Below are 72,089 nucleotides of genomic sequence, written 5' to 3'. Positions count from 1 at the left end.
CCAACATGACAATCGAAAATTTTCGGAAAAATCTGAAGGAAAATGGGAAAATTTGGAAAATGCGCCTATGTTCTTGTTCGCAACGAACGCGACCCGAGCCAGCTGCATACGAACAGGGGGAGAACGATGATGCAATCGGAAGAAACGAAGATGCAATCGGCTGCACTCGTCGATGCAGTCGTACACACACATAGCGAGAAGTGTAGTTTTAAGTTTTCTGTTTTTCTTTATTCTGTTAGTGCGTAAGGATGTGTAGAATTAAGTTTTTCCTCATTCTGTTTGTGACCTTTAGAAGAGCAACATCAATTATATAAGTGAAAATTAAAACAGCCTTTTCTTGAAGAAGTGTCCCAGTGAAGCAGCAGCAGTGAATTCCAATATGGCCAACAGGGCGACCACCGTAATTTCCATCCTCCGTTGTCTTGTGTGTCACCGGGCGACAAACAAGCAACGAACGTGTTCGATCCTGTCGTCCTTTTGCCAGCATCGTGTTGTGCAGCGGTTAATGGTGTGTTTTAGCCGCTGAAATTTCTCTGCTGATGCTGCTGTGTGCCGCTGAGGGGGAATTTTTTCGTGTTGTTTTACGGCGAATGTGCGCCGTGGTCCTTCGACGAGTCAGAGCAAGCTGCGATCTGAGTGTGCGATCGTCAGCGACTTTGTGTTGTGTTGAGACAAAACAGTTCTAAAATAACATAGTGACAAGCCTTGTTAGTCCATTCGATGTTTGCGCTAACGATATTGATCTTTGTTCGAAAGTGGAAATTGATTTTAATGTGATAAAACGCACTGCCATATCTTCTTCTATCTATATAAATATAAATGGATCGCCGAATGTGTTGATTAGAGCAAAACTCGAGAAATAAATTGTACGATTTAGGGCTGTCTTCATTCTATCATATTCTCTGTATCAAACATTTATTCCATGTAACGGTTATTTGCAAGTGGTTAAACAATCTTGAACTAGAATTGTGTCTGAAAATAATCTGATAATATAATGGCTAGTTTTGGTAGAAGTACCAGGAATTTTATAGTAAAAGGTAATTTTGAAAGGTAGATTAGAAGATCAATCAATAAACAGTTTTGCGATTGGACCCATGAACATGCGCTTAGTAAGAAAACGTAAATGAGATAACGAAAAATAAATTTTGGGCGAGACGAAGTTTGCCGGGTCAGCTAGTATAAAATAAAAACAAAAATCATCGGCAAATAATACCGTTCTGAATCATATTTCGGACGACATCATACTTCTGACACTTTGTTCTAATATCTTGAAATGCTTAACCCTTTCACGACCACGGGGACGCCGATGTCCCAAGCAAAAATCATGGATTAATTAAATATTCACGTAACCATTGTAAATTATTTTTTTTATTTTAATATTTCGGAATGTACCTTTTTATTATTTTTACTGGCAATACATAATAGCAACCATAGGGACATATTTGTGCCATAAATTTAAAAAAAAAAGGTAAAAGTTTTTTGAATTTTTAGTATAAATTATGTTTTTAGGGTGCCTATTGATTCATAACATATAGCTAAATTGATTTAATAAGGTACCGTAACCTTATGGTCCTGAAAGGGTTAATGCACTGATGATATAACTATTTATAAAATTAATATCCCAATTGCTTCGTTACAGTAATTCCTTGGTTTCACCATCACTTCATTTGAGAATTACATTTGAATTATTACATAGTAGGAAAAAATGCAACAGCACTACTAATTATCATTTGTGTTTGACGTTTGTTTAGCCTGAGAATGTAGAATTTACTCCGTCATCAATATTACATCAATATTAAATTTATATAAATATATAAATTTCTCTCGTGTTTCATCAGTTCTCATCATTGTTATCAGGTTACTGTGATTGCTTGATAGTTGACAATAAAATATAACCAAGTGTAATGTAATTTTCGTTAAAAAAGTCACAGGAGGGTTGTGTCCGAGACACGACCGCATAGTTGACGTAGGATTCCGTTAAACTATCTGTTGATTTTGGATATATTTGAAGAATTACATCGTTAAACTCTTTGATAATGATTTGGTTTTAATGTCTCTTTAAGGGAACACATTTCGGTAGGAACAAAAGTTCCCCCTACCTTCATGTATTTGCAATGCCGATTTCCCCCAGGCAGCTTGGTTTCGATGTTTCTGTTTGGGAACACATTTCGGTAGGGGCAAAAGTCTTTCCTACTTTCATGTATGTGCAATGCCGATTGCCCCCAGGCAGCTTAGTTTTGATGTCTCTGTTAGGAAGTACATTATGGAGTGCCGAAATCGATTGACGCAAAAATTTCATCAATCCATCATAAAATTACTGATCAATAAGCGTTTGAAGTTGGACAATTTTCACGATGTGCTCAATTTTCGATTTTCAATTTGCACCCCAATATGTTCCCGAAAGACGTAATCCTACGTCAAAAAATACAAAATATTCAAAATACAGTGTCCGAAATTAGATTTTTTTTTATAAATGGTGTCCGAAGCTTGATTTTTATTCGCTTGATTTGAAAAGCATTTTATTCGATGATTTTTTTATGTTCTCAATCAAATAGGTACCAAAGTAGAAAGCTTAAAAGCATATTGAACTAATTTATTAAAAATAGCAACCAAATAATACCTGTGTATAAAGTTGAGATCTGTTTTCTGCATCAAATGCCTTAAGCGTCCGAATTATAATTCAGAACGGTATATCTCAAAAATATATCAATCCTGTTATGTAGTGTAGTGTGAGTTTTCCTAAATAGATACAAACAGCTAGAGCCTGCTTGGTTTCGTCACCTCTAAAACCTCAGAAACTATTTTTTAAAGGTTTCGCTTAAAATAGCTCGAACATCTAGAAGTGCAGTTTAGTATTGCAACTAGCAAATACATTCATATACCTTTCATATATGCTCTCAACATGTTTCTATACCTTCAATATACGCAAAGATTCATTATATCAATTTCAAAACTGTATTCAACTGTCGGTTACTTTAATTTCATTAGCATCCAGTTAGCTCCTCCTGATGGGAGGAAGACGTATCCTCTGAATAATAAATTCGCACGCAATTTGAATATGCATGATTTTGGCAGATGGTGCTGCTGCTGCAAAGTTCCATTCCTTCCTGCCAACTATTTTGCGAGCTGTCCTTTTTCTTTCGACCAAACTGATTGCTGGTTTCATGGGTTCTGCAATTTGAATAAAAATAAGCCCTCCTCTGTAGTTATTCAACGCCTGGAAATGCAGCAGCAGAATGACATTTTGTTGGATGTTCATTTGCAGGCACTGTCATTCCGTAAGATGGGAATGGATTCAAAATTATTCATGCAAGCATAAATAATACGAAGTTACCCTAAACCTGAGGTGGACAGCTGCTCCACTGCAGTGAAAAGTTCCGCATGTTTTCATACTGTTTGCATTTTGGGGTTTAATGAGACAAATGCAAACGATTTGACGAAATACGTCCGAACACTAGTTAGCACAGTTAGCACAAATCGAGACCGCATAGCCGATAAGCGGAATATAAACATCCGAATCACCATCCAGCTGCATCATCATCAACAATCACAACTTATCGGACCACCCGGAGACCAAGAATAAACAATCAACCGTTCACAAGAATCGATATCAGCATCGCGCTGATGCCATGAATAAACATTCCCACATTCAAGATGTTGTAAACACAAATCATTGATATATATAAGCAGGGACAATGAATGTAAGGATAGAGTAAAATTTGAATAGTGAATAGATGCACATCGTGTGCTCGAAAAGAAGAAATTGTTTTTTTTAAGTAAAGTTTAGTGTTTAAGATTAACTGGCGCCCGAATAGGGACCTTGCCAAGTGAAAGTAGTGCCAAGGAAGTGAGACAAGTGAAGTGATAGGGTGAACGATAGAGTTACCACCCACACTATCCGAAAAAAATATCCGAACGCACGAAGCCTCTCTGGACCGCAGGACCTCTGCAGCCGTGTGGAAGAGCCCCTCAGTAGCCACAACAGTTAGAAGCTCGCTTGTGGACCGAACAGGAATTTGCCGCCACACTGGAAAGGAAGGAAGACACTTCAAGGATCCCGACCAACCAGTCTCGCTGAACCCGCCAGCGGTTGGATAAATCAAAAGGTGATAATAGGACATCGAGACAAAAGTACTGGACACGCGCACCGAAGCTTTTCGAGACGTCACTGAAAGAGGATTGACATCCGAAAGTACGTTGTTCCGCAGTCTTGTGGTGTTCCCACAAGATGTTCAGGATTTACATGTAAGTACTAAAAACAAAAACAGAAATATCACAAAGTGAAATAAAGTGAATAATTTAACAAAGATTCAAATACAAGTAGTGCAAATAATTGTATAATTCCAAAATATAGTGTGACAATTAATTAATTAAATAAAATAACAAAACAATTAATTTCAGAAAAAAATAAAGGTAATTTCCAAAATATTCATTGAAAATAATCATATTATTTAAAAAAAATATATATATATACTAATTCTTTTTCAGGTAAGGTTAAAATTTTTTGATAATTTTCCAACAATATTTTTAGGATAAAACTTTTTGTGAAACAAATATTTTTAAAACAAACATTTATTTTTATATTAAACAATTTTTCAGGTTAAAATAAACATTTATTTTATCAACATTTTTTAACATTCAATAATTTTTTTAAACTGGATAACCTGCTAGAAGCATTTAATCAATTAAGAATAAATAATATGGAACAATTCGACGTTAACCAACTACTGAGCAGGATTGCCGCTCTGGAAGCCGCTTCCGCTCCACAAAATATTCCTGATTACAGTGATCCACCCCTATTTTTCACAAAACAAGACGGTTCTCCCGTAAACCCAGATACTTTTGAGAAAATTCCCGATTTAGTCAAAGACTTGCCAATATTCACAGGCGATCCAAGTGAATTAAATAACTGGATCAGTGATGTTGACAGTCTAATCCAATTATATAATACTACTGCAAACCATAGTGTTGAATTGCAAAATAAATTCCACATGGTATGCAAAACTATCAGACGGAAAATTAGAGGAGAAGCAAATGACGCTTTAGTCGCTTCTAACATTGGTATCAACTGGACGATGATCAAGAAAACACTTGTCACTTATTATGGTGAAAAGCGTGATCTTGAAACACTCGATTATCAATTAATGACCGTACAACAAAGAGGAAACTCTTTAGAAATTTATTACGACGAAGTAAACAGATTGCTATCACTAATAGCAAATCAAATCAAAACAGATCACAGATTTAGTCACCCAGAAGCTTCAAAAGCTTTAATAGAATCTTACAATAAAAAGGCAATAGATGCATTCATAAGAGGGCTTGATGGAGACATTTATAAATTCATCCGAAATTATGAACCAACTTCTTTAGCAAGTGCATACAGTTATTGTATCGCATTCCAAAACGTAGAATGCAGAAAAATGCTAACTAAACCAAAACATTTTGAACATACAGCAGCACCCAGAAATTTAATTCCAATTAATCCTCTAAAATTACCACCACGTATGTTAAAACCAAATCCCATTCAAAATTTCAGAAATCACAATTTCAAACCCCAGCCCTTTATTAATAACAACAATAATTTTAGGCCCCCATTTCAATGGAATGCTCCAAAACCAAATTTCCAACAATTTCCGCAACATTCCTTTCAACCAAAACCACAATTACCTCCCAGAAATCCTTTCCGACAACCTCCACCAGAACCTATGGAAATAGATCCATCCATTAGGACTAGACAAATAAATTACGGCAATAGACCTCAAAATACAACTCAGGTAAACCCAATGAAGAGACCAAGACTCTTCAACATTAAAACCGGCCAATATGAAGATCCCCAAAATTTCGTTGAAATTAATCCCAATGATCACGATTATCCATGCATAGATAACGAATATAATGAAGAGGAACAAACCGAAGAATCATCTCAATATGAACGATATATGAAAACAATTGACACACAAGAACGGGAAACACCTGAAGAAGAAGACATAGAAAAAGCAGAACTAAATTTTTTAGATTAAAATCTGCCCTACCATACTTTCTTTATTTTGGTAAGGCAAAAGAACCACTAAAAATTCTAATTGACACAGGATCAAACAAAAATTTCATTCACCCTCGATACGCAAGTATCAGCCACAAAATAAAAAAACCTTTTTATGTATCTTCAGTAGGCGGAGATATAAAAATTAATAAATATTCCAGCGGAAAATTATTCAAACCATATTCTAATGTTTTGATTAAATTCTTTCATTTAAATGAATTAAAATCTTTTGATGCAATCATAGGACACGACACATTAAAAGAATTGAAAGCAGTAATAGATACTTCAAATGAAAAATTAATTTTAGAAAACAAATTCATTATTCCTCTACTCCAATACAAACTACAGGAAATCAACAAAATAAATATTCGAGATGATCACCTAGACAAGCAACAAAAAGACAGACTCGGAAAAGTTTTAAAAGATTTTCAAGATTTATTTCAACCTCCGGATGAAAAATTACCATTTACTACAAAGGTCAAAGCCGATATCAGAACTACTGACGAAAATGCAGTCTATAGCAAAACTTATCCTTATCCTCAAGCTTTAAAATCTGAAGTTAATAAACAATTAGAAAAACTTTTACATGATGGAATTATTAGACCATCACGATCCCCTTACAACTCACCAGTTTGGATAGTACCAAAGAAACAGGATGCTTCTAAAGAAAAGAAATACAGAATGGTTATAGATTACCGAAAATTAAATTCAAAAACAATTAGTGACAGATATCCAATTCCGGATACATCCACAGTCCTATCTAACTTAGGAGAAAACAAATTTTTTACCACATTGGATTTGGCATCAGGATTTCATCAAATCCCAATGTCTGAAAAAGATATAGAAAAAACAGCTTTTTCAGTTAATAATGGAAAATATGAATTCATTCGTTTACCCTTTGGCTTAAAGAATGCACCAGCAATCTTCCAAAGAGTAATGGATGACGTTTTAAGAGAACACTTAGGAAAAATATGTCATGTCTATATAGATGACATCATAATATTCGGTAAAACACTTGATGAACATTTGAAAAATTTAAGAACAATTTTGGAAACATTAAGAGAAGCTAATTTCAAAATTCAACCTGACAAATCAGAATTTTTAAGGACCGAAGTCGAATTTCTTGGCTTTATTGTTTCAAAAGAAGGTCTAAAACCAAACGATAAGAAGGTTGAATGTATTCGTAAATACCCTGAACCAAAAACTCTGAAAGATTTACGCGCATTTCTAGGACTGTCTGGATATTATAGACGTTTTGTAAGAGATTATGCTAAAATCGCAAAACCCCTTACAAAACTTTTAAGAGGGGAGGATGGCCATCGCCAAATTCTGAAAAATCAGTCAAAAAACACAATCATCAATCTAGATGATGATGCACGAAATTCATTTAATACTCTTAAAGAAATTTTATCTTCTAAAGACGTTTTAACATTTCCAGATTTTGAAAAAACCTTCATTCTCACCACAGACGCATCAGATAAAGCAATAGGAGCAGTGTTATCACAGCAATTCCAGGACGGCGAACGACCAATAACATTTATTTCTCGAACTCTTTCCAGGACCGAAGAAAACTACGCAACAAACGAAAAAGAGATGCTTGGAGTCGTATGGGCTCTTCACAACTTAAGGAATTTTATCTACGGAGCAAAACTAAAAATTTACACAGATCATCTCCCACTCACATTCACATTATCACCCAAAAACAATAATGCAAAGCTAAAACGATGGAAAGCTTTCCTTGAGGAACATGATTATGAAATGTTCTATAAACCAGGGAAATCCAACGTAGTAGCTGACGCACTTTCACGCATCCAAATAAATTCATTAACCCCTACTCAACATTCGGCAGAAGAAGATGACAGTTCCTATATACCCTCAACTGAGGCTCCCATTAACGTTTTTCGGAACCAATTAATTTTTCAGATTGGGCCTAATTCATCCTATGAATTTAATGTTCTTTTTGAAAAATACAACAGACACACTTTTGTTGAACCAAATTTTGATATAAACTTTCTAAAGGACAAACTACAACAATTTCTCAACCCAGGAATATTGAACGGAATTATGACAGATGAACGAACCATGGGAATTATACAAGAAATTTATAAAACAAACTATAATTCAAAAATTTTGAAAGTGAGATTTTCGCAAACAAAAGTAGAAGATATTCAAGATGAAGAACAACAGTTAGAAACAATCAAGGATGTGCATAATTTCGCTCATCGGAATGCAAAGGAAAACTCACTTCAACTCATAAAGAAATACTTTTTCCCAGGAATACATAAACTTTTCCAGAAATATATAAGAACTTGTGAAATTTGCAAAATGGAAAAATATGAACGACAACCTCAGAAATTTATCCCCGTAAGAACTCCAATCCCTAATTATCCTGGCGAGATCATACATCTCGATATATTTTGTTACAATGCTAATTTCCTTTTTATATCCTCACTTGACAAATTTTCAAAATATCTCAAAATGAAACCAATTAAGTCAAAGGCCATTTCTGATGTAAAGAATGTTCTTTTGGAATTATTATATGATTGGGACTTGCCCGCATTAATTGTAATAGATAATGAAAGTTCTTTTATATCAAATGTCGTAGAACAAAACATTATAAATTTAGGTGTCAAAATCTTCAAAACTCCTGTTAATCATTCTGAAACCAATGGCCAAGTAGAAAGATGTCACTCTACAATACGAGAAATAGCTAGATGTGTTAAAGCATTAAATCCAGATATGCCAATTACTACTCTCATTCAAGAAGCAACTCATAAATACAATAACACAATACATTCATTTATTAACAAAACACCAAAAAATATTTATATAGGAGAAAGTAGAGATAATGCGTCCTATGAAGAAATAGCAAGAAGTCGAGACAAAAATAATGAAAAAATATTAAAATTATACAAAAACAAAGAAGAAAAAATTATTCCAAAAGCTTATCAAACATACGAACCCAATAGCTATGCATATGAAAAAACAAATACTCACAATAAACGTAAGAGTCGATACAACATTATAAAAATAAAAGAAGATCACAATACATACATTATAGATTCCAATAATCGAAAAATCCATAAATGTAATTTACGAAAGAATACAAGCGAATAAAAACATTTTTCGTTTTTTTACAGACTCGCCCTCTGCGCGTCTCAAGTACTGGCAGGAATTCAAATACACGACCTTACAAATAACCCACTCGCAATTGTACCACTAGGAAAAGCAAAAATAAAAATAGGACACATACGCATTGTACATCCTATTGATTTAATTCAAATTGGCAATACAATTTTCAATGTTAATAGTGACATACAGAATAATCCTTCAAATAATCCATTGTATGAATTAATCCAAATTAAAAATTATAAGTTATATGAAACATTTATGAAAATCAAACCATTTGTAAACAGAAGAAAAAGGTGGGATACAATCGGAACAGTTTGGAAATGGATCGCCGGCAGCCCAGATGCAGAAGATCTCCGAATCATCAATCACTTCATGAACGCCCTGATAACCATGAACAACAAGCAGTTATTCATCAACGAAGCCATCGACAAACGAATCCAAGAAATAACAGACATAACCAATCAAGTACTAAAGATCGAGAATGAAAGAACAAAAAACCATTCCCTCGAAATTAATCAATTGATAATTCTCTCCAACATAGACTCATTACAAAATCAGGTAGAAACATTAGAAGAAGCAATTCTAATGGCCAAACACGGAATCCCTAGTAGCAAACTACTATCGATAAAAGATTTTACAAAAATTGCAACCTTTCTACAAAACCACGATATTCACATAACTTCCTTCGAAGAATTATTAACACAAGCCAAAGCACAAGTAATGCTGAATAATACGCACATTATCTATATGCTAAAGATTCCACAAGTATCAACTGAAACATTTGAATACGACTACATTGACTCAATAATCAAGTCAATGAAACGCATTTTATTGAACAAAAATTACATTATCAGAAATCAAACAAATGTTTACGAATTGAATCAACCTTGTGAAGAGCAAGATGACTATTTCTTATGCGATAATTCTCAAATAGAACATGCAAATGAATGCATATATAAACTTACTACAGAGAAACATTCAAATTGCACCTTTGAAAAGGTATATTCAAAGGGACTCGTAAAACGAATCAACGATGCAACAATTTTGATCGTTTTTAATACAATTCAGCCAATGCAATCTTCATATCAACGGCGAACAATATTCCAATTATGAAACAACTATTCCTGCAAAAACATATGATCCTACCACTGGACTTCGTGTTAACGAAATTCATATCATAGACGCACCACCTGTGGAATACCTTCAGAATTTAACCCTTGAACATCGCGAAAAATTGGAACTATTAAACCTGCAAAATCATTCCTTGAGTTGGAAACTCAATATCTTTGGATCATTTGGACTATCAACAATAATTCTAATCGCAAGCACATTTGCAATTCTTCGATTCCTTTCCAGACGTAAACAAAAGGCCAACATAACAATCCACTTCGACAAAAACGCTGAGACCATCCTAATAAATGAGCCACCAAAAACAACGGAAATTAAACCTGACACCAACAACACAGAGGAATTATCAGACGAAAGAAAAAAACAACTTCAAGCATTCTTTGATGCACCAACACCATTACGCACCATCCAAAAGTAAACTTTGAGGACAAAGCAATCAAGAGGGGAGGAGTTAGCACAGTTAGCACAAATCGAGACCGCATAGCCGATAAGCGGAATATAAACATCCGAATCACCATCCAGCTGCATCATCATCAACAATCACAACTTATCGGACCACCCGGAGACCAAGAATAAACAATCAACCGTTCACAAGAATCGATATCAGCATCGCGCTGATGCCATGAATAAACATTCCCACATTCAAGATGTTGTAAACACAAATCATTGATATATATAAGCAGGGACAATGAATGTAAGGATAGAGTAAAATTTGAATAGTGAATAGATGCACATCGTGTGCTCGAAAAGAAGAAATTGTTTTTTTTAAGTAAAGTTTAGTGTTTAAGATTAACTCACTCTTTCTCGCCAACATTCTGAAACAATTAGTGATTAAATTTTGCCGTGTCTTTCACTTGTACTCAAACAATCTGTTCACAAATTAAATACCATCTAATGGTTTTGAAGTGTTTATCTAAATTACGTAGCTTCTGTTTTTATGCATATTTTCGTTCATGTTAATTCACTAACAAACGTAACGCATCTCTCAACATGTCAGTGGTTTGGTAGGTCTGATCTGATGTCATCTAAGTGTCAGATTCATTCACATAGTACTAGGTAACGTACCAAAATTACAAAACAATCCAATATTTAATTTACATTGTTTTAAGTGACGCGTGGTTGGGCGTAATTTTGAAAACTTTAAAGTAACGGAAAAATATGAATTTCGAATGTTGATGAAGCTTAATACGCCAATGGAGAGACATTTTTCCTGTATCACCTTTCAGACAAATATAACGTAGGATTACGTCTTTCGGGAACAGATTGGCATCGTGAAAATTGTCCCTTTTCGAACGTTCCTGATGGATTTACAAGTTGTTTGCATCATCGATTTAGGCACTCCCTAACAATTTATTACATTGAAGAAAATGATATATTCATAAACCTAACTATCGAACAATTGAAAAATGTCAAACATTATCTACCCGAATCTATTATCTGATTGGTCGAGTACAAACAATACTAATTTTTCCTGATTTTTCTGTAAGTCTAATATTTTTAAAACAAGGCCGGCTAATTGGCTTTAATTTGATATATCGATTATTTGTCATTTTTGGAAAAAAGGGGAAATTTTATTTTATTTTCGGACCAACGAAAGTTATGAAAAATCATAACTCAAAAACAATAAAAATTACATCTCAGATTTTTGGATATCAGATGTATAAAAAAACCTCAGCTTACAAGAAAACCATGTACCGTTTTGTTACAAATTCCCTTAAGCTCAAAATCCGAATACTTTTTTTTTTATACAAAATTCGAATATGTATCTTTTGAAGTTAAGTTCCATAAAAAAGCCAGGTGACAGTTTAAGAGGGAGGGTTTGAGGATTTGGTCACTCGACCCAAGCACCCTCTATAAGACGACGTTCAACTCCGAAGTCTTTGGAAACCGCTGGACCAGGACTGTCCTTGTACTCCAATTTGTGAACTATTGCTGTATTTATCTGACAATAGTGTGTTCAAACATCTCCTGTCCGGAATTTGAATCATGCGTCGTAAATTGATTCAAATTCCGAACACTACTTAAATTCTAAATTGAATGGAAATTACTGCATAAAAGCTCATTTGTTCATCCATGTATAGTAGATTCTTACCTTTTCCAGCACATAACATGAAAACAGCGAACAATATTATCTATTTTGTTCGCTGTTTTCATGTTAAGTGCTGGAAAAGTAAGAATCTACTATACATGGATGAACAAATGAGCTTTTATGCAGTAACTAAAAAAAATCACGATGCTTGTTTTTTTTTGCGGAATTTGCTAACGCAAACATTTTATCACTGTACTAGCAGACCCGGCAAACTTCGTCCCGCCCAACATTTGTTTTTTGTTATCAATACCTTCAAACATTCACGTTTTCTTACTTTGAGCAAGTTCATGGGTCCAATCGCAGAATTGTCCATTGTCCAATTGTCCAATCGATCCTGTTGAATTTGCCTTGTACTATAAAATTCCTAGTATTTCGTACAAAACTCATCATTATAATATCAGATTATTTTCAGACACAATTCTCGTTCAAGAGTTTTCAAACACTTGAAAATAACATATTTCTCCGTTACATGGAATAAATGTTTTATACAGAAAATATGATAGAATAAAGACAGTCCTAAATGGGACAATTCCTTCCTCGAGTTCTGCTCTTATCAACACATTCGGCGATCCTTTTTTATTGGTATAGATAGATGAAGATATAGGAGTGCGTTTCATCACATTAAAATTCATTTCCAGTTTGGAACAAACATCAAACCAAACAAATGAAACACAAATTTCTGCATTACTCGAGAATGAATCAAGCAAGTGAAACCAAATTTGGCATATGGAGGTTTTAGGGTGTAATAAAGGTTTATATGGTGGTTGGACACTCCACCCCCTCTCTAAGGGGGAGCTGCCATACAAATGAAATACAAATTTCTGCATAACTCGAGAACTCAAGCAAACGGAACCAAATGTGGCTAATGGAGGTTTTTGGGGACCACTCACGAGACGGACTAATACACAACACTTATAGTCCTTACAAACGTTAAACGGGTTAAAATTACCTTTTTTGACGTAGGACTACGTCTAACCGGAAGATATAGGGGGTGAAATGGAAATCTAGGCACTGAACAAGTAGGAAAAAATGCAAGATTTGGAACGCTTATAACTCGAGCATTTCTCAATAGATCGCAAAGGTTTTTGCATCAATTGATAGGAAATATATCTACGCATCTATCATAAAGAATAACATTTCATTTTTCTTGAGATAAATAATTGAATAATTGTGAAATATCAAGCATTGTCAAAATGCACTATGTGCCCATTTTTGATTGGTCCATTTTGTGCTCCTCAAATCGTACCGACCAAAACGGGCAACCAGAGCAGCAGCGAAATAGAATGAAGCACGATTGAAAAGGAAAAAGAAAAAAATGAACGAAACATTGGTCGCAGTCTCACACATGCGTAATTCTCGGCTGGCTCGTCAGCTTAAAAATCCCCGCTCCGCTGCCGTAACGATCATTCTCATTCAAACCGTACACCACATCGGTTCGCATCACAACACATCAACAAACCAACCCAAGCAGCCATGTCTGGACATGGCAAAGGAGGAAAAGTGAAGGGAAAGGCAAAATCCCGCTCGTGTTGATCTGGAGTTCCCCGCAAGGGTTGCTAGGCCGAGCGCGTTAGTACCAGTGCACCAGTCCACCTAGACGGCGTTATATAGTTTCGGCCGCCGAAGTGATCGAGTTAGCTGGCAAAGCTGCTCGCGACGATAAGAAAACCCGCATTCGGAACAGAACACATTCGGTTCGGTGGACATCAAGACAACAGGCAGTTGCAGCGAGTGGCGAGTGGCAAACGCAATCGCAAAACGGCATCAGGTAGCAGAAGAAAAAAGTTTGTTCTTTATACAAACTGCTTTGGTGGCAAATCCAGAACAAGGCGGCATCGAGGGCGTTCGAAATGGTTTTTTTCAAAACCACGAGTACTGAGTTTTCTAAATTGGAACCATTCCATAAAACAAGGCGCTTTTCAGGGCCATTAAACCTTCCAAAAAAGAGTTTAGGAAATACAGTTCAATGCTTTCTAAAACATTATCCAAAAAATAACAAAACACAAATTGATTTTTTCATCATTTGTTTGCCAGGATCTGATGAGTATGTGAATTTTGCAGTTGTTCTGAGCTTATTGATTTTCACCAATTCTTAAATTGCTTCTTGATTGAAAGTACAGTAATTTACACTTATCTCGACATTTAGCTAATTGGACGGACCTGTAATGCGACATATTTAGTTGGACATTTTTGTAAACATAGAGTTCGGGGTCCAAATTATGACCCCACATTGAAAGTCGACACTGTACCACTGTCATCGCAAATGTTCAATTACAGGTTAAAATTACCTCCAATCCGATACTGAGTGGTGGTAATGCGACGTGCCATTGAATGTAATTTACTGTAAAATATGTCACCAGCTGGATGGGAAGAAGTTTTCCAACTGTGAAAGCTGTGGCGAGTGGCAAATGCAATCGCTAAACAGAAAGGTTTAGCCGAACAAGATGAGGATATCGAGTGATAACAAAACAATAAACTCTTTAGATTGAAGATAATTTTGTGATCCTGAAAAGGACCCTTTTTAGCCCGCATGTGAATCCAACGAGCGAACAAATCATAATGAATGTATGTGGTTGTACGGCATCGGCATCGTGGACGTAACAAAGGAGGACAAGTTAAGGGAAAGGCAAAGTCCCACTCGAATCGTGCAGGTGTGCTGTTCCCTGTTGGTCGCATTCACTGATTGCTCCTCAAGGGTAACTAGGCCGAACGGATTGGTGCCGGAGCACCAGTATACCTAACAGCGATTATAGAGTTTCGGCCGTCGGAGTGCTCGAGTTGGCTTGCAAAGCTGCTCACGACAATCAGAAAACCCGCATCAAGAACAGAGCAGCTTCGGTTCGGCGCTCATCAAGGCAACAATTAGTTTCAGTGAGTGGCAAAGTGTTTCTCCGGCACGTCGCATTAAATGTAATTTACTGAACCACATGTCACAAGCTGGATGGGAAGAAATTTTCCAACTGTGAAAGTTGTGGCGAGTGGCAAACGCAATAGCTAAACAGGAAGGTTTAACCGAACATGATGGGAATATCGAGTGATAACAAAAACACAACACCAAAGGTTCTTTTCAGAACCATCAACATATTCATAAAGAGTAAACAGTAAACTAATCCATTTTTCAGGTAGATAGGTATTCACGTAGGAGAAGAAAATAAAACATTATATTTAAAATATATATTTAACAAAAGCTGTCTCCTTTGTATAGTCCTACGTCACTCCGGTTATGTCCCCGACATTACCCACCCGTCTTTTCGTCAACCAGTTTCGGGCTCGATGTTGCCCATCTACTGGACGGTGTCCGACTGGTTACAATAAGTACTAACACATATTCGTACACATATCAGTACTCGTCGAAGAGGAATTTAGCTAAGTTGTCAGCTTCGTCAGATGGAAGAGAGGAGATGATCTGGGCGCATCTTCTTCATTCATGAGTGGATGATAAATGGTACAGATATACATTGACTCCCATGCATTCAACTGTGAGGCTTTCCGGATGTATTTGATTATTTTAGCCTTCTCCCAATCTATGGTGTGGTCTTGAGCTAAAGCGTGTGCTGCTACACTCGAATCGTTAACCCTTTCATTATCTACCGCATTATTATGTTCACGTAGACGGATTTTGAATTTTTGACGTGTTTGGCCGATGTACACGTTGGTGCAGTCTTTGCAAGAGACCTGATAGATCCCTGATTTTTCATCCAGCGGAATTTGATCTTTAAGGTTGCACAAAATGTCTTTCAATGTGCTCTCGCTTTGTACACCACATGAAACCCATGTTTCCGGAAGATAGACTGGACTGCGTTGGTCTGTCCATAGGTATGTTGTAAAGACGATGCGCCATGGAATGAAAAGCTGCTTGCTTTTGAGCGCCAAAATGGTTGGAGTCGGAGGTTATGTATCTGTCTGAAGACGTTGGTTTACGGTATATCCCAAACTTTAGCCGATTATCTTCCCTCCGGGTAATATTCAAATCCAGAAAAGGAAGTGTACCGTCCTTTTCTTTTTCAACAGTAAACTTGATGGTTGTATGTTGAGAGTTCAGTAATTCCAACGTCTGTTTCAGGTAACGTTTCACGTCTCGTGAGTGGTGATAACTGTCCTTACGTTAGCACAAACCAAAATTAAGGTTTTAGGGAGCAATAAATGTTTTATGGCTGTTCAGCACTCTTCCCACCTCTCTAAAGGGGGGCTTCCAAACATGTGAAACACAAATTTCTGTATACTCGAGAATCAATCAAACAAAACGGGCCAAATATGGCATGTGGACGTTTTAGGGGACACGAAACGTTTCTATGGTGAATTGACACTCCTCCCCCATCTCTAAAGGGAGGCTACCATACGAATTAAACACAAATTTCTGTATAACTCGAAAACTAATTAAGCAAATGGAGCCAAATTTGGCATTTGGAGGTTTTTGGATACGAGAAATGTTTCTATGATGTTTCCTCTCTCCTGTGAAATGGAGAGGGGGTTCCGTAAAAATAATACACTTATTTCAACCAAACATATTCCAACCACACATGATAATTGAAGGGGTGTAAGTGATTTCATCGATTTCTCTACATCGACTCTCTCTTTTGGTCATAACATAGCTGCAAATACATTCCCAGCTGTATTTGACAATGCGGAAGGCAGGTCAGAGCCTCATCTATCGGATTCTATAGCAAACTCAAATTGGAACGTTTTTGCAGTTGAGTTATTAATTGAAGAAAAGGTTGATGAAGAGAAATCGATCAAGTCACTTACACCCCTTGCATTCTAAGCCCCTCAATTGGAAAACTCTGAAGGAACATAGGAAAAATCGGAGATTTCAATTCGCATATGAGAAACATGTTGTTTGCAAGAGGTTAAAAAATCTTGAGTTATGCAGATGAGAATTGTGTCTGAAAATAATCTGATAATATAATGACGAGTTTAGGTAGGTACTAGGAATTTAATGGTAAAAGATAATTTTGAAGAGTAGATTATAAGATCAATCAATGAACAGTTCTGCGATTGGACCCATGAATGTGCGCTTAGTAAAAAAAACGTGAATGTGATAACGATAAATAATTTTTAGGAAGGACGAAGTTTGCTGCTAAAATCTAGCTAGTATATTATAAAAATGATATACACGTATTGGAGAGTAGAGCATGTTCTCTTATTTTTCGGCGCATTCAGTGTAATAAATCGGGATGCTATAACATGTGCTAAAAATGAACTTTGGGTGTACTGACCGTAGTTCGAGTACACATAAAGGTAATATTATATTATCAGGCACGTAGCGTAACCGGCACGGCACGTTTCATGCAAGACAAATATTATTGCGTGTGTTTCAAATGTGTATGCGTATATATAGCGGAACGGCTCCGGGCATACACAGCACGCTTCAGACAAATGCATGAAGGAATTCTCGAAAAGAATATTTTGTCGGTGCCGGGCACGAACTACATGGGCGAGTAGCACCATACATACAAACCCAACGTCGAAGTTCGTGGTGTGGGTGCGTTCGTCGCTCTTCGGTACGACATCGGTTCAATCACCAGTAGCATTTCTCCGCTCCGTCTGCGCTGCCGGTCCGTACAGAGAAGTTGCTATGCCTGATGATATGAATATATCATGTATTTGTCTGCCGGTGTCGGTACGTGCCGTTTACGCTACGTGCCTGATAATATAAAACGGCCTTAAGTCGAATCGATTGTCTGTTTTTTCCCCACCCGTTGGAAAACGAGATGTAAAGAAGGTGATATTCAGAAGACTGGGATCAGTTGTTGGTGCATTTCCTATCCAGAAGAATAACACTTCGTGCCAGTGCCGAAAATTTTCTTATGGGTTTCCTAAGTTCACCAAATCGGCCAGCTTTGTATACCGACTGCGATAACAAGATTCCTATGAGATGCGATACCAAATAGAGTGCATTCACTGATGCAAATACTTCTACAGTGTTGGATTCTAATATTTATTGGTCATTGTACAATAATTTATTATACCATTGCATTCAAATATAATTTTCTAATAGGGATCAGAGCACTGACTCTTCAATCGAAACTGGGATCGGCTATTATAGTATATCAGAAAAATGGACATATCTATAATACGAAAAATAAACAAGCTACCTTGAATGTGTAACAGTGATAAAAAAGCTAACAACAGTTATGTGAAACCGTTGCAACTACGATACAATTCATTTCGTTGTAAAGACAAAGTTCTTTCTACTCAAACGTAATGGCTCTTTTGATTGTGCACAATTCGAGGTAACATGGTTTTATCAAAGAGAATAGCTCTCGAATGAGAATTAATTGAATTTAATCTAACACAAATTCCATTCTTCCGTTCATTCTGATTCGTTGAGGATTATCCATAATTGTGAAAACTTATAGGACTTATTGGACAGGGTTGAACCGAGCTCTCGTAGATTTATGAACACGAGCGAAGCAGCTAGAAAATAACTTTCATCCGATTCCATACATTCGAGCAGACCCTGTTTGGAGTCATCGTTCCGCTAACCAACGAAAGGCTTCACCGGATGTCATGTTTACCACCCTTCGCAACATAAGGAGGAACATTTATCGATTCAGGAAGTTGTTTTCTTTACATCTTGCCAGAAAATTGCTTTTCGCGTGTCAGTTACAGGTCGGACTCGATTATATACAGACTCGATTAAATGTGATTCGATTATATACAATTTTGGAATTTTGGATTGTATTGTTGGGGGATTCAGGTTCGTGGGTTGAGTACTACCTCCAATAGCTCCAAAGATGCACCATTTAGCACTGGAACGTACCTTTGGTCCTACGTTGTGAAAGCTTTTATTTGTCCAAACTTTATTCCTTCCTTCCTATTGAATACCGTCCTTTCCCAATCCTTCACGAATCCTGTTGTCCGCTTTCCTTTTCCTCCATAGACTTCCAACTCCAACCAATTAAAATTCAATATATACAAATTTATTAGAACCACTTTTCAATTTTGTCACAATAATATAATTTTTGTATTTTTACAGTATTTATTCCTTGGTGATCGGTCGGATACTGATCACTATAGCAATTCTATCTCCCTTTTTACATGGTCTATTGAGTTTCGTTCGTGTTCGGTCTATTGCTATAATTTTCTGAGTGTATTGTGAGTGTAGCTTATCTGTGTTATTTGTATAACAGTTTGTACAGGGTGGTCATTTTGTGTGTCATTTCAGTCTTGAAATTAATGTTTGATTTTAATTTGTTACATTTAAGTTCACGATGGCTAAATATGCAAACATAACCGCCCCCCTTGAAACTAGTTTCAACACTATCTCTAACTAATAAATTCATAGCTAATAATTCAATGATTACAAAATTCCCATTTCAATTCATAACTCTGCGAGTGTTCCAGTGTCCTCTAAAGGTAAAGGGCAAATTCGGTTGACTGGGCGCTTGTAAGTTCCTCTCGTTGTCCTTATAGTGACTACCCGAACGACTCAATCTGCGCCCGGGTGAAGATCAACTATCCTCGCTAGTGGCCATTGTAAAGGTGGGACGTTGTCCTCGCGAAGGATCACGATGCTGCCGATGCGTATAATGCTTTGGTGAAGGTTCTTGGTTGATTGCTGTAGTCCAGTGATGAACTCCTGGCTCCAGCGCTGCCAATAACGTTGGAAAAGCTGTTGTCGTTGCTGATAATGAGCTAAGCGGTTAGTGGGTATGGCGGTAAGGTCAGGATCGTTAAGAGCCTTCATTGATGACCCGATCAAAAAATGAGCTGGGGTGAGGGCCTCAAAATCGTTTGGATCATCTGATAATGGTGCTAGAGGTCTCGAATTTAGGGTGGCTGATATTTGTACGAGAAGAGTACAAAAGTTCTCGTGACTTAGCTGGTTGTTACCGATTTCTTTTTTCAGGCAAATTTTGGCGGAGCGCACCGCTGCCTCCCATAATCCTCCAAAATTGGGAGCGCGGGGTGGAATCATATGCCAAGAAATTCCTAGCTGGGACAACTCAGATCCAATAGCTTGTTGTCCGGCTTTGCTGTTGAGCCCCCTGTACAGATCATGTAGCTCGTACTTAGCGCCTTGAAAGTTTGTAGCGTTGTCGGAGTGAATCTGCGATGGAATCCCATGGTGCCCGACAAACCGGCGAAGGGCAGACAGGAATCCAGCTGTCGAAAGATCCATGACAAGCTCTAGATGGATTGCCTTGGTCGTGAAGCAAATGAACACGGAAATATAACATTTCAGTGGGGCTGCTCGACGATGAGGTGGCTTCAAATAGAAAGGCCCGCAAAAGTCAACTCCAGTTATTAGAAACGGGCGAGCTGGACGTATACGAGTAGAGGGTAGTTGCCCCATTGGTTGTTGAATCGATGTGGGGTTTGAACGAAAGCAGCGATGGCACTTACGAAGGATGAAACTGACGGCCCTCTTTCCATGTATTGGCCAAAACTCCTGTCTCATAACTGCAAGCGTAAGTTGATTTCCTCCATGGTGTGTTTGGATATGATAATATTCAATCAGTATGCGTGTTAAATGATGTGATTTTGGCAAAATCGCCGGATGTTTCGTCGAATAATCCTCCAGAGAATGCCGTAGACGACCACCGACCCTTATTATGTTATCTTTATCTAAAAAAGGAGATAATAGCTTTAATGGTGATTGGCGAGAAACTTGGTATCGCTTCTTTAAGGAATCGATTTCTTCGTTGAAACATTCTTCCTGAGCCAGTCGTACGAGAACCATTTTTGCAGCGTTGATTTCATATACTGTCAAAAACACAGAAGTGTTCCGTCTTATGGGATTTCGACAATTCTCAATAAATCGTAGACAAAGCGCAACTATCCTAATCAATGGAAGGAAAGAAGATCGAAGTGAGAAGATAAAACTGGGTTCATTCACAGTGGCGGTTGTGATGGCTATGGGAGCGAGAACTCGAGATTCCAGATCTATTTCCTCAGGAACGGATATAGAAATGTCCGTCTGCCATTTCAATGGCTCCTGTTTCAGCCATGAAGGTCCTTGCTTCCAAAGATCACTGATCAAAAAATCTTCAATAGGCATTCCTCGGGAAACAAGATCCGCAGGATTTTCTTTGCCGGCTACATGTAGCCACAAATGTCCATATGTAGCTGTCTGGATAACTGAAACGCGGTTTGCGATGAAAGTTTTCCACGAATTCGGTGGGGCCCTCAGCCAATGGAGAACCACGGTTGATTCCGACCAGAAAAATGAACGGATGTGATCTAACGCGAGGGCCTTAATAACGGTTTGATATAACCGGGCAGCTTCTCTCGCTGCGCATAGTTCTAATCTCGGAATCGTTAATCGCTTTAGTGGAGCGACCCGAGATTTCGACGATAGAAGTTCAACACGTACGTTGCCCTGTCGATTTATGGAACGAATATACATGCAGGCTCCGTACGCAAGATCCGATGCGTCGGCGAAGCAATGAAGTTGAACGTCGACGTAATCTGGAATGAAACAAAATCTGGGTATGCTGAAGTTGGCCAATTTAAACAAACGAGGGTCAAATAATTTAGCGATCGCAGCCAGTATGCGCCGCCTGGTCCATTCACCTTCATCATCTCCAACATTGTAAAGGAATCTAAGCTGGTCAGCTTTCGGTTCCCAAGTAATCCCTAGAGTTTTAACCTTTTCATCGGGATTTTATTCAAAGGTTATTGTGAGGTTAGTTCCTAACTGTTCTTCAGGAATGTCAGACAACACTTCAGGTCGATTCGCACCATTTACGGATTGGAAAACCTCCTTTATTCATCAACGACGTTAAATCTTCCCTCAATTCGATAGCTTCGTCGACACTTGGGGCTCCTCCAATATAGTCGTCGACGTAGAAATCCTTTTCTAGCGCTGATCGAGCTTTATTACCTTCCATTCCTTCGTCTTCAGCTAGCTGTTTCAGCACCCGTGTTGCTAAGAAAGATGAAGGAGTGAGTCCATACGTAACTGTAAGTAGTTCGTACACACCTATGGGCTCATCTTCTGAGAAGCGGAAAAATATTCGTAAACGGAGGTTGTCTTTGTTATCATGAAGTATTTGTCTGTACATTTTTTCGACATCTCCCACAAGTGCTACCTCATACTTGCGGAAACGTAAGAGCAAATTCAATAAGTCGTCTTGAATTACGGGTCCTTTCAAAAGAGCGTCGTTGAGGGAGTAACCGCTGTCTGTACGCGTCGAAGCATCAAAGACGACGCGTACTTTTGTAGTCGTGCTTGCTTGTTTGATCACCGCGTGGTGCGGCAAATAAAATACCTTCCGCCGGTACGGTTCTTGGACTTCTGATTGAAGCTCCAAATCCGATATCTTCCGCATGTGTTGCATAAACAAATATTCCTTCATGAATGAATGATATTGTTCCTTCATGTTCTGGTTCCGTTCCAGTCGTTTTTCCAATTTCCGGTATCTATCCAATGCCATTGCTCGAGAATTTCCCAACATCCGATCCCAGTTCGTATGTTTGGGTAACTTAATGATGTATCGACCATTTTCTGATCTTGAGTGTGTTCTTTTGAAGTCCTCTTCGCATTCTTGTTCCTCCTTAGACCAAGCAGGCTGGTCTTCACAACCATCTACCCGCCAGAATTTTTCGATCAGTTCCTCGATTTTCTCGGTGGTTGTTGCTGTGCAGCATCGCACTGTCCTTTTCCGTGGTATGCTTTCATCACGACCAGAAACAATCCACCCAAAAACTGAATTCACAAGTATCGGTAGCTTCGGACCCAAGACCATCTTTTTCACCTCCCTGTCTACCAAGAAACCGAAGAAATGCTCTGCGCCTAATAGAAGATCAATGCGACTACTGAAATTGAATTGAGGATCCGCCATCTGAAGATTGGGAGGAATATTCCAATGGGAAATTGGTACCGTTGCTGAAGGAAGTTCAGCTGTGACCCGCTGTAACACCAAGAAATCCAATCCAATGGAAAAATCGCTAACTCGGGAATGGACCGTTGTACTAACCGCATGTCTCGCCGTTGATTCAGACTGTCCAACTCCCGTTATTGGAATGCAAATCGGTCGACGTTTAAGCTTCAGCATTTGACACAGCCTCTCACTCATAACATTAACCTGGGATCCATTATCCAACAACGCTCGAGCTAGTTGTTTATTACCATTTTGATCGTGTATCGCTACCACCACCGTAGAAAGAAATACTCTAGAACTCAAGCTATTCTTTTTAGTTCCGACACTATATGATCCTGCTGTGGATCCTTCTGCTGCATCACTGTCTCTTCCGTCTGTTATTTCTGCAGCGATGTGCATCCTAGCTACGTCACTTTTCCGTCCAGTCGTTGATTCGTTGTCTTCTGAACTGCCGCTTGTTGCCTTTGCTGGTTGAAATCCCGGATGTATCAATGTGTTGTGTTTCTTCCCGCATTTCTTACAGCTAAACTTCGAGTTGCAATCTCGTACCCAGTGACCTGTCTTAAAACAATTGCCACATAAACGCTTGCCGTTGACGAAATCTAACTTTTCCTTCAGCCCGAGATCCTGGAATTTTGAACACCGTACCAAATAATGCAGATCGCCACAACATAGACAAGTAGGCTCGTTCCTTCCGCCTTCCGAAGAAGCATGCACCGCTATACGCTCACGTTTCATAATTGTCTTGGGTTGGCCCGAACCATTGTTTGCGTTGGACAACACCGCATCTAATACTCTTGTTCGTTTCTCCAAGAAGTCCACCAATACCGAAAATGTTGGTTCTTTTATCGATGCGGCATGATCTTCCCATAACTGCGAAGTGCGAGAATCCAGCTTAGAGCACATCCAATGGATAATCATCGCTCCCCAATGTTCCGTCTTCTCACCCAGTTGCTTCAAGATCTTCAGTCGTTGATCAAACTCGTCCACCAGTCCATGTATTCGTCCCGCCGTCTCTTTTTCAATCCTCGGGAATTCCATCAACGCCTGGAGATGTCGCTTCTTTAACAGGTATTCGTTGGAGTAGCGCTTGCTGATGGTGTCCCACGCTATCATATAATTTCCGTTGGTGATCGTGAGAGACTCGATCAGTTTGGCCGCCTCCCCTTTTAGTGCAGATTTCAGATAATGAAATTTCTGCACGTCACTGAGTTCATTAGAGTCATGTATCAATGATACAAACGTTGACTTGAAAGAAAGCCCTTGACCTTTGAAATCCCCGTTAAACTCTGGTAGAGAAATTTGCGGTAACCGAACGCCTGTGTGCGCACCCAAAGCACCATTGTTACGACCAATAGTGTTATCCAAATTTGCTGGAGATGGAGGAGGTTCTAATTTACCCAGCAGGCTAGCAAAAATTCGATCGCGTTTTCTAAGTTTGTCCTTAATTTTCCCAGCCATACCCTCACTGTAACCTGCTCTTGTTTTGCTAATGTGCACTACTCGAACGCCGCTCCGTTGGACCAACCAATGAAATGAAATAAAATTCTCACGAAGCACCACCAAACCAGAATAATAATTTTGGACAGCTACTAACCTGTAGCCTGTCAATAACAGGCCTTGATTTAATTAAATATCTCCTTACGCTTTCGAATATAGTATATTTATACAGATGTTCAGCAAGATCGCTCACCGCCTCTCGTCCGAGTACTCCAGCTTCCGACAATGTGCTGATTGTGACAGCTATTTCAAACTTCCCACTGATTTTTGTAGTACGATCTGCTTCCTTGACAGCAGCCAAACCGATGTAGAGATGCCGAGACCGTGGCTTAGGATACGTTATCCGAATCGTCCGCTGTAGATTGGGATTACTGTCCAGTTGCAAAATAACTGCCAGTACCACTCCGTTGAACCGATGAAATAAAAAAATATCTCACATAGCACCACCAAAATCAGAATAAATACGTTGGACAGCTACTAACCTGTAGCCTGCCAACAACAGGCTTTGATTTAATGAAAATATTTCTCAGCACTCTGCACTGATGTGAATCCGCAGTACTAAACGCACCACTCGATCAAGCAATATTGCTCACCACCTCACGTCGAAGTCCGAAAATGATCACTTTTCGCGCCTTTGTGTGTGTATCAGCTTCAGAATGTGTTTGACGCCTGATTTAACACAGTTTGCTTCCTCAACAATCCCGTTGTAGTCAGTCCGATATACAGCGTTATCCAATTGGCGTGAAATAATATCACGATACGATGTTGGGCGAAGTACCAATGCCGTTCAAGCGTTCAATGAAATGAAAAATTATCTTCCACAGCATCACTCAAATCAGAATAAAAATATAGGACAGCTACTAACCTGTAGCCTGTCCATAACAGGCTTTGTATTTTTTGATATTTCGAATAACGCCTATCGTCTATTCAAGAATCCACGATAACCAAGAGTGATGATTGTCACCTACCAACCGATGTGACTCCACCGTAGCATATAATAACATTTGAAACAGCCGTCCGATGCGATGTAATTCGATTCGATTAAATTTCCATATCCAGCATAATAAATTCCGTCCGTAAAAAGCTTGCTGTTGAAATATTTCACCACAGTATTTCACCAACAACCAGCAGCTATGGCGTTCGGCGCCATCAAGTCCTCTTGAAATATTTCAGCGACGATCTTATTGTCTTCAAGACAATGTAACAATGATCCAATTGTTCTCAGAACAATGGATTGATGAGTCAATTATCCTCAGAACAATGTGACACTTTGATGTAATGATGATCCAATTATCCTCAGGATCGACCCAACTTAACCACGAATCCTGGTCACGGCACCAATTTTGGGGGATTCAGGTTCGTGGGTTGAGTACTACCTCCAATAGCTCCAAAGATGCACCATTTAGCACTGGAACGTACCTTTGGTCCTACGTTGAATACCGTCCTTTCCCAATCCTTCACGAATCCTGTTGTCCGCTTTCCTTTTCCTCCATAGACTACCAACTCCAACCAATTAAAATTCAATATATACAAATTTATTAGAACCACTTTTCAATTTTGTCACAATAATATAATTTTTGTATTTTTACAGTATTTATTCCTTGGTGATCGGTCGGATACTGATCACTATATCAATTCTATCTCCCTTTTTACATGGTCTATTGAGTTTCGTTCGTGTTCGGTCTATTGCTATAATTTTCTGAGTGTATTGTGAGTGTAGCTTATCTGTGTTATTTGTATAACAGTTTGTACAGGGTGGTCATTTTGTGTGTCATTTCAGTCTTGAAATTAATGTTTGATTTTAATTTGTTACATTTAAGTTCACGATGGCTAAATATGCAGACATACAGTTTGGAGTTTTTTTTTTCATATTTCAAATAAGGGGGTCTTCGTAGCCTAATTGGTTGCGTGGTTGCGAACAACCATGAGCCGAGCTCAGGGCCCTCAACTGACCATCTTTGTGTGTTATTCTAGATACTACGTTCACGCAACAATCATCATGTGACGGTAATCCCAGCCTCTCACTCCACATACGATCGATCTGCTGCATCGGTAATTGGTGCTATTTATAAGCTGTGTCCAACTGTGAACACTTGAACAATAGAAATATTCTTACGCCGAAAAATGCGACATGTGTTGTGTATCGATAGAATAGGAATGAATACTCTTAAGCCTGAATGGCTAATGTGTAATAGATAAAAAATGTGTACCGATGAGATAAGAATACTTTTACGCCTGTATGGCCTGTATGGTATACTGTGTAATATACAACATGAGAAAAAAATGTACACGATAAATTCGGCTCTGTTACAGCGGAATTGCTAGATGAGCCTAGTAATAAAAATGAAACATCTGGGATAAAGAATATATATATCAAATATGAATAATTTCAAGAAGATATGTAACCTTTCAACGTTTAAGTGAAATTTAAGTTGCTATTACATGTACAGTGGGGTAAAAATCGTGATTTTTGAAGATTCTGCTTGAATTTTCACAAGGAATTCTTTATATCGATTTTGCAGCCCAATTAAGAAAGATAGAAGTTGGGTGTCAAAGAACAAATTGTAGGGCGGTTTGAGAGCTTCAATTTAGTTGATAGAAACAATCAAGTTTAATATAAATTTCTAGGATGAAATGAATAATAACACATTAAAAATTATTAACTTTAAAGTTTTTTACTTCCAAAATGTTACTAAAATTAACTAATTTAGTTGTTCCACTACTATATCCTGTACTAATTTTTTTCATCTTTCAAATGAGAGCATCAGAATCGTCTTCCATAGCGTACTTTTAAATGTAGAGCCAGTTTGAGGCAATAGAGTCCGAAACAAAAAAAAAGTTCTATAACTCTGTCATTGTTGAAATTCGAACTTATTTTTTTTTTCATCAAATATAATCGTCTATCATCTCCTGAGAGAATCTGGATGAAATCATATTTGTTATGTGAGAAAGGTGTTTTCTAACTTTAAGGGGATGAATCAAAAATTAAATTCCTCTTTTATGTACAAAAAAAAACGAAAAATACATGCAAAAAAATTTTTTTTTTCTCGATTATATACAGGATTCGATTATATACAGTGAAAAGATATCAGAAACTGTATATAATCGAGTCCACCCTGTATCACATTTTCTTGTTTTGTGTGTAGTCTCGAGCCGTTCAGTTTAGCTTATTTTCATTCATGTATCTTCTATGTTGGCAAACTTCAGCAAATGGATTAACCCTTTCTCTACGGCAATGTGCTACCGCTGAACAGAGCATTGCGCCGAAAAGTATGCACATCGCGCTGGTGTGATCGATGTGCAGTATCACTCTCATGTCGTCTAAAGACGACGCTCGTAGCGAAAGGGTTAAAGAAGTGTTGAACTATCTTCAACAGCAGTACCGAGCTGTACATACGAATGCGCTGAAGGTCAGTGTTGGTTCTGGCTGCACTGCATTAGCCTTTTTCGATCTTATCTATGGGGCTGGTGCTAGCGGGCGCACTTTAGCCCAGTTCTCCTTTCTCTCAGCTCTCACTTCGCGAGCCGATCAGCCAGTATACCCGACCGGCCGGCTGCTTGAAGTGGTCTAGTTAGTAGTTTTTCGACCCGCATTAAGGGAACACCAAAAATAAAGTGTAGTGCATGTGAAATTCTGCCCTGCTGATTATTGCTGCCCAGTTGCTGTCCCACCACAGCTGAAAAGAAACACAACGTAGGATAATAGAACCATCATAATTTTGGTGCCGTGACCAGGATTTGGTCCGAGCCACGTGCCGAGCACTGTTGGAACCAGGGCGCTGCCATCTTCAAAGTCAGCATTGACGGAGTTTTTTGTTCCCGTTTACTGCTTGTAACAGTACAAGGCTCGATTTATCGGGCGAAAGGTAAAGACCTGTCCGATAAGATTTTGTGAGTATCGCAGGTGCCCTTCAGATCCTATTTTTTTCTTTTTGCATGCACTGATCAACTTCGCTTGTTCGTGGTCTACAATTTGCCACTGAAACTGGACGGTGGCATTGTTTCTGGCCTAGAGCGCCATTTCGCTACCTCGATCACCGAACACAATTGGACCATTGTGCACCGTGGCGTCCCTAGCTATTGTGTATTCATCGGCGTCCCTAGCCATTGTGTATTCATCTAGCCATTGTGTATTCATCGGCGTCCCTAGCCATTGTGTATTCATCTGTGTGACGATCCCCATCGAGGATTTTCCGTGTTGTGGCACTACGCGCCGTGGTTTTCGGTAGACCTGTTGCAGTGCAGCAAATCTGGCGATACGCACTGCGGCATTGGACCTTTTTCCTTATAGCTGCCCCCTCGTGGCAGTACATCGCCGAGTTCGTTGGATTGACGGTGTCCGTGACGATACTCGCTGCTCTGTAGGACGATTTACTTTTCCCGCTACCCCTGCGGTGGATTCGGGCTCCCTTCGCTACCCTCTGTGACCATTTCGACGGACTAGTGTGACGATTCTCAGTACGAACCGTACTGCATCGAGTTCCGGTTGGCTGAATAAAAATACAAGGCTCGATTTATCGGGCGCAAGGTAAAGACCTGTCCAATTAGATTTTGCGAGTATCGCAGGTGCCCTTTAGATCCCTTTTTTTCTACAAGGCACATTTTGGCTTGGATCAGGTCATCCGGTGAGCATCCATTGCTGATTCATCAAGCCTCTGCGGAAGATGGCAGAAACGCGGACGGTGGCGCAGATGCTATCCCGGCGTGAGACGCTGCTTACATCGTTGGGTCGGGCAGAAGCTCTCATCGAAGGATATGTTGCAGAACGGGACCAAGCGCAGGCTTCAGTGCGTCTTCAATATCTCGACGGCATCTGGAATGGGCTCGAAGCTGTGCAGGCGCAGCTCGAGGACAACGAAACTACGGATGAAGGTAGGGCAGAGCATGCATGTGTTTGTGAGCAGTTTGAATCTCGGCTGTTTGAAATTAAAGCTAGTCTCCTTGCAAAATTACTTCCACTTCCCGTTATTCAAGACCACAGCCCTCCTCCCATTCGTAGTTCCTCCACTCTCTCTGGTATCAAGTTGCCTACGATCTCTTTGCCCGAATTCGACGGTGATTACATGCAATGGCTTGCATTCCACGACACTTTCATGGCGCTCATTCACTCGAATCCGGAGTTGCCGGATATTCAGAAGTTCCACTATCTACGAGCAGCTGTCAAGGGTGAAGCTGCTCAGCTGATAGAATCCATCGGAATCAGTTCCGTCAACTACGCTACGACTTTGGAGAGCCGCTACTCTAACGACTATTTGCTGAAGAAGAGACACCTGCAGGCGCTCTTCGACATCCCTCGCATGAAGAAGGAGTCCGCTGCGACGTTGCATAGCCTGGTGGATGACTTCGAGCGGCATACGAAGATTCTGCAGCAGCTGGGGGAACCAACCGATTCCTGGAGCGCCATCTTGGAGCATCTTCCGTGCACGCGACTGCACGACGACTCACTGAAGGCTTGGGGGGACCACGCGTCAACAGTGGAGAACCCGGACTACGCCTGTCTCATCGATTTCCTACAGAGGAGAACCTGAGTGCTGGAATCCATTTCGGTGAATCACCATACCGCCGAGTCTTCAAGTGGTCATTTTCATTCGTCGAAGAGAAATCACTCTCATTCCCAGTTTCGCCTCTCTTCTTGCGCATCGACTACCAGCTCTGGGGGTAAGTGCAGTGCTTGCGGCGAAGCGCACTTCATCGCGAGGTGTTCCAAGTTTCAAAGCCTTCCGATGAGAGATCGACATAAGTTGGTGACTTCCAAACGGCTATGCCACAACTGTTTGAGCAGTGGACACTTCGTTCGCAATTGTTCCTCCACTCTCAACCGTCGCAAATGTAATCGACGGCATCACACTTTTCTCCATGAAACTGATTCACGAAAAGCCAGTAGCCAAAATGCTTCTTCTGGTTCAACAGCAGTCTCGTCAGGGTCATCTTCCACTCCATCACCTACGGTCGATCCTTCTACGCAATCTATAGTCGCTGCTGCCGAAAATGCTCTACCTGTCGAGGTCAGTACTGCTCTACAACAGCCCCGTGAGAACGTCTTTCTGCTCACCGTTGTCGTGAAGGTCATCGGTTCCCACGGTTCGGAATATCTCGCTCGCGCTCTCCTGGACAGTGCATCGCAACCAAACCTCATCACAGATCGGATGGCGAGGATTCTACGACTACGTCGACAGTCTGCAAATGTAACGGTCCAAGGCGCAGGTCAGCTTCCGAAATCGATCACTGAATCCGTCTTCGCCCAGGTGCAATCCAGGAAAGGCAACTTCTCTTGTGGTGTTAATTTCCTCGTGATGGATAAAGTGACCGCCGATCTTCCGTCGCAAAGCATTTCCACTGCAGGATGGATAATTCCGGAGGATCTCTTCATGGCTGATCCTTCGTTCAACGAGAGCCAACCAATAGATATGGTTCTAGGCGCCAGGCACTTCTACTCCTTCTTCCCCAGCAACGAACGCATCCAGCTTGACAGAAACGTCCCACTTCTGGTCAATAGCGTCTTCGGATGGATCGTGGCCGGTACTTCGTATGCTGGCCCATTCACGCAGGCATCGATGCCAACCGCCTCGTGTAGTGAAGTTGAGGTTTCCATGGTTTCTCTGGAGGAATGTTTGGAGAGATTCTGGCGAACAGAGGAGCTGACCAACACCGATACATATTCTGTAGAGGAGCGAAGATGCGAGACCCTGTATCAGTCTACTGTCTCCCGAAATGAAGAAGGCCGCTACATCGTGCGTTATCCCCGCAAACCCGACTTTGAAGTCATGATTGGTGAATTCCGAAACAATGCCCAGCGACAATTCGAACACTTGGAAAAGCGACTGGAACGAGATCCACATTTGAAAGAAGAATATCGCAAGTTTATCAAGGAGTATATCTCTCTCGGCCACATGCGGTTGGTCGAAGCTGACGATGATGATGCTCCTGCGTACTACCTGCCCCACCACCCCGTAGTTAAGGAGGAAAGTACGACGACCAAGGTTCGGGTCGTGTTTAACGGCTCAGCGAAAACTTCCACCGGCTTCTCGCTTAATGAAGCTCTTTGCGTGGGTCCCGTGGTGCAGGACGATCTCCTGGATATTATTCTTCGATTCCGTACCTTCCCCATCGCTCTGGTTGCCGACATTGCCAAAATGTACCGGCAAATACTCGTACACCCCGATTACGTCAGGTTCAAGCGCATCCTGTGGCGATTTTCCGGGAAAACACCAATTCAAGTGTACGAGTTGCTAACCGTGACGTACGGCTTGGCTCCATCTTCCTACCTGGCCACACGCACACTGCAGCAGCTAGCGGAAGACGAAGGCGCAGCGTATCCGATTGGCGGTCCAGCGCTCAAGAAGAACTTCTACGTGGACGACTTCATTGGTGGTGCCCAATCTATTGAAGAAGCGATCCGTCTGCGTACCGAGCTCGACGAGCTACTACCGAAGGGTGGTTTCGAGTTGCGGAAGTGGGCCTCTAACCGTCTTGAGGTGTTGCAAGGTCTCAGCAACGAGCAAGTTGGGACACAATCCGCCCTTCACTTCACTCCTGAGGAATCCATCAAGGCGCTTGGGATCATTTGGGAACCTGAAGGCGATTATCTCCGTTTTGATTCCAAGGTGCAGTTTAGTGATGCAGTTTCAACCAAGCGGTCCATTCTGTCCGATGCAGCCAGGCTTTTCAATCCTCTTGGACTCATCGCCCCGGTGGTCGTTCGTGCTGGCCTACATACGTGACAAACCGAGTGGCTGAAATACAGCAGTACACACAAGGCTGCGAATGGAAGCATGTGCGTGGAGTTGACAACCCTGCCGACCTGGTTTCACGAGGAATGTTGGACTTCCTGAACAGCGACTTGTGGAGTCGTGGTCCCGATTGGTTATCTCAGTCATCTCAAAGCTGGCCAATTTCGATTCTTCCGGGTGTTCCAGAGGAAGATTTAGAGGTGAAAACCATCGTGGCGGTCACTCAAGCGTCACCAACAATCAAGCCGTGGTTCTCTCGCTGGTCCTCCTATAGCCGCCTGCTTCATATCATCGGATATTGTGTGCGCTTTGTCAGCAACACCCGATCGAAAGTCCGCACACAACCTTCACACTCAGCGGCTCCCTCTTCACACTTGCTCACCGTCGAGGAGATCAATACGGCCAAAGCGTATCTGACCCGATTGGCCCAGGAAGATGGCTATTTCGCCGAAATAAAGCAGCTGAAGGAGGGTAAGCCCGTCGCGAAACAGTCGCACATCCGTAAAATGACTCCATTCTTCGATCCAGAGGGAGTCTTGAGAGTGGGAGGACGTCTTGAATTTGCTCTTATGCCCTACCAAGCTAAACATCCTGCCCTAATCCCTACCAACCATCCGTTCACCCACCTTATCGCTGAACACTTCCACCGCAAACTGCTTCACGGCGGCGGGCGCTTTCTGTTAACTGCCATTCGCGAGGAGTATTGGCCACCCAGAGGGCGAAGGCTCGTCCACAGTGTGGTTCGGAACTGCTCCCGATGTACACGTCTCAACCCAGTACCGGCTCAGCAGCAAATTGGACAGCTGCCTTTCCATCGAGTCGTTCCAAGCCGCCCGTTCAGCATTACGGGAGTTGACAACGCTGGTCCTGTATATCTTCGCCCAATCCACAAACGCGCCTCGCCATCAAAAGCGTATCTGTGCCAATTTGTGTGCTTCTCGACCAAAGCAGTGCACCTAGAGTTGGTCAGCGACCTATCTACTCAAGGTTTCCTGGCTGCTCTTCGACGCTTCATCGACCGACGTGGAAGGCCTTCCCGCATCTATTCGGACAACGGGAAGAACTTCGAAGGAGCAAGAAACGAACTAGCTGAGATGTTCGCCAAATTCCACGACCGAGCCCAGCAGGACGAAATCATTGCCACCTGCAACGGCGAAGGTATCACCTGGCACATGGTTCCTCCGAAAGCTCCACATTTCGGTGGCCTGTGGGAGGCAGCCGTCAAAGTGGCGAAAAAGCACCTCTACCGAACCCTGGGAACAACTCGCTTATCGTTCGAGGAAATGTCCACCGTTCTCACGCAAATTGAAGCAGCCATGAACAGCCGACCATTGCTTCCGATGATCGAAGACCCCAACGACGTGGCCGCTTTGACTCCAGCTCATTTCCTCATTGGATCATCGCTGCTTGCTCTGCCCGACCCAGATCTGCGACACCTGCCTACGTACAAAGTTGATCACTACCAGCAGCTGCAACTGCATGCGCAGCAATTTTGGATGCATTGGAAGAAGGAGTATCTGCAAGAGCTGCTGAAGGACACCCGATGTTGGATGCGCAACAACGACATTACTCCGGGAAAGCTTGTCATCGTAGTCGACGAGATGCAACCACCGATTCGATGGCCCCTTGCTCGGATCGAAGCCATCCATCCTGGAGGTGATGGATTAACGAGGGTTGTTGATCTACGGACTGCTGGTGGCGGTATCATCACTCGTCCTATCGTCAAGATCTGCATGCTTCCGAGTTCCATGGGCACCCAGAACGAAGAAGAAAACTCCAGCTTGAAGTGGTCTAGTTAGTAGTTTTTCGACCCGCATTAAGGGAACACCAAAAATAAAGTGTAGTGCATGTGAAATTCTGCCCTGCTGATTATTGCTGCCCGGTTGCTGTCCCACCACAGCTGAAAAGAAACACAACGTAGGATAATAGAACCATCAGTCAGCGATCAACGATTATTCAGCATGCAGCATCCTTTTGACGTAGGGCTAAGTCTTCCTTTTAGTGTGTCAAATCATAAAAGATGTTTTTATGTTTATATGAAATAGTAATTTGAACTCACCTTGAAAAAGAATGTCTTACTTCGTTAGCATAAGAATTATCTTGTTTGAGAGGTTTAAAACATTTCTGCACCTTGTTCCCAACAGAGCAAATTTAGTTACCGTATGTATCAACATGATTTCTTTGAGTTTCAATGAGCTGGACGCGTGGGACGACGCGTGCATTGTTATGATGGAGAATAAAAATGCCTGCATGTCTAGGAGGCTGGGGAGGATTCGATCCTCATTTATGCTTTAATCTGCGGGTAGCTTACTTAATTCCAACATAAAACGCGATAATTTCATCACAAGAACACAAGAACGAAAATTTTCCCAAAAGTTATGAGGGCAATAGATTTCTAGACTGGAACGGCAAGTTCTCAATCAGTTGAAAGCAAGTTGTCTCCAATAAATTAATTAATGGAATTCGAAAAACAGCATCGAGCCGAACTCTAGCTTCATCCATTTTGTGTACCGGAAATTGCCGGAATCCCAATGAAACTGTTCCGGTACTGATAGGTGTGTCTTCGCCAGTGTACATTTCTTTCGCTGTTCTTTTGCTTGGCATTAGGAAGACTGCTTCCTCCGTGTGGCTACCAAAATTTCCAATTCAAATCACGTTCGTTTCCGGAGATGTCTTGTTTTGCATTCCTTCCGTATGGAGTGTTTGGCGCTAATTTGAGATTCTGGTACAAAACTGAAACCAATGCTGGTGAAGGTGTACAGCTTTTTATACCGTAAACTATACTGAGCACATTGAAAGATAATTAAGTTTAAGGCAATATTAATTGGTTGAAAGTATTGTGCAGTATTGTATTTCTTGTCTGTTTGCTTTGTGGTTAGCAATCTGTATTTTATCCTTTGAAAAAAACCGAATTGAGTGTTTGCCAATTATAATAAAATTGACGTAATCAAATGTTCATTACTCCTTTGCTCTCATTCATTGTTTCATATAGTGATTCGAAGCAACGTCAATGTAATGAAACATTATATTCACGTATAAGTAAATGATATGCGAAAAAAGCCATTGTAGTTTTTGTTTTTGTTTAATGAATAATTGGATACAAATTATTTACATTGCTTCTTTAGCCTCTACAAGAAATTTGTTTTCAAGCTCAAGGGCAACCAGAGACAAAAAAATAGAAAATCATTTCATACAATCATTTTGCAACAACAAACATATAGTAGACACCTAAAAATGCCACTACGTATGCCATGATGTGTTGTTGTTAAATGTTGCATAGAAAAATCTGTTGGAAAAATAGTACTCAAGCTACAAATTACTCATTTGTTTGATAATACACTCTTTTCCTAAACTTCGACTGCATCAGTTATTAAAAGATTCAAACTACTCTACACTATTTGATCAAATGTTTAGAATTCAAGAATGTGATCATCGTATAGTTGCTTTGTCGATTTAGATGTTTAGTTTTGTTGTTATTATAATCAGAAAAAAAATCACTCGACAGTTGCCGAGCAGTGAGGCATAGTTAGAATATTAAAATGCGATCGAGGTGTCATTTCTTTTCAGGCAATTGTTTTTTGTCCAGCAGAGATTTTTAACGGATCAATTTTTTATTTGGGCACGGTATTCATTCATCATCATTCAAACCTAAAAGTAGAATGAGTTTGTTCCTGGGATTTAACATTGCAGAATTAATTTATCACTCCAGAAAATCTGTACCAAAAAAATCGAAAAAATATGTACCTTTCGAGATAAACCTATATGTGTGGCAGTACTGGCCACGGCAAAAGATGCTGAAAATTTAATTTTACTGCAGCTGAAGCGTATCGAATGTTTGTGGAAGTTAATGGTGACCCTGCACCATCGAATAGATGTTGTAGGGAATGGTTTTGACGATTTAAAAGTGGTGAATTTAGCGTTGAAGACAAAAAGCGTCCGGGTCAACCGATAAAGTTCGAAGACGAAAAACTAGAGAGATTACTCGATTAAAATTAATGTAAAACGCAAACAGAGCTGGCAGAATCGTTGGGAGTAACTTGATAAGCTATTTATAATCAACTCATAGCCGCAGGATACATCCAAGGAGATGTTCCATACGAATTGAAAGCGAGAGATGTCGAACGGTAATTTTGCATGACTGAAATTTTCCTTGAACCATGCCATAGTAATCTGTATTCTGTATGTGATTAGAACAAAAGGGTGTGATTCACTATGAGCTGCTAACAGCAGGTCAAACGATCAAAGGAGACATCCACAGGTAACAATTCATTCGTTCATTGCGGTCAGACACGAATCGATAATATTCCACCATGACAACGTTCGGTATCATGTTGCTTCATGTTCTTTACAAACTATTTCAAAAATAGCGGATGGGAAATTCTGGTTCATCTGCCTTATAGTCCAGAACTTGTTCCTTCCGACTATCATTTGTTTCGATCGATGCAGATCGATGCACACTATCGACCAACCGAAGCGATTCCGCTGTCAGACTGGGAGAGCCCAAATTAGATCAATCAAAAGGTGGGATTTAGCGCAGTAGTAAATCAGGCACAAAAACATATTTTATTGCGCAGTCTCGTATTTTTAGTTCCATAAAGTGCAAATGCGTCGGATAAGCAACTGGAAGAGGATACATTGCTTGTGCTAATTCACCAATAATTACGTAGGATTTTTGGTAATATTAGGCTGTCAAAAAGGTCCTGCGGTATTTTTTTTGAATTTTCATTTGTTCATAAAATTAGTTACAATCATCTGTTTTAAGTCAAATATGCGCCGTTTTGTTCGATGACTTGTTCCCAACGAGATGACAAACTTCATAATACTCCTGTTATAGAAGCTCGCTTCCTTATTGGCAAAAAACTCCGATAGCCAATTTTCACAGGCCTTTTTTGTGGCTAACTTCTGACTACCTAGCTCGTTCGCCATGGACACAAACAGGTAGTAGTCACTTGGTGCAAGGTCCGGACTATACGGCGGATGCTAAAGAACCTCCCATCCGAGCTCCCGGAGCTTCTGGCGCGTCACCAAAGAAGTGTGTGGCCTGGCGTTGTCCTGATGGAAGACAATGCGGCCTCTGTTTATCAAAGATGGCTTCTTCTTCATGAGTGCTACCTTCAAGCGGTCCAGTTGTTGGCAGTACAGGTCCGAATTGAGCGTTTGGCCATAGGGAAGCAGCTCATAATAGATTATTCCTTGACAATCCCACCAAACACACAGCAGAACCTTCCTGGCCGTTAATGAGGGCTTGGCCACCGTCTGAGCCACTTCAGCGGGCTTCGACCACGACCGTTTACGCTTCACGTTGTCGTAAGTGACCCACTTTTCATCGCCAGTCACCATCCGCTCCAGAAACGGGTCGATTTTGTTACGATTCAGCAGCGATTTACATGCGTCGATACGGTCAAAGATGTTTTTTTTGCGTCAACGTGTGTGGCACCCATACATCGAGCTTCTTTGTGAATCCAAGCTTCTTCAAATGGTTGATAACGGTTTGATGACTTATCCCCAGCTCTTGGCCGATGCTACGGCTGCTACTATGCCGGTCTTTCTCGGCTAATTCAGCGATTTTGTCGTAATTTTCGACGACAGGCCTTCCGGAGCGTGGCGCATCTTCGACGACCTCTACACCAGAACGAAAACGTTGAAACCATCGTTGTGCGGTGGAAATGGAAACTGTATCGGGTCCATAAACTGCACAAATTTTATTGGCAGCTTGATATGCATTTTTGCCTTTGTCATAGTAGTACTGTAAAATATGTCGGATTTTCTCTTTATTTTGCTCCATATTTGTGACACTATAACTCACGAACGACTTAACCAAACAAAACACTGTCAAGGACTATATTATAGCGCGCAAAAATACCTTTCCAATAAGCTATAGTATGACCCGATACAATGAATACAACTAGAACTAAGCGCTTACAACGACACCTCGCGGAAATACCGCAGGACTTTTTTGACAGCCTAATATAATGCTTGACATTTTTTTTAATGGCTAGTTTCACAAAACATATAACTTTTTGGTTGTAATAGATTGTTAAGGAGAGCTCAAATCGATTGATGCAAAATTTGAAGTAAATCCACTAGGAAATGACTAAGCAATAAGACGCTCGAAATCGGACAACTTTCATGTTGTGACAGATCTTCTCCGTTTACAGGAGCAATACTTCCAAATTAACTCTCTGATTTACAACATGGTGTAGGTTAATCGCTGTCTAGAGGGAAACTACAAATCTAAGGGAGAGAGAGAGAGAGTTTCATTTGCTTGATTAATTCTCGAGCTACGCAGAAATTTGTGTTTCATTTGTATGGCAGCACAGTAATAAAGAAATTTGTATTTAATTTATATGGAGCCCCCCTTAGAGAGGGGGGAGGAGTCTCAAACTATCACGGGAACCTTCCCCGGCCCCAAAAACCCCTACATACCAATTTTCATGTTGATCGGTTCAGTAGTTTCCGAGTCCATAAGCATCAGACAGACAGACAGAAAAAAATTTAACCCCCTTCCTGTATGAAAAATACAAATCCAAAATGGCCGCCACCACAAAATAGTGCCATTTTTTCCAAAATTGCATCAAAATATGTACATGTGCTTTTAGTGCATCATCTGTATTGTTATTATGTTTAATCATAATGAAACCATTGAACTTAGAAAGAGTTTTTTTAATTATTTTAATTTTTGGTTTTTAGTACATTATCTGTCTCATTAGTTTATTTCTCTACAACAAAACCATTCATCAATTTCTTCAAAATTTTGGATTTACATTTTTCCGAGTCCATAAGAATCAGACAGACAGACAAACAGAAATTAATTTTTACATACAGTGATGCTTCTGAATCCGGACGCTTTTTATCCGGACACTTTTTCATTACATTCAATATTATGCCAGAACCATGACATTTTTTGCATGTTGAATTGATATGACTGATAGTTACTATTGTGTCAAGTTAGTTTAGTGTCAAACATGGTACCTAGCTGTTAACAAAAAATGTTAAAAATCAAAAATCAATGTGAATTTCACAAACCTATGTCCGGAATAAAAAGCACATTCAGAACATGATTTAAAATCCGGACGGTCAAAAGTTGACGATTTTTTTTTTTTATCTGTATTATAGTGATTTTCAACTCATTTGGCTGGTTCGTCACTTTTACTTCCATTTTTGGAAGAATGTCGGGAGTGAGAATTGAACTCGTGACCTTCAGCGTGAGAGGCATGGATGTTACCACTACGCCAGATCGCCTCCGTTGACGATTAAATTTCTCATTGAAGGAGTTGCATAAGGGTATGTTAGATACCTTAGTATGGAGTATGGAGTGTGGAGCAAAGATTTTCGATCCGGGAAACCGCAAAACTCTTTGGTATACAAGACGGGGTCGATTATATGACCCGTTTGTATGTGTGTGGGTAACTTTGTAACTTTGTCTGTAGTGCTGTCCCACATTAATAGAGATTTAACCCCCTTCCTGTTGACCGATTGTTCTGAAATTTGGGACACACCTTCATCTCTGCAGTCATTATAAAACTGCGTATTTCATGATCTTGAAAATCCAAAATGGCGGCCGCTATAAAATGGCAGCCGCTATGAAATGGCGGATTTCATATTTTCTCTAAACCCCATCAATATGGGTATCAAACGAAAGGGCTGGACTAGTAGAACACAGTTATTTATGAAAAATTTAAATCCAAAATGGCCGCCAGCAAAAAATGGTGCCATATATACTTTTTTTCAAATGAAAGGGCTTGATTAGTAGAATACAATTATTGATGAAAAAGGTAAATCCAAGATGGCAGTCGCTATAAAATGGTGGTATACATATTTTCTTAAAACTCCATCCATATGGGTATCAACTGAAGGGACTAGTAAAACACAGTTATTTATGAAAAATACAAATTCAAAATAGCCGCCACCACAAAATGTTGCCATATATTTTTTCCAAAATTTCATCTAAATGTGTACATGTGCTTTTAGTACATCATCTGTATTGTTATTATGTTTAATCTAAATGAAACCGTTGAACTTAAAAAGTGTCTTTTAATTATTTTAATTTTTAGTTTTTAGTACATTATCTGTATCATTAGTATATTTCTCTACAATAAAACCATTCATCAATTTCTTCAAAATTTTGGATTTGCATTTTTCATGAATAACCGTGTTCTACTAGTCAATCTCTTTCGTTTGATACCCATATTGATGGGGTTTTAAGAAAATATGTAATCCGCCATTTCGTAGTGGCCGCCATCTTGGATTTATATTTTTCATCAATAACTGTATTCTACTAGCCAAGCTCTTTCATTGGATACCCATATTGATGAGGTTTGGAACCATCTTGTAGTGGCGGTCATTTTGGATTTCCATTTTTCATGAATAACTGTCTACTATTCAATACCTTTCATTCAATACCCATATTGATGGGGTTTAGAGAAAATATGTAATCCGCCATTTTGTAGCGACCGCCATCTTGGATTTACATTTTTCATCGATAACTCTGTTCTGGTAGTCAAGCCCTTTCGTTTGATACTAAGAGAATATGTGATCCGCCATTTTGGATTTACATTTTTCATAAGTTTTTGTATTTTACTAATCAACCCCTTTCATTTGATACCCATATTGATAGGATTTTGAAAGTATATATAAATGGCGTCATCTTGTGGTAGTCATCCTGTGAAAATACAATAAATAATTGAATTAATAAAAAAACTTTTGTACCAAACCCGTTTCCATTTAGTCCCGCTACTTATGACACACCCGTTAAAAAGTTCTACAATAATTATTCAATAATTTTTCTCAAAGAATCGCAAAAAAACAAGTGTCCGGATTTCAAAGTATGATTAAAAAGGTATCCGGATTTAAAATCACGACACGATGAAAGAAATTTAATATTTTGAACAAATATAACATGATTTTGTGGAGTTTTAATCTAATCAAAAAATTACTTGATAACTGGATCGCTTCCATCCAAACAGGCTTCTACAAGCATGAAATTCGTGTATTGCCTGAAATATGAACCAAGGTACCATGTTCACCTAATATTTTTTGACAATGTCGTGCTAAAGCCTTTGATATTCATTACGAAATATATGGAAGCTATTTCGAACATTTCAGCTGCTCTAAATCCTGCTAACACGACTCATGATTCGTCATCAAAGCTCCGAGTATATATTGTTCCTCATTCCGTGAATCAAGTCAGTGTCCGTTGAATTCTCCCCGTATTGAGAATAACACATACAAGTGGTCTTATACGCACAAAACGACGGGTGGTTAATGTTGGGAACATAACCGAGAAGTTGTAGGACGACTATACAAACGGCTGTCAATTTAAATAACTTATCGAATATCCGAGTAGTTCTTCTGTAACTATTAGTAAAATTACATCTCCAACGCTCCCAAAAACATGAACCCAAACAAATAATTCACAAATTATACTATTCAGCATCTTTCGCAAAACGGCATCATAAAATCTTAAATCGATTGTGTAGGTTGGTAACTATAACAATGAACACAGCTGTCGCTTTTGGAAAATTTCTTCTTTCCATTCGGCTTGCAATGCATTACCTTTTGAAGCCACTTTTAGTTCGGAAATCATGCACGAATTCGTAAAAACTGAATGGTCTATCGTAGAAACATCTCAAGAACAATTTTAAATCAATACAAGCTCTCCCCGAGAAAACAAAAAAATAAGTATTATTTTATTATTCAGGATATCACGTTAGAATGCGTCGTATTGTAATGCCTTTTAATATCTTTTGTGAGAAATTTGGTGGCCCTGAAAAACGCCAGCGGATTAATTTTTCGTGAGAACAGAAATTATCTCGACACTTTTCTCGACAAACTGAACCATTTGAAGAGCACAAATTAAATAATAATCAAAAGGTTGCACATAGTGCATTTGGATAATGCTTGACGTTTCATAATTATTCAAATATTTATTTCAAGAGAAAAAAAATGTTATTCATTGTTATAGATGCGTAGAAATATTTCCTATAAATTGATACAAACATCTTTGCGATCTATTAGAAAATGCACTAGGTATAATCTTTTGATATCTTTCTTTTTTCTTCTTGTTCTGTGCCTATATTTTCATTTTATTTTTATTTTATAGGGATATCTTCCGGTTAGACGTAGTCCTACGTCAAAAGTAACTACATTGGTTCACACCGCATGCTTTCACGCATATTAGGGCGCCAATTAATGTATGGGAAAAATGGACCCTCAAATATCAAAAAGTTACCCCATACAAAATTTTTACCACACCGAAAAAACACCCTATGCAAAATATCAGCTTAATCGGACTTAAAGAAGAGAAAGCAAAGCGGTCAAAGTTTAAGTTTTTCGAAAATCGGAAGCCAAGGGAGAAAATCAGTTTTCAAAAAAATGTTTGATGTCAAATGTCTTAAAATTACATAAAACGTTGAGATCTACTATCATCTCGAAATTTTTGAAATTGAAAAAAAACATTCTGGCACCTAATCTTTTTTTCCGGAATACGAAGCAAAATGTATGGTTTAGGGTGCCAATGATGAAAATGATCATCTCGTTTTTCATATGGAACTTCGTGCGAGATATTGATTTACTCGACAAAATATTAGCTCAATCATACTTCTATTTCTAGTGTCGCAGACATTAAAATTTGAGTTTTTTATAAAACCGAAAACTAACCAGAATTTGGGGATTTCAAATTTTTTGACGTAGAAGTGCGTCTTTCAGGAAAGGTGTCAAATCCGAATACAGGTCACGTTTTCATGAAATAAAGTTACCGTTAATAACTATTTTCACAGTGAGCGAATTCTGATGATGATAATGATGATAATTTAACACTCCTCCTCCTCCTGAAACCACACTACTTCTCGTTTGGTGGTCATCGATGAAAAATTGTTGCCGGCGAGCGTCCAGCAGGAGTGGATTGTCTTTCTCAAACAGTTAAAGGGGGAGGACGGGGTATAGTTTCTTTCCACAAGGGCCCCTTCCAGTGCTAAAGGCGAATGAACTGAAGAAGTTAAAACCCGCTTTAAAAAATTGAAGGGTTATATCTATGATATAACCGCAAGGTTAACGTAGGGCTACCGTTGGCTTAGTAATAATTTGTTTGTATTGATTAACTCTTTGCGGTCGGAATCAGTTTCTCTTGAAAGAGATCGTCTTATCTTTCAACGCTAATATTTTTTTGTTTATACCTAGTATCGTTATCTATTATTCATAGAATCGACGTATTAGTCCGTGATCAGGATCACTAGACGTTAAAATTCGTTTATGAAAAGTGTAAACTGTTACATGGTTGAATAAAGTATTCAGTATAATTACAAATGACCACAACGGATTAAATTATTGATTGAATGAAACAATTTTAGAATTCAATTGAATTCAGCATATTCGCTGCGTAGGTAAAGAATTTGAACATGCGATGGAATGTAAGGCATCTTGGTTTTGAAGGCTGTGTTGAGGAAACCGTAAATCGGGCCAATCAAAACGGAGTAGTCAGGGCGTTTAGATAGTGCTTGATATTTTACAGTTATTCAATTGCTTATCTCAGGAAAAATAACATTTTATTATCTGTGATAGATGTGTAGAAATGTTTCCTATCAATTGGTGCAAGCTTCTCTCCGATCTGTTAAGAAATGTTCGAGTTATAAGCAATCGAAATCTTTAATTTTTTCCTGCATGTTTTGTGTTTAAGTTTTCATTTTACCCCCAAATAATCCGGTTAAATGTAGTCACACATCAAAACAAAAATGGAATGAAATAAATCCACAATTGCGAGCGAGCTAGCAAGCATAACACAAGGCATTCATGCCTAATGTTGATTTCACACACATACATACAGCTCCATTTCTTCTCATTTATTCGACAAAACAACGGGTATACGGAACCCAAAACCCAAATGACGCTCGAAACACATTTACTACATACTCTTGAAGAAAAAGAAGCCCTCTGTATCAAAGTGTGTTACGACAAAGAAGGTGCCGGTAGCATGCGGGAAATTTTTGTTCTAGCGCGGATACGGAAGAGTATCCAAAATTTTGGAATATGGACATACACTGCATTTATTTGAATACAACGTATTTAGATACATGGAAATGTATGAAAATCTTACTGTAGCATGTTCTTGGGTTCGATCACACCTCAAGCGAAATATAGGATTAAAAGTGTTTATAGTTTGTGATCGATATCTGAGTGGGAATGAGAAAGTTCAATCAGTTCCATCGTAAAGTGAGGAGGGAAACAAATAAACGGGAGGCGCTGATAGCTTTCGACGATTCTCTTCATCAATAATTTGTTGTAGAAGAACCCAAAGATGCTGATATATACGTGATACACTAATCAAATGCTGAAGTAGTAAAACGAATTTTATAAATAAAAAAGTTATTTCAAATATTTCGATGCATTCTAAAATAATATCCAAAGTGATACACAAGCGGAATGAATAACATAGTTCCGTATTTCTACGTGGAAAATGCGGTCGTGTCCTTGTTTATTTATTTATTTATTTAACTATTTATCAACAGGTTGACATTGAACCTTAATGATACTAACTACTTAGCTAATTGTCTTAACCTAATAACGTTTGAGCTTGTCTAAGACGATTTTTTATTCTGTTCTTTGATATATGAAAATCGATGTTTTCAAAATGGCGATTGAATGTTCGAGCCATGCTAGCAACAGGCTCATGGTGAGAGTAATTAGTTCGTGCAGTTGGAAGGCAGGGAAATTCGTGGTTACGCAGATTTCTCCTTCTGACGTTGAAATTAATGCAACATAACAATCCAGAACAGTCGATGTTGGCTTGGATGAGATCGTAAACGAAAACAACTCTAGCTGTGTTACGTCGTACGCATAACTGATCCAAACCCAGGAGCTTACAACGATCTTCATATCTTGGAAGGTTTTGAGGGTCATTCCAATGGAGTGCAACGCAGTGCATAACGGGCAAATTTACGCTGCACAGACTCCACTCTTTGTATGTTGGTAATATGGAGCCCAGACGACCGAAGCGTACTCCAAAATCGAGCGAACCAGAGAGCAGTATAAAACCTTAAGGCATTGTATGTCCGTAAAGTGTTTAGTAGTCCGGAAAATGAATCCAAGAGCCTTGGATGAGACTGCGTATGCGATATGTTCGCTGAACGTGATCTTCGAATCTAAAATAATTCCCAGGTCTTTTATACATGTGACTCTGTTGAGTATCGATCCGAAAAGCTCATAATCGTACTGTATCGTTGTGTGTTTGTGAGAAAAAGAGATGACAGAGCATTTTGATGAGTTCAGCGACATACAATTTGCTTCACACCAGCTGGCAAAGATTTCTAACTGTCGCTGTAGAAAAGTCGCATCATCACGGTTATTTACACGCACGAAGAGTTTGAAGTCATCAGCATATGAAAGCTTCATACATTTGAGAACAGAATTGACATCGTTCAAATATAGTACGAAAATCAATGGTCCTAGATGACTTCCTTGTGGAACGCCTGATGTTACGTCGAAAGGGGAGGATATGAAGTCACCTATTTTGACGCTCATTGTTCGACCAGTCAAATATGATTCCAACCAATGCAGTAGTGGTCCATTGAACACGATGCGATGCAGCTTAGCAATTGTAATTTGGTGATTGATCTTGTCAAAAGCAGCTGAGAAGTCGGTGTATATAGCGTCGACTTGGGATCTGGATTCTAGCGTTTTTGAAATAAATGATGTATAAAGCAACAAATTCGTGGACGTGGAACGTTTAGGTACGAATCCATGTTGCTCCTCTGCTATGTAATTTTTACATGCATGGTGCATGAAATCGAGTGAAATTGCCTCAAATAGCTTGGACATAGCACATAAGCAAGCAATTCCACGATAATTTTTCACATTCCTCTTGCAGCCTTTTCTATATACAGGGAATACAAATGATTGTTTCCATGCTTTGGGAAAAATTCCGGATTGAATAGAGGTGTTGAATAAAGTTGATAATGGCAGAGAAAGACTAGCAGAGCAGCGTTTCAAGATTATGGATGGAATTCCATCAGGCCCACAGTTTGATGATGCTTTCAGTTTTGAGCAAACGTTGAGAACAGTCATTGCATCAATGATTGGATGAGGACCAATTTCAGGTAAAACTGGCGTGTTTTCAACTGCCCTTTGGATGAGAATGTCGCTGATTGAATTATTAACAAAAACACCGCTAAATTGCCGACGGAATAAATCACTAATGCTAGGAATCGTAGAGGCTTCTTCCTGTTCATAAGTCATAACAGATGGCAACCCTGGCTCGTTTCTCTGTAGATTTATGTGTTTCCAGAAGCATTTTGGATTAAGCTTCAGTTTACGTTGTACTCGACTTTGGTGTTCGCCGAAGAGCCTCTTATTCAAGATTCTATAGTTTTTACTTGCGGTAACATAGCGAGATTTCCAAAATCATTGCGGTATCTCGAGAATCTTCTTGATACAGCTTTTTTAATAGTCTTCAGGCGTCGTAGGCTGGAATTGGACCATGGTGGGTGGACAGGAACTTTCTTTCGTTTCTTCGGAACAAATTGGTCTATAGCATATATATGTCCTAGATACAACCTCTTATAATTTTTTCGAATGCCAAATGTCTTCACTGCATGACAAGTCGAGATTTACAATTATCTAAAAAATGCAAGACCGAGTGCAAAAAAATCTCTCTAAATCTCGGCGTTTTGTGCAATTATAAGACATTTGGCATACATTTTTGAAAACCCTAATTTCCGGTGATTTTTCGGTTTTTGAAAAAACTAAAATTTTAACGTCTGCGACACTACAAAATGAAATACGATTGAGCTGATATTTTGCTTTGGGTATTTTATTGTGTAAATCAACATTTTGCACGAAGTTCCATATGAAAAATCGAGATTATCATTTTCATTGGTACCCTAAACCATGCGTTTTGCATCGTGTTTCGAAAAAAGACAAAGTCCCAAAGTGTCGATTTTTGACAAACATTTTTTTTCGAGATGATAGTGGATCTCGACGTTTTATTAAACTACGTTTTATTTTAAGACATTTGTCATCAAATTTGTTTTTTGAAAACCCCGATTTTCTTGAATCGCCCTTGGGTGATTTTTCGATTTTCAAAAAACTCAAACTTTGACCGCTTTGCGCCACTCTCCCTTAGGTCCGATTGAGTTGATATTTTGCATAGGGTGTTTTTTCGAGGTGATGAAATTTTTTTATGAAGTATCTTTTTGAAATTCGAGATGACCATATTCATAGGCACCCTAACGCACATACATATTGGAAGTATACATTATGTCGTGAAACACATCTAGTTAGAAACTGGAATCATCTTCGTTAACGTGGCAGATGACAGCTTAAATTCAATTAAGACCAGTTCAATTAACAGAACCTAAAATAGAAAAAAAAAATCTCTAGCATAATCTCTGCTATGGAATAACACTTTGATTAGTCATCATGTTTTCACTAAACATGAATAATTTCTGATTTAAGTGTTGATCCCTAATTCATGGAGATTAATGGATAAGAATAATATATCTGTCATTGAGGATATCAACGGTTATTTTTAATCTGTTCTGATATTCAGACAGACAGTGAAATTATGACAAAATTGAGAATTTAGCGATCCATATATCTATTTTCAAAAAGTAAACGAACACATTCATTTTACCAACACTTTTCATTATAAATGGTAAGAGGAGCGATGTTTGAAAAAACAACCCAACTCTAAGCGGAAAATATAACCTCGCTAACAAATGAACACTTCCGGACCCGAACATAACGTTGGTTAGATTTCCGCAGCCTCTATTTGGCTGCCAGCATCCTTCCGTTTATGATACGGTTGAGGATATTTACTCTTTATAGTCTTGCTTATTGTATTATATTTTGTACTTTGAGTTTCGTAAGGCGCTCTGTGTGGACGGAACCGTCTTTTGTGAAAAGACAACACAAATGCTGGACGCTGAGGAATAGTAAACAGAGATGCCCGTCTTCTAGAAGCTTTGAAAATAAAGTCTGCTTTCCTCCCTGATTAATGGAGCAAACATTGCTTCATGAAACAGGGTGTCGTTGTTTGGAGAACAGAGCAAAATCTCTAGCGCCTATAATTTTGGTTCAAAGACAGCACACTCCTTGTTAAAAATTAGTAAGAATATGATGCTCCCGTGCTCCCGTACATTGCAACATAAGCAATAGATCCCAACTAATCTATACCAGAAATAATGCTGAAAATTTATATTTTATGCATTTAGTTCGTAGAATTCCAGTTAGCGACACTGAATACCACGAATTGCAGCAATGACGCAACGAATATAGATAGCTTTTCTCTTCATTAGCACTTTCCATCCAATCATCTACCTGAATATATCTGTTTCCCCCTCCTGTACATTGCATCCCTATCACTAATGCAATACAAATGGAATGGCCCCGCGAGTCCCGATTAGGATAGACGTTTCCCTCGGAATGTAGTTTTTATTAAATGAATAGAGTGTAATAGTGAGTGAAAATATGTTTCGCTTTTCGTATATGGCATTCAAATATCCAATCAAAACGAAACAGTAAATGCTAACGCGATTTTATTTGTCCAGTTGAGTGAATTAGTTGCATTCAGCAAAGAGGGTTCTATTATATATTTTGTGCAATGTTGGAATTCTTATAATGTGCAAACAACTTTAAGGAGGGACCCCGGTCTGGAAAATCGAAAAAAATTAATATTTGTTTTTCGCATTTTTGAGAAGCTTATGCCCTCAGAAATGTTATCCTAAAAGGATTTTTCGATAATTGATTTCGTTGGAAAGTTACAGCCGAAAGTATGAAGTCGCCTCAAGGCATATAGTATTGCTGTAAGAATTTTAAAACGCGTTTTTCTCGATACCATTTTTTTCAGTTGGTGATATCGATATCGCAGGATCTACTCGATCTATTCGGCAGAAATTTTTTTTCAGCATGTGAAAATAAATTATGTATGGCGTTACAAAGCCGTTTTTTGGTGTCTAATTTTTTCGGTTTTTTAAAAATCTCTATTTAGAGATTTTTCATGAAAAATATCTCATTTTTAACAAAAATGACCGCCATTTTGGCAATTTTTCGAATTTTCAAAAACCCTCATATAACGCTTTAGGTATTGTCCTAAAGTTTCAAAATATTCATTGGCATTTGTTCTACGACACCCCGTTGCTTCAGAACCGATACCACCAGCAAGGTACCGATTTTCAGACAGCATCTACGCATCCAGCTGTCAACAGCGGCATAATCTTTATTAGTGCAATTGAAAAATGGACAATACATCTTCAAATATACATTAAACAATAACCAAAACACACGAATACTTCACTTTATTCGTAGCATCCGAAAAAAATCCACAAATTTTTTTTATTTTCCAAACTTCCAGACAGGGGTCCCCCCTTAATACAAAACATGTATTTCTTCTGAGAATTCAATTCACTAGGCAGATATCACAACTTTCTAATGAAAGTGAAATAGAGTAATCGGGTTTCATTTTCCTTTATTGAAAATAAATTTTAAAAAAGGATGAAGTTGGCCATTATTACATATAACTAGCTGACCCGGCAAACTTCGTCCCGCCCAAAATTTGTTTTTTGTTATCAATACCTTCAAACATTCACGTTTTCTTACTAAGAGCAAGTTCATGGGTGCAATCGCAGAACTGTTCATTGATCGATCTTCTATTCGACCCCGTTGAATTTACCTTTTACTATAAAATTCCTAGTATTCCTAGTTTCTAACAAAACTCATCATTATAATATCAAATTATTTTCAGACATAATTCTTTCCTTAATTTTCGAATTTTCCCTTTTTCCTTCAAAGTTTTCCGAAAATTTTCAATTGGCATGTTTGGTTGGAATATTTTTGGTTGAAATATGTGTAATATTTTTATGGGACCTCCTCTTCATTCCAGACGAGGGAGGGGTGTCATACCATTATAGAAACATTTCTCATACCCAAAACCACGAGTTATGAAGAAGTTAGTGTTTCGTTTGTCTGGCAACCCCCTTTAGAGAAGGGAGGAGAAGTGTATTCACCAGAGAAACGTTTCGTGCCCCGTCAAACCTTCACATGCCAAATTTGGCTCCATTTGTTTGATTAGTTTTTGAGTTATGCAGAAATTTGTGTTTCATTTGTATGACAGCCCACCCTTAGAGAGCGGAAGAAGTGTCTAACCACCATAGAAATACTTATTACATCCTAAAACCTCCACACGCCAAATTTGGTTTCGTTTGCTTGACTAATTCTCGAGTAATTCAGAAATTTGTGTTTCATTTGTATGGCAGCCCGCCCTTAGAGAGGAAGGTGAAGAGTTTAACCACCATAGAAACATTTATTGCACCCTAAAACCTCAATATGCCCAATTTGGTTTCATTTGCTTGAATAGTTCTCGAGTTTCATTTGTATGGCAGCCCCCCTTAGAGAGGGAGGTGGAGAGTCTAACTACCATAGAAACATTTATTGCACCCTAAAACCTCAACATGCCATATTTGGTTTCATTTGCTTGATTAGTTTTTGAGTTATGCAGAAATTTGTGTTTCATTTGTTTGACAGCCCACCCTTAGAGAGCGGAAGAAGTGTCTAACCACCATAGGAATACTTATAACATCCTAAAACCTCCACACGCCAAATTTGGTTTCGTTTGCTTGACTAATTCTCGAGTAATTCAGAAATTTGTGTTTCATTTGTATGGCAGCCCCTCTTAGAAAAGGAGGTGGAGAGTCTAACTACCATAGAAACATTTATTGCTCCGTATAACCTTCATATGCCTAATTCGGTTTCATTTCCTTGAATAATTCTCGAGTGATGCGAAAATTTGTGTTTCATTTGTATGACAGCCCCCCCTTAAAGAGGGGGGTGGAGAGTCTGACCACCATATAAACATTTATTGTACCCTAAAACCTCCATATGCCTAATTTGGTATTTGGTAATTTGGCTATGATAACATAACGAGATTATCAGATATTGGAGAAGAAGCTGATATTATTGTTTTATATGAACCGCAAACCGCCAATCCTTCTATACAGGTTGAGAAGTCTATTGCTACTGAGGCTTATTTGGGATGTAGACTATAGAATAAATAATATATACCCTCGATTTTATTTATTGTTGTATGTTATAATGTGAACTTTTTTAACACTATTTCATTTACAAAGTATTAACCGGACTGAGAACATAAAAAACTTCTTGTGATCAGCAAATCACTGAACATCATTCATAATTGCGCATTTATCTCACACTTTCCAGCGATAAATTAACTCCTACTGCAAACCCGCATAACATTGCCTGGCGGTCAAACATCGCATAAGTACACACGTTTGGGCGTGTCGGGCACGCACATAGCTGCAAAATCGTTTAGGGATCGGGGTGCAGTGGGCCGAACTGGGAACATTAATCCGAACCGCGAACCGCCCAAAGCCTAATCCTTCCCAGGCTGCATCAGTAACTTTTCTATCGTACTCATTTGGTATTGATTTTATCAGCTTCTTATGCACACGTTACTCGCTAAAAATGTGAGAAGAACATACGCCGTTCTTTCGTGGTTTTATTTATGGATCAATTATCGTTAATGTTATTAGAAATTTATTGTATTATCCGACAGATTCTACCACATGTGTCATGTTTGGTGTATTTTCAAAAGCGGGGATGACCAAACCATCGACCGCGGTTGATCTATCGACCGCGTAATCGTTGCTAGTCGCTGGATATATATTGAAACTATCTTTGTTTATTTTAATTTACACTTATTGCTAAATTTTACTACTCTTCCTATGAGCGCTCTACACATACGATGCTGGTAAACATTCGTTTCAATATAATAAATGAAAATCGCCCGCGGGGATCACAATTTTGTGCACTCTTGCTTTGTAGCGACGCGCGGATAAAGATTACTGGACCTGGTTCAGTCGATTTATGCAGTGGTTCTTCGGGAATTGCCTCGTTGTCGGCTTGGTTGATTTAACTCGTTCAGCTATGCACTCAAGCGCTTCACCACCATTGGTAATTATTATCACCAAAAGATGAATGTGCAGAAATCCACACTGAACGAATGGAAATGCTGCAGTCCATTATGAACGTATGCTTTTCTGACTTTCGTAGCCATTATCTGTTCATGTAATGCGTCCAGATGCAACACCATAGATGGGGCTGGAATAAATTGAAAATAACTGATATTACTGTATTGACTTAGAACGGGAACGTGTAAAGCCATGTTAATGGAAATACCGGTGGCACTTTATCATCGAAATGCATTTAGAGCTCAGCGTATCATCGGTATAAACGCATTGTATACAGTTGGACTATCAATTCATCGTATTTTGTATTATGTTGACATTTCGGAAAGGCGAGATTTATTTTAAGTGGATTCATGTAAGTAATTCTAAGACTGGGAATGCCGAATCGGCTATTGTTCATTATGCAAACTTCAAAACTATAATTGAAAATAACCTAGAGAAGAAGTTTGGGTTTAACTTGTGATGAATGTTTCCGTTCCATTGATCGGAAGAAAAACAAGAAGACAACATAGAAAAAAAATATATACAAACCGAACATTTTCATTCGTATTTTTCATTTCTATTGGCCTTTGCATGATCAACTACTGAAAGAGTAGCTATAAATATCATCTCTTTGATATTTTACTCCTAGCAAAAGCGCGTCGAAACAAATATTTGGTTGATTTTTTTCTTTGGGGTTCTAGATAAGCAAAACGATATGAATGAAATCGCTTCCTTCGAATTTTTCAGCAAACCCGACAGCTATTATTTCACTTTGCTATGCTTCCCGTTCCCTCAAATCGCATCAATTCTAAATGAGATATTGAAACAGGGATTTGGAGAATATCGAATAATATGACGCAATGAGATAGGTGTAAATAAAATGAACAGAAGAATGAATAGAGGAACTGGTACAAATTCGGTACCCCATTTTGTTTTTTTTTTTGGACTTTTTTTTTTAATTTCTTCATATTACTCAGCTTATGAAGGGATCCATTGCGGTCATTTCTTCGCAAACCGATTTCAAAAATCTTGATTTGGCTAGGAGCTTTGAGCATAGAAGTGAAACAACTCAAATTCGAGTACTCGAGATGCCTGGGTATAAATTTGGCACCCCATTTTTTTTATTTTTTCAAATTAAAAGAATCGTCCTGAAATCACTGAAAAATGTATTTTTTGACATTTTCATACAAAATACAAGTGAAGTACACTATCTTACGTAAATTAACTCAACTTTGACGAAAAAGCATGCAATTTCACAAAACAAACAGAAACAAAAAAAAACATTTTTTCAAGAAAAAATGAACAAATTTGAATGTAAATCTGCAGCGAAAAAACAATGTTGCCAGACTGGGTGGGTTTCTATCCCCAAATCGGGCGAAATTTAATTTTGCTGCATGGGCATGCAATACTTAGCATAGTGTATCATCAACAATATGTTTACATTGGGGCGCCAAATTACCCGCATACCGAATTTTCACTTTGGAATGAAATCTATGAAATTTGTGATTAAAATTTCGATACACTTACTCGAATTCGTTGAAGAACATCAATTTCTTGATCCAAATCAGCTTCAATATTCAAAATCGGCTCACTATTCGATTTTAAATTATTTTTCAAAAGACGCACATGAAAAATTTTCGAGATTTCAAAAACAACAAAACTTGATTTTTTTTTAAAAACACAGATATTTTGGGTTTTTGGCATCTGACGTTTGTTACTACATTACTAGAACACTTTTTTATTCACCACCAGAGTGCGCTCATTACCGCCGGAGAACCGGGTGGGTACCAAATTACCCACGGGGTACCGAATTTGTACCAGTTCCTCTAATCATAAATTTTAAGATATGCATGTCAGGATATGATAGAAAATAAAGCTTGCTTACACTTTCGTCTTTGAGAAATTTTAAACTTTGCAGTTAATTCTCCTCTAAATGTTAAGCACATTCCACAATCCATTCGACTTTGATTCAATTCATAGACTAGTGTGTAAGTATTGGTGACCACCATACACTGTATGATTTTCATATGTGTGTTTGCAAGCGCTGAGCGTAAACGAATGTTTTCGTATTTTTCAACTGTCAAGTTTCTATAAGACCAGTTACATTTTCCGTTGTTGTAGTTGTTTCGATCAATCAATCTGGAAAAAGTGCTCACGGAGAGAGAAGAAAGACAAATCGATCCATTTCACCAAGAAAATGTTGATATCAGAGAAATTGCTCGTCGGATTGGGCGATCCCATCCAGTAGAGTTCAGTTATTTGGCGAATCCTCAATAATACAGTAAGAAGGAGAGAGCTCCACGTAAATCGAAGTTCTCTGACCGGGATAAGCGGGAAATAGTTAATACAGCTTCGAATACCTCAAAATCGCTTATGCAAATAAAACAATATTGACGTAGGACTACGTCTAACCGGAAGATATAGGGGGTGAAATGGAAATCTAGGCACTGAACAAGTAGGAAAAAATGCAAGATTTGGAACGCTTATTACTCGAGCATTTCTCAATAGATCGCAAAGGTTTTTGCATCAATTGATAGGAAATATATCTACGCATCTATCATAACGAATAACATTTCATTTTTCTTGAGATAAATAATTGAATAATTGTGAAATATCAACCATTGTCAAAATGCACTATTGCCCATTTTTGATTGGTCCATTTTGTGCTCCTCAAATCGTACCGACCAAAACGGGCAACCAGAGCAGCAGCGAAATATAATGAAGCACGATTGGAAAGGAAAAAGAAAAAAATGAACGAAACATTGGTCGCAGTCTCACACATGCGTAATTCTCGAGCCAGCCAGCCAGCCAGCTTAAAAATCCCCGCTCCGCTGCCGTAACGATCATTCTCATTCAAACCGTACACCACATCGGTTCTCATCACAACACATCAACAAACCAACCCAAGCAGCCGTGTTTGGACATGGTAAAGGAGGAAAAGTGAAGGGAAAGGCAAAATCCCGCTCGAACCGTGTTGATCTGGAGTTCCCCGCAAGGGTAGCTAGGCCGAGCGCGTTAGTACCAGTGCACCAGTCCACCTAGCCGTCGTTATATAGTTTCGGCCGCCGAAGTGATCGAGTTAGCTGGCAAAGCTGCTCGCGACGATAAGAAAACCCGCATTCGGAACAGAACACATTCGGTTCGGTGGACATCAAGACAACAGGCAGTTGCAGCGAGTAGCGAGTGCCAAACGCAATCGCAAAACGGCAGCTGGTAGCAGAAGGAAGGAAGGTATTGAATTAGAGAGACTTTAAACTCTGAGAGTTCATTCGTCTCTTGGTAGCAGAAGAAAAAAGTTTGTTCTTTATACAATCTGCTTTGGTGGCAAATCCAGAACAAGGCGGCATCAAGGGCGTTCGAAATGGTTTTTTTCAAAACCACGAGTACTAAGTTTTCTAAATTGGAACCATGCCATAAAACAAGGCGCTTTTCAGGGTCATTAAACCTTCCAAAAAAGAGTTTAGGAAATACAGTTCAATGCTTTCTAAAACATTATGCAAAATAATAATAAAACACAAATTGATTTTTTCATCATTTGTTTGCCAGGATCTGATGAGTTTGTGAATTTGGCAGTTGTTCTGAGCTTATTGATAGTTGGGGACTTTCCTGATTATTCAATTTTCACCCATTCTTAAATTGTTTCCAGATTGAAAGTACAGTAATTTACAATTAGTTCGACATTTAGCTAATTGGACGGACATGTAATGCGACTTATTTAGTTGGACATTTTTGTAAACATAGAGATCCAAATTATGACCCCACATTGAAAGTCGACACTGTACCACTGTCATCGCAAATGTTCAATTACAGGTTAAAATCGCCTCCAATGCGACACTGAGCGGTGCTTCGGCACGTCGCGTTAAATGTAATTTACTGTACAACATGTCACAAGCAGGATGGGAAGAAATTTTCCAACTGTGAAAGCTGTGGCGAGTGGCAACACATCGCTAAACAGGAAGGTTTAGCCGAACAAGATGGGGATATCGAGTGATAACAAAGCAATAAACTCTTTAGATTGAAGATAATTTTGTGATCCTGAAAAGGACCCTTTTTAGCCTGCATGTGAATCCAACGAGCGAACAAATCGTAATGAATGTATTTTTTTGCCATCGCTCCCTTTTAACGCTCATTCGTTCGTCTCGTTGGACTCGCCCCTCTGGCTGAGTCTGCCGATTTGTCTCTATGCTGTGAGTGTGTACCGCTAGAGTATAAAACACGCGGACCCCAAAAAAATATCTTATTTTCTTTCAAACCGTAAACCCGTGTGGTTGTACGGCATCGGCATCGTGGACGTAACAAAGGAGGACAAGTTAAGGGAAAGGCAAAGTCTCACTCGAACCGTGCAGGTCTCCAGTTCCCTGTTGATAGCATTCACTGATTGCTCCGCAAGGGTAACTAGGCCGAACGGATTGGTGCCGGAGCACCAGTATACCTAACAGCGATTATAGAGTTTCGGCCGTCGGAGTGCTCGAGTTGGCTTGCAAAGCTGCTCACGACAATTAGAAAACCCGCATCAAGAACAGAGCAGGTTCGGTTCGGCGCTCATCAAGGCAACAATTAGTTTCAGTGAGTGGCAAAGTGTTTCTCCGGCACGTCGCATTAAATGTAATTTACTGAACAACATGTCGCAAGCTGGATGGGAAGAAATCTTCCAACTGTGAAAGCTGTGGCGAGTGGCAAACGCAATAGCTAAACAGGAAGGTTTAACCGAACAAGATGGGAATATCGAGTGATAACAAAAACACAACACCGAAGGTTCTTTTCAGAACCATCAACATATTCATAAAGAGTAAACAGTAAACTAATCCATTTTTCAGGTAGATAGGTAGGTATTCACGTAGGAGAAGAAAATAAAACAATATATTTAAAATATATATTTAACAAAAGCTGTCCCCTTTGTATAGTCCTACGTCACTCCGGTTATGTCCCCGACATTACCCACCCGTCTTTTTTCAACTTCTCTACTACTCGGGTGACAATTCGTCAAATTTTGGTAAAAAAATCCTCACATAAAGAGGGTTTAAAAGGTTAAAACTCCTCATCTTACACCATCTCACATCGGAAGACGTCTGAGTTTTGCCAAAGCTCACACGAAGGGGGGATCCTTGTAGACAGAATCTACACTGAGGGAAAACGGTACACCATGATTGAACAGCTCAAGGTCGCAAGTTCCGAAAAATGGATCGAGAATATCGAGAAATCCAACATCCATATTCCAACACGAATTTTCAAGGTTATTAGTCGAAATGCCAAGGTTGTCAATTATTGACTCAAATCAGTAAATCAGCCGATCGTTTTGAAATTTTCATTGATGATACTTATGAATTTTGAAGTGGTCTTATAGAAACTGGACAGCTGAAATTATCATATTTAAGCACAATAAATAAACAAACAACTCTTTTGAACGAGATTGACGCTCAATATACTTTATTCTCAGCCTCACATGTGACATCTGCCGCATAAACAAACCTTTTCTAAACGCTCTTCGAAAAATTCGGTTGTAACCGTGTAAATCTTTTCGCATCGTATAAATATTCCGCAATAAGCAGTACGCGATTCCCGATAACGTGTGTGCAATACCATACAGTGTAATCTGCGTGCCAAAATCATCATAAATTCTGATTTTCTGACTCTGTTTACATCGCCACAAGCGATAAACGGTGCCATTGTTGCTTTCTATTGAAGCAAAGCCTCTCCGAACAACACATATCCTTCAACGCTAGAATGGCTAAAAGGTGCGAAGCAAACCCTTGCTACACGACATCAGCTCGCAGCGGCAGAATTGCCTGCTGGAAGTGTGAGAAAATGTACCACCTCAAGTGCGCCGGCATTTCGGGCAACCAGCACAAAGTCATGCGTGATTGCTCCGGTGCTGAATGGTTATGCGCACTTTGTATCAACACTTAAGAAAGTGCCAACCAACAACTTCCAGTGTTGAACTTAATCTACGATCGCCTCTCGTCCATCGTTCGGCTCATCGGAGCCCAAATAGATGTGACTCGCTCTTTGTGCCGTGCTTACGGCCGAAATTTACCACGCCCGAGCTGTTGTGGACACGCTCCCCAGGCTACTGCGCCAGAAAACTTATGAAACTTCGAAGATGAGATCAATAATATGCAGTTCGAATTTAGCAAAGTTTTCAACTCATTCTTTGATGACAACGATCACCCTGCGGAAGTTAACTTGAACAAAAGGAACCGGACTAGCAGCTTGTCCTCATCACGTTTAACATCTTCCCGAATAGGAAAACGAATCAGAGTAGATGCGTCGGTGGATACATCTGATCTGGCAGTTTTATCAGGTAATGCTGAACATGGTATATGTCCAGCCACTAGGGTTGATGATACTGCACCTTGTAAGAGACTTTCTCGCTCGGTTCCAGTCAACTTCGCTTCGAGCATGAATCACAGCGTAATTCCAATAAATGAAAACAACAACTGCTCAGTTCTGCCGATCATGTAAATATATCGCGAATGAATCCTCGCCAATTAGTTTGCGTAATCCTGAAACTTCGTGTAACACGGACTATCCTCAGCTTCCTCCGCCTGTGCCAGCGACTTCTTCTACTGTCACAGGTAATATTTATACTAGTATATGCCCAGCCGGTGCTGGGGAAGATGCTACGCCTCTGTCAAATTCTCCATTGTCGTCAGATAACTCCAACATGAGGCACCCGCAAACTACAACGGTCGATCATCACGCGTGTACTCTTGCTACTACATCTGTGTCATCAAGACCACATATCAGTGGTAATCAGCATTTAGTGGCTTCGACCGGCCTCGCTGCACCAGTGTCATCAACACGGAAGCAAGGGAAACAAGGGAAACAAGGGAAACCTACCGCACGAAAGCCCAATGACACCGAGGATCGCTATACCAGCAATGCCATAAATTGTTCACCTGTGCCAGCCACGTCATCAGTTCTCACAGGTACCAATCAAAATGGACAACGGAAACCCACAACCAGTACCAACACTCGTCATCCGAGATCCGGAACCAATTCACTAAACATCGCAACAAACATGCGTCTACCAACTAACGCAGGCAATGCTAGTAGTAGGTCTACTGTAGGTAATGTAAGCCGCACGCCTACACTTCCTACACTCTCTGTCGCTCCTGTTGTACGCCGTTCTGGTTGGTTTTACTTAACGAGGTTCATGCCAACAGAAACAACAGAGAATATAACTCATTATATTTCGAAGAGATGCAACTGTGACTCGTCAAATATTCGATGTCACAAGTTGTTACGTCAAAATCGAGAAGGGGAGCCGCCCTTATAATTTATTTCATTCACAATAAGTGTTCCAGAGACAATCGTTAGACTGATTTTATCCATTGATTTTTGGCCTGAAGGTGTGTCTATATCTCCATTTTCTAATCGGAAACCATCAGCGGAAGCAGTTCAACTGCTGCCACCTGATGACCTACAACTTGAGTCAGTTGATCATCAAAGCAGTTCCCAAACAACACAAGCCGCTTTTTTATACAAAGCTCCCTCACCCACTGTGACTCGAGCCACGACATAATTATATACTACCAAAATGTTGGCGGAATGAACACTTCGATCAACGAATATTATCTAGCATGTTCTGATGCGTCATATGATGTCTATGCTTTCACCGAAACATGGCTCAATAGTAATACGTTGTCGCAACAATTGTTTGGTTCCCCGTACACAGTATATCGTTCAGATCGATCCGTTGAAAATAGTACGAAGACCACTGGTGGCGGAGTTTTACTGGCCATAAATTCGAAATTCATATCACGAGAGTTGCTTCCTCCTGACGGCTGTACTGTTGAGCAAATTTGGGTTGCCGTGTCGTTCTATAGCCACACCACTTATATTGGCATTGCATACATACCTCCAGATCGCATAAACGACTCAACTGTAATAGATTCGCACATCTCCTCGCTCAATTGGATAACAAATCGAAAGTCACTGACTGACAACATTCTTTTACTTGGTGATTTCAATTTGTCCGGTATTCGGTGGACTCAGAGTACGAGTAAACACTTGTATCCATTTTCTTCACGCTCATTTATGAACTGTTTAATCGAACGTTTACTAGACAGTTTTAATGTTGCCGGTTTGTTTCAAATGAACGGAATCCTCAACGATAATAATCGTATGCTCGACCTATGTTTCACCAATTCAGAAATGGTTCACAAAACAACGGTGATCAAAGCTCCTTCCGCTTCAGTTAAAATATGTCGTCATCATCCTCCGCTTCTTGTTTCGTTGCTCGAATCTACTTACTACAATTATCGTAAAGCGAATTTTTCATCAATGAATCGTTTCTTCACAAGTATCAACTGGGACGACATTCTGATTGACAGCGATATAGAGGTAGCCACGCAGTCTTTATCTAATGATATTCTCTATGCGATTGATCGATTTGTCCCCAAGAAAACAGCCTGCAACGTTATCCGCCATGGTCTAATCATCTTTTGAAACGTTTGAAGAGGGAAAAACGTTCTACCTTGAGGAAATTTTCCAATCTCCGTTGTGCTTTTTGGAAATCCCGTTACTCAGAAATCAACAAAGACTATAAACAATTGAACAGAGCGCTATTTGGAGCTCATCTGGACCGTGTTCAGAGTAATCTGAAAAAGAACCCACAAGAATTTTGGAGATTTGTTGATGTACAGAGGAAGGAGTCAGGACTACCAACCATAATGACACGCAACAATGTGGATGCTTCAAACAAAATAAGCATATGTGAGCTATTCCGAGAACAATTAAGTAGCGTTTTCGTTAGCGAAAGACTTCACAATGAGCAAATTTATGAAACCGCCAGTAGTGTACCTTGTCTACCTGCTATCTGTATTAATCCTGCTATAAGTTCCAGCAAAGTACAACTTGCGTGTTTGGATCTTAAGAGATCTTCGAATCCTGGACCAGATGGCATCCCTTCTATCGTATTGAAAAAGTGTTCAAGCATACTCTCTTCACCGCTAAGTCTATTGTTCAGTCGCTCACTACGCTGTGGAGTTTTCCCGAAGGCATGGAAAAATTCATTCGTTTACCCCGTTTTTAAAAAAGGCAGCAAAAAGGACGTCAAAAATTATAGAGGTATCGCTTGCCTTTGTTCTATCTCCAAACTATTTGAGATAATAGTTTTGAATTTCATCACACACGCCTGCAGTAGTTACATCTCCGACCAACAACACGGTTTCGTGCCCAGAAGGTCTACTTCTACGAATCTGGTGCTGTACACATCGTTCATCGCCCGCTCTCTGCAGTCTCGTAACCAGATCGATGCTGTTTATACAGATTTTTCGGCCGCGTTCGACAAAATCAATCACGATATCGTTGTCGCCAAACTCCATCGTCTAGGTTTCCATAGTTTTCTTTTGAACTGGTTACACTCATATCTGACTGATCGTGTGATGTCAGTGAAAATCGGCGATACCGTTTCATCTCCTTTTCGGGTGACATCGGGCGTACCTCAAGGAAGTCATCTCGGTCCTTGTATATTCCTGCTTTACCACAATAATATTAATCTTTGTCTAAAGTGTCCCAAACTTGCATATGCGGACGATTTCAATTTGTTCTACACTGTGAATAGTGTCGATGATGCGATATTCCTACAGCAACAACTCGATATTTTCTCTGATTGGTGCGAAACCAATAGAATGGTTTCAAATCCAGCAAAGTGTTCAGTCATATCGTTCACGCGGAAACGATCGCCTGTAACATTTTCGTATAAAATACGCAATATCTCTTTGAAACGTGTTGTAACTATCAAGGATCTTGGTATCGTCTTAGACTCAAAGCTAACGTTCAACGACCATATCTCATACATCACCACCAAGGCATCTAGGATGTTAGGTTTCATTTTTCGCATCACAAAGCAATTCAAAGACCCACATTGTATCAAAGCTCTTTATTGTGCTTTAGTGCGCTCTCATCTTGAATATGCGTGCATAGTATGGTCTCCCTACTACCAAAATAGTGTCCAGCGAATTGAGGTGATCCAGCGGAAATTCGTCCGTTTCGCCCTACGCAACTTGCCCTGGAGCGATCCTTCGAACTTACCCAGCTATGAGGATCGTTGTAAATTGATCGGACTCGATTTGTTGAGCTTACGTAGAGATGTAGCGAAGGCAACTTTTATATCCGATCTAATTTCCTCGAAAATCGATTGTGCTGATCTTCTTTAGTCGATCGATTTTAATATACGCCCTCGTATCCTGCGTTCACATACATTTCTCTGCCTTCCTCACTCTCGCACAAACTACGGTTACAACGAACCCGTATCGAGTATGTCTCGTGTATTTAACCGCTGTTACTTATCTTATGACTTTCACTTATCTCGCGCCAGTTTAAGAAAGGCATTCTTGACCGCTCTTTCCAGTTAGGCATAGTTTTAAGTAGATTAAGTATTTTAAGTTATTAATTTATTAGGTATCATTAGGGCACTCATGTTCAGGCCTGTTGATAGTAATGAATAAACAAATATTCTAAGCATTCAACAATGTATGAATGTATCTGGTTGAAATTCTAACTCTTTGTGTTGCAACGGAATAGAATCAGGGTGGTCTTATAGAAGTTGGACATAGTGTAATTGTAGTTTATTAATTTAATTCAAACTCTTTTTTTTATTTACTACGTCTCCAGCTATAATGCTGCACAGACTGAAAACTCTTATAATATTTGCCTTATCCTTTTCTAGTTTGCTGTCCATTGTTACCCCTAAATCTTTGATCGATGTGACACGGTCCATTCTGCTGCTGTTCACTTCGTAATTAAAATTCAGCTGTGTCCGAGATTTTTTGAAGGAAATTATTTTGCATTTCGTTGCGTTCATTTCCATGCCATTTGATGTGCACCAATTCGCCACGGTGTCAATCTCATGTTGCATAGCGGCACAATCGACCGGTGAGCTGATTACTCGATAGATCTTTAGGTCATCAGCGTACATAAGATCATGCGAATTAAGATGATGGCCCAAGTCGTTCACAAACAGAATGAAAATCAACGGTCCGAGGTGACTACCTTGTGGTACACCAGATGGTGTAGCGAAGCAGCTCGACTTTGAAGACTTCGCAGCCACATGATGAGCCAACTTGGGAATCCAAGTTTGTCGAGTTTTTTCAGTGCTAGTTCATGAGGTACCTTGTCGAAGGCTTTAGTGAAATCCACGAATATGCTATCAACTTGACAGCGCTTATCCAAGCTAGAGTTCAGCAGGCTCGTGTAGACCATCAGGTTTGAAACAGTGGAGCAGTTTTTCACGAAGCCATGTTGATACCGAGATATTATGGGTTCAGCAGCAGAATACATTTTGTCGTGGATTAGTAGCTCGAGTATCTTGGCCAAACAGCAAAGAATTGAAATAGATCGGTAATTTTTAACGTCATGAATGTTTCCGGATTTGTGGATAGGTGTTACCCCAGAGATTCCAGGCATCCGGGAAAACCGCTTCCGTCAGCGACAAGTTAAATAGATGGCAAACAGATGGTCCTAGCACATCACCACATCGTCGAATGAATACGGGAGATAATCTATCTGGTCCGTGACCTTTGGCTGGGTCGACAGAGTTCAATGCACTGACAATGTCTGCTACCGTGAAAGCTGTACACGGAAAGTTTATATTATACGACGGTAATGAATTCAACAATTCCTGGGAGTCAGGCGGGGAATCAGCATTATAGACGGATTTGAAAAAAGAAGCGAAGAGCTCGAGCTATCGTCACTGTTCCTTTGATCGAAGAACATTACCGACGGAATCGATTGTGCGTTTTTCCGACTCTTGAAAAATCGCCAGAAAGAGAAGGGATTTGCCTTGACCTCGTTTTGGATTCCAAATACATACGCACGGAAAGAACAAGATACACAGTTGTCGTAGTCAGCTTCCAGCTTTTGATTCGATATTTTATATTATTCAATTTGTTGATTTTATTCGATATATTATTTTCTGATCATAAAAAAATTAAGTAAATGTCTTTGTCCTTAATTTATACTATTCAAACGAATTAATTCATTGGTATCATTTATTCAATATTGTTCTTCCATCGGAATGTTGTTTACACCGTGCTTACGTTTCTTGGACATCAGTTATCGAGGATGTCAGAATTGAACTCGTGACCTTTAACGTTAGCGGTACGGATATTATCAATACGTCAGATCGCCTCCACTACCGAAAAAAAGGAAGCACATCAGCTAGTTTTCCTCTTGCTGATAGCCCGTTTCTAATTGGTGCCTGAATTTTGTTCTCAATTTGAAGAAGAATATTATTGAAGGCCTCTTTGGTGAAACGGAAGCTTTTACAAAATCTTAAATAGAACGGAAAAAATCTTAGTTTATGACAACGGAGGTGATCACAACTTGATACTTACTCTTCATCCGGCAGAATCATTGAATTTGATTGGAACTGTAAGAATCATCGTTTTATTCTTCACTTCCGCTTCTCTTTCTGAAAAAAAGTTGTCGAAAATATGGTATCAATTCTTATGAAAATTACCGCAGAGAATCCCTTCGACCGAAAACAATATTGGACAAACAATACAAGATTGAAAACAACACTAACCACAAAATTTATAGAACTGAGATAGACCCAAATAACTAAATTAAAATAGAATAACTAGTAGAATTTACAGTACTGGTAAGTATATGGTATTGCATTGATATTTATTCAATTACAGAAGAAAGAAGGCGTCCATCTCGTTTCTTTTTTTTCAAGTTACTTCTATTGAGCTGCTATTTTATTGTATGAGTAAATTTTCAATTATTTTGTTCACAATTTCACTGTAATACGTTTCTTATCCAATTCGTATATTTGATATTTAGGGTGGTTTGGATTTTCAGCTGTAATATAAATGGCAATCAATTTAGCCATTTGGCCATTTTGGTTGAAGTTGGGTCGAAAAACAATTGAATTCAAATCAACTATGATGTTCGAAATTATGAAGATTTATTTATCCTTTTCTTCCGTGACGAATAATTTTGTCTTTCATATCCTTGTAGTAAACGCTTCATATAACATCGCAGAGACGATGAAAGCTGAAATGAAAGCAAGGTAACAATAAAATAATCCGTTTAGCTTAGAGTCATTTCATGGAACGATGTCCTTCTTATCTAATACTCCATTTGGGCTACATTTGTCACAATAAGTTGCCACTTGAAGCATTATCTATCTGTGAACAACAATATATTGTCTCACTTCAGAACCAGTGAAAAAAAAGCTATCCTTTCCTGGAAGCAGGACTTCTGTGTTGACCAATAACCAAGAGCGTTGTCGGCCCGTATGAATGAGTATGGAAAGGCTTTAAACTAGAAATAGCTTCGGGTCGGAAAGAAATATCTCGCCAACGTCGAGATACTGAGCAAGCAACGACCGGAAAATAAAGAATGACGAGAAAAATCGAAAAGAAGGATAGCAAAAAAAGTTCGCTTAAGCTTACGTATTGTTGGACGTTTGTTTGGCGAAAAAGAGATACGTAAATGGAATACTACTTTTCCGACGATCGCTTCGGGGATTTGGAATTAATCTTCTCTCACTTGCTTTCTACAGGTTGACTGTTTTCCACAATGAAATGTCAATTTGGCATTAAATTGAATTTAGATAAGAAAGGACGTTCACGCTTGGGGATTGCACATATCTTTTGTTTCACAGCTCCTGATTCGTTGCAGAAAATCTGTCGTGACTGTGAGGGGAAAATTTACCGTTTCAACAGCTCAATAATGTTGTTCAATTTATGGGTTCTCACATGCTCCATAGTAAGAAAACATCACGATGGGAATTTTTGCTATTTTCCCTTAGAATGGCTTAGGCGACTATTTTTTATTAATGCAGTACGTATTTCGAGATCAAACAGTGACTATGGGATTGTTACTTTCTTTTCGTATGAAATACAGTAATGTATATTATTTGACGTAGGATTACGTCTTTCGGGAACATATGGGGGTACAAATTGAAAAATGAAAATCGATCGCATCGTGAAAAATATCTAATTTCAAACGCTTATTGCTCAGTCATTTCATGATGGATTGATGAAATTTTTGCATCAAACGATTTCGGCACTCCATAACAATTTTTCACCTTGGATAAAATAATATATATCGTGTAGCTAACTATCGAATAATTGAAAAATATCAACCCCTATCCTAACGGAAATTCCCACTTCTAATTGGTCGAAATTTACGACACAAGCGGCGGGTCCCTAACAGAGACATCAACACCAAGCTGCCTAGGGGAAATCGGCATTGCAAATACTTAAAAGTAGGGGAGCTTTTGCTCCCACCGATATGTGTTCCCTAACAGAGACATCTAAACCAAGCTGTCTGGGGGAAAATCGACATTGGAAATACATGAAAGTAGGGGGAACTTTTGTTCCTACCGAAATGTGTTCCCTAACAGAGACATCTAAACCAAGTTGCCCGAGGGGAAATCAGCATTGCAAATATATGTAAGTCGGGAGCATTTTTGTATTGCAAGTAAGGTGAGTGATACGAATAATTCTAGCAAATCAAATTTAAATTTGGAACTTTAAAGTTGGTTGCTTCGTGAAATTTCATATTAATGACCGATCGTGTATTTTGAAAAATTTAGCACAAGTGTAATTGTAAAATTCTATATGGTTAAAATGACTCGAAATATGAAATGATCTATTTCAATTTTCATAAATAAAATCCAGGTGTGTTCCCGCTCGAGAACGGGTTGTTTGGTTTAAGGAAAGTTTATACAAAATTTGGGTTTTTTTTCATTATTTTGTTGTATTGTCATTGGTTTTCTTAAGTTTTCTTTTAATTTGCATTCGTTCATTTTTGGTCGCATTCTTATGAGTATTCATTCCGTGGAATAGTTGTCTGGAATAAATATTCTCAAATAATGTAGATTTTTATGTTTTTGAAACAGTACATTTAAACTGTCCCATAAAATATGAATCTTATCGTTTTGAATAATCCTTCAATTGATTGCATATTTCGATTGTTATGTTATAATGAATTTTGGTTACAGCAGTATTTGAGGATTGTTAGAATACATTTTTTGTGTTGGATCACGAAAAGAATTCAAACGTTGATAGGACATTGTTGCTTTTTCCACACAGAATCGGAATAACCCGTTTAACACATTTTCCTTGCATGTACACACATGTTTTACATAGCAATTGAATTTGAACTCGGAACTGAAAAAAGAAAATAGCTCTAAAAAAATTGTCGTTTCCATCTCTTGCTAAATGGATTGGCTCCAGAGTTATATTGTCAATAATCTTCTCTATTCAGCGGGCCTATTTTTTCGAGTTTTGATTTTTAAAATCTATACACTTTCTAGTGTGAGTGTGGACTTTTTATTCTTCGATTTTATCACGCTTTATATTTTTAATTTTATTAATCCAATTATTATTGAATGTACCTATGTTTCATCTTCTTATTATTATTTGACACAAGCGTTCCTAGAGGAACTTCAAAATTTTTATAAGTACTTAGTTGAGGCTTCTATGCCAAATAATACGCCTTGAATGTATTATGAGTGACAAGCTCCAAGCATTCAAGTCGGAACAAGTTTCTTTTCGAAAATGGCATCGTGTATCGATGGTTATGAATGTTTTCATCTCAACGGAAAACTCCAAAACAAGAAGCCTCACAAAATATTTTATTTAGATTTTTGTTGTAGTTTTATTGTATAACTAGCTGACCCGGCAAACTTCGTCTCGCCCAATTTTTTTTTGTTATCAATACCTTCAAACATTCACGTTTTCTAACTAAGCGCAAGTTCATGAGTCCAATCGCAGAACTATTCATTGATAGATCTTCAAATCGACCCCGTTGAATTTACCTTTTAGTAAAAACAATTCCTAGTACTCCTACCAAAACTCATCATTATAATATCAGATTATTTTCAGACACGATTCTCGTTCAAGATTTTTCAACCACTTGCAAATAACATGTTTCTCCGTTACATGGAATAAATGTTTGATATAGAAAATATGATACAATGAAGACAGACCTCTCCCCTCTTTTTCCCTTAGAGAGAGAGGAGGAGTGTCTTCACCATAGAAACGTTTCTTACCCCCTGAAATCTTCACATGTCGAATTTGGCTCCATTTGCTTGATTAGTTTTCGAGTAATGCAGAAATTTGTTTTTCATTTGTATGACAGCCCACCCTAAGAGGGAGGGGGGGAGGTTGGTAGGAGTGTCGAATCACCATAGAAACATTTATTGCAACCTAAAACCTCCACATGCCAACTTTGGTTTCGATTGCTTGATTAGTTCTCGAGTTATGCAGAAATTTGTGTTCCATTTTATGGGAGACCTCCTTAGAGAGGGGGAGGAGTGTTGAACCACCTTAGGATTGTTTCTCCCCCATAAAACCTCCACATGCCAAATTTAGTTCCGTTTGCTTGATTAGTTCTTGAATTATGCGGAAATGTATGCTTCATTTGTATGGCAGCTTCCCCTTTAAGAGGGGGGTTGAGTGTCTAGCCACCATAGAAACATTTATTGCACCCTAAAACCTCCAAATGCTAAATTTGGTTCCATTTGCTTGATTATTTCTCGAGTAATGCAGAAATTTGTGTTTCATTTATATGGCTTAAAGAGGGGGAGGGGTCTCAAACTATCATGAAAACCTTCTCCGACCCCAAAAACCCCTACATACCAATTTTCATGTCGGTCGGTTCAGTAGTTTCCGAGTCCATAAGAATCAGACAGACAGACAGAAATCCATTTTTATATATATAGAAGCGAAGATTATTGTCATTATTACAGCACTTTTCGAAAAAATTATAGTGGTTTCAAAAACATTTGCTTTCACACGGACTTTTCTTGATTCATGAAAACGGCTCATTGATACTTTACGTAGCTGAGTTATTTGAATATAAACTCAACAAAAAATACTTTGTTTTTGATTTTCTTATCTGAATATTTTTTCTGGCACTTCGGAAATGTGTGAGTATATACTTTAAAACTGAAACTAAAACGCCATATTTGGTACTCGACCGTTTGGTTTTATTTGTTTTTTTTTGTCTAATGAACAGCCGCGAGTTTTCTGTTGAAATAGGATAATCATAGATTTCCTCAAGATACTTTAATTGCTAGAAACTTTCCGTAATACCATTACGATCAATTATAATGATATGAAATGAACCGAAGCGCGAGATAGTGCTACAACAATTCACCATCTGGTTCAAGCCCCGGGCCACTTGAACAAGATTGTTATTGCTCACTCTGGCTGGCATGAAGTGTCTCTCCCTGCATCTCTGCTGAAAAATGTTTACAAGGACTTCGTCCAGGGCACAAAAAGTGATACACAGGTTTGTGGCGGGATGAGCGAGATAAAATAAAATCGGTTAACCGTGACGAGAAAATGTGCAGAGCACTACTCTGTAACGGACTGAAGTTCCGATTGGCGTCGAAAGGAGCGGGGGAAATAGCAACAAGACAGCAATGATAAAAATAACACTTCCCGGACCACGTCGGTAATCTAGTCGGTACAATTGGAAACAACAAGAAAACTCGTTACTCTATCATTGAAGTATAAGAATAACTATACTTCGCGAACAGAATCGTTATCAAATGGATTCAACAGTGCATAGGTCGATCGTACAGAATTCTCGCGTAACTTTTGAAAAGGTCCTAAGTAACAAATGTAAACAATTAACTCGATTTGCACACCATTAGCTCTCAATCATTGAATGCATGGCGAAAACAACCGTTCAAGTATCTATACTTTGCACGTTTTTATCACCGATACAAAATATGTCCAATGTACAGATTCTAATTTTAAGTACTCAACTGTTACTTCGGACGCCACTTTCCTCTGACGCTCGATACGTCCGAAGTAACAAAGCACAATCAAAACAACACGAAATTGCACTTTGGACAGTTTGAGTTTTTGTTATTTTCGGGTGTAGATACCGTTTTTAGTGCAATTCTACGAGTGATAACAATAAAGATCTGCTTTTAGCACGAAGTGCAAGTGTTTGGATCGTTGTTCAGTAGTTATTTTCAAATTTTCATTATGCAACGTGATTCGTCCAATGTACAAAGCTGTCAGTCAAAACGTCCAATGTAACATTTCTCGCTCGGAGGCTTCAATTTCAAACTAAAAAAACATTACAACAGTGACGATTGGGTTTTCAAAGGTATTATTGGCTGCTAGTGGTAAAAGTAGTGATAAAGATCGATTCCTTTTGAAACAATTCGCGGAACAATGTTCCGGTCTTTAACACTCCTATACTCGCGCATTGGTCTGTCAGACCGAGAAATCAATAATTCGTTAATTTCTCAGAAAATATCAACATTACGACTTTGCGATTCTCTCTAGCTTCATTATTCATCGTTCGTCATCGTTTAGCGTATCGCATTTGTTGGTACAAAGGGGACGTGTGCCACTTTTTTAACACTTTCGGTCTGACACACCGACGCGAGTATAGGAGTAACTTTTTCGGACAAGTGCCTTTTTTCATATTCTAGAATATTGTTGAATGATATGTATAGTGGCCTAAAATATATATTGAATACAATGCATAAGATCATTACCGGACTATTCCTATTCGATTTCAGTGCCTTTTGTAACTGGATTGAACGGATCCATATATTAACTATTCGTCGATATATTTGTCGTTTTGCGTTCAAAAGCAAAATATAAATGTTGGTCTTTCATATAGTTATTCGCTAAATATAATAGTCATACATATACACACTTGTGAAAGAATTTCACTTGTGGAAGAATAGTAAACAGTAAACTTCATTTGAAATCAACTAATCGATAGCTTATGGTAATTTTTAACAGTTACAATTTCGGGAATATTTTTTTATTATGGACAATATCGACAAGAAAACAAGAAAAAGAAAAGGAAGTTCCTAGAAATCCTTTTATATCATTTTTTATGCTCCATCTAAAAAAGGCATTAATTCTTAGTTTACCAAGAGAACAGAGACAAAGTATATTAGAAATATGCAAACTTTATATTACATAACCTTTATCATCTGGTAATTATCTAGAAGGTCGTTATACTTTCTTCTCTTCGATAAAAGACCCGAAAAACACGCAACAACTGCATGAAATGTAAAAAAAAATTTTGTTTCGAGCATGCAGTTATGCTATGTTCTGATTCTTACTCCAATAAAACCACAATCGATTAATACGTTTTTATGTTATTTTACAGCTCTCTACACTTCCATGAATTATATTCAGTTGCTTACTTTTAATTAATAACAGCGAAAAATTCGAATTTCGTTATTTGTGTCGGAGTATCAAAAATTACTCTATTTTGAGGAGGCTGAATTAGATGAACTATTGAAACATAATAGAGACGAAGAAAACATATTTTTTGGAGTTTTTTCATTTAACAATACCCCCCTCTTCAAATAAATGCCAATAAAGCCTGAAAAATACACAATGACAACATTACAGAGAAGTTCAATTTTCGGTCTGTGACACCGTGCGCGAGTATACGTGTTATGATTTTGCACGCGAGTACAGGAGGGTTAACTTCGTTTTTTTCGAGTTGATGTGAATGTTACATAGGACCTTTTCAAAAGTTACGCGAGAATTCAGCTTTGACGGAATACGGATGTAGTGCTCATGTTGATTGTATTTATTTGTACGTTTATTGACTGGATCTCAGCGATTGAAATGTCTTTATTCAACCATTGCATGTCAAACCGATATAGTTGTTCTCAAATTTCCGTTAAAATTATGTTCCTTATCGTATTTTTTTCTTTTTTTTCTTTAG

At 39.0% G+C, this 72,089-nt stretch overlaps 4 protein-coding genes across 4 annotated transcripts; 3 read left to right on the top strand and 1 right to left on the bottom strand.

Annotated features, from left to right (window-relative positions):
* Positions 1-22,060: 22,060 nt before the first annotated feature.
* On the bottom strand, positions 22,061-24,679 carry LOC129761124 (uncharacterized). Its single transcript, XM_055758834.1, has one exon. The coding sequence runs from the start codon at positions 24,677-24,679 to the stop codon at positions 22,061-22,063; it is 2,619 nt and encodes an 872-aa protein (XP_055614809.1).
* Positions 24,680-29,382: 4,703 nt separating this feature from the next.
* Positions 29,383-30,246, top strand: LOC129761123 (uncharacterized). The gene has a single exon (XM_055758832.1). It carries the CDS (start codon positions 29,383-29,385, stop codon positions 30,244-30,246), a length of 864 nt encoding a protein of 287 aa, XP_055614807.1.
* A 195-nt stretch (positions 30,247-30,441) lies between these two features.
* Positions 30,442-32,439, top strand: LOC129761122 (uncharacterized). Its single transcript, XM_055758831.1, has one exon. It carries the CDS (start codon positions 30,442-30,444, stop codon positions 32,437-32,439), a length of 1,998 nt encoding a protein of 665 aa, XP_055614806.1.
* A 95-nt stretch (positions 32,440-32,534) lies between these two features.
* LOC129761121 (uncharacterized) lies at positions 32,535-34,247 on the top strand. The gene has a single exon (XM_055758830.1). The coding sequence runs from the start codon at positions 32,535-32,537 to the stop codon at positions 34,245-34,247; it is 1,713 nt and encodes a 570-aa protein (XP_055614805.1).
* Positions 34,248-72,089: the final 37,842 nt, after the last annotated feature.

The sequence above is a fragment of the Toxorhynchites rutilus genome, chromosome 1 (genome assembly GCF_029784135.1).
Source record: "Toxorhynchites rutilus septentrionalis strain SRP chromosome 1, ASM2978413v1, whole genome shotgun sequence".
Taxonomy (NCBI): domain Eukaryota; kingdom Metazoa; phylum Arthropoda; class Insecta; order Diptera; family Culicidae; genus Toxorhynchites; species Toxorhynchites rutilus.
The sequence above is the reverse complement of the archived record's forward strand: the minus strand, read 5'-3'. Positions and strand labels throughout refer to the sequence as shown.

Bases quoted from the DNA above. Each gene is read 5' to 3' on its own strand.
- LOC129761124 (XM_055758834.1), bottom strand. From the start codon at position 24,679: ATGGCTGGGAAAATTAAGGACAAACTTAGAAAACGCGATCGAATTTTT.
- LOC129761123 (XM_055758832.1), top strand. From the start codon at position 29,383: ATGGCAGAAACGCGGACGGTGGCGCAGATGCTATCCCGGCGTGAGACG.
- LOC129761122 (XM_055758831.1), top strand. From the start codon at position 30,442: ATGAGAGATCGACATAAGTTGGTGACTTCCAAACGGCTATGCCACAAC.
- LOC129761121 (XM_055758830.1), top strand. From the start codon at position 32,535: ATGTTGGACTTCCTGAACAGCGACTTGTGGAGTCGTGGTCCCGATTGG.